Raw genomic sequence first — 69,578 nt, 5'->3', positions numbered from 1 at the left:
CATGACAGGGGTGTAATAACTAAGTTCCCTATTCCCAGATCACTCATCCACTGGCCAGAGACAAAAATAAGGTCCAGCGTGTGTCCTCCCTCGTGTGTGGGGCCCTGAATTATTTGGGTCAGGTCCATGGCTGTCATGGAAGCCATGAACTCCCGAGCCGCCTCGGATGACTCGCCCGTTGACGGCAGGTTGAAATCCTCCATAACTAACAGCTTGGGGGTTTCAACCGCCATTTCTGCGATCATCTCGAGGAGCTCTGGCAGGGCCGCTGATGCATAGCGAGGAGCCAAGTATACAATCAGCAAGCCCAACTGACTCCCTGGGCCCCATCTCACACCAAGAGACTCACACCCGGATATCTGTGGTACAGTGAACTCTCTCGGTTCTAGACTCTCCCGTAAAATTACCGCTACCCCACCACCCCTACCCCGGGCCCGAGGCTGATGGAATGCACGGTATCCTGGTGGGCACATTTCCACGAGGGGTAAGCCCCCCTCGTGGCCCAACCAGGTCTCCGTAATCCCTGCAAGGTCCAGCTCCCCCTCCAAAATCAGATCGTAGATGAGGGGGGCCTTATTGACAACGGACCTTGCGTTGCACAGCATCAGCCCCAGGCCCTGGCTCTGTGAGTCCTGGCCACCTAGAATGCGGGGGTTGGTACAAATGACCAGGCGTGTCCAACAGCCACGGTCTCCCAACCGACTACAGAATCTTCGTCTGTCCTCGCACCCACCCCTCCCTACGACCGTTGGAATTTTAAAAGGACCCTCTAAAGGAACGTCGTTCTCCTTCCCCTCCCCCATTCCGCTCACTTCCCTCTCGATCCCACCTGTTTGCCTGGCCCTACCCCTATTCCTGGCCTGGTTAACCCTCCCCCCCCACCCTAGAACCCCCTAAAAGCGTTAAAAAACATTTAAATAAAAAACCCCTGAGCCTCCGTTTCCTCCACTTCTCAGGATTAATAAATCCGTCATCAAGGTGGGCCCTCAAAAGGGCGGAGGGCCATGCCTGCGAGAGGAGGGACTCCCGCAGCAGGATCAGGTCTGACCTCGGATACGTGGTAGTTATAGTCTCAACAGGGCCTGAGGTCGTTCTGGGTGCTGCTGATGTTAGGTTTATATGTCTTTGGAACCAAATAGGTTAACAGCCAGGGCTGCAAAACGAGTAGAGATGGATAAGTGCCCATAGTTCACAGTCCTAGATGAGGGGATATTCAGCTGATGAAATAGTCGTTAAATGGGGCTGGCAGGTGGTCCATGGAGGGGCGGGGGGGATCGGCAACTCCCAGCCGTCGTTCCAACCCCAGCACCGCTCCAGCCTCTCCAGCCGGTTTAAGATCTTTCCTTTGGCGGTTCAAGCCTAGCCCGGCTTTCGCATAGCCTTCGCTAGGCCTCCAGTAAGTTCGGGGCTCACGGTGAGGCGGGGAACCAATGTTTGGCGTCCCCTGCCGCCATTGCCACCCGGGACACCGACGCCGCCTCCCTCCACCGTCCCTCGCTCGGGTCACCATCGCTTCCTTCGTTCGGGCCATCGCTACCCACAAACCTCGGGTCGTCGCTGCTCAGAGATCATCAACTCCAGCTCCGCTGACGCCTGCGACTTCCCGGAACACGCCAATGCGCCAACGCACCCGCTGCCATTTCCCGGCCACTTCCCGGCTCTCCGCAGATTTTTGTATGGAGGCCTCCTCCATCGGCTGAGCCCTGGGGGACCTCTTGGGTCCTAGAATGTGCTAGGGTGGTCATCTGGTAGGTTCCTGGTCCTCAAGATCAAGAAGAGGACCGGCAGCATCCCAGCCCCTTCAAAAGGAGCCCCGTAAAATACGGAGCTCAGAGGCCGACCGCCATTCCTCCAGGAGGCTCCTCCTACTCCTATCTAACAATTATTTTAAAGTGTCATTAAGCGAATGATCGTAAGTCAATGACCATCTTTTGTCTCTTTCTGTGCTTTTGAAAATATGTAAACAAACATGAATTGAGACTTCTGAAAATTCACTAATAAAACCTGATACTTTTGCAAATTCCTCCAACTCTATCCTAATATATTTTATAGAATGCCCAAAATTTTAAAGAGTTAGGAACGTGTCATCAAATAAGTGTAACAGATAACTTTTTTCTCCTACTTTTCTCTCTTTAATTTCCTTATGGTCATGCAATGCTATTTTTAACATTTATGTAACAAAATCAGATGGCAAAGGTGATAGCACTTAGCAATAGCACTTATACTTATATGCTGCTTCATGGGGCTTTATAGCTCTCTCTAAGTGGTTTAGAGTCAGCATATGGCCCTCAACAATCTGGATCCTCATTTTTACAGACCTCAGAAGGATGAGTCAACCTTGAGCCGGATTGAACTCCTGGCTGTGGGCAAAGTTTGTCTGCAATGCTGCATTCTAACCATTGTGCCCTCAGGGCTCATGATAAAGGACAACCTTGTTTTGTCCCTCTTGGAAGTGAAAATTGTTCCTGAATGTTCTTCGTACACCCTCCCTACACCTCTCCCCCCACGCAGCAGTAGCAATTTACCTGCCTGCAAACCTGGGACTTCTGACTTTGCTTGTGAGAAGGCAGCAGGAAGTTTCTTTGCCTAACAACTGTGGGATTCAATTAATGATGGCAAGTAGGACTACAGGGATTGCTAAGCGATGCGGTCGCACTTTATTTTTTAAAAAATAGTTTTTATTTATTTTTTTGTTCTCTATGTACAATTATAGGTATACATTCACAGTTATTATTCTTTTTTTACATTCATGGTTCTTATACATTTGTCATTCCATTTATAGAATTATAATATTCCATTTGGGTTGCTTTGTTTACCATCCCTCGCCTGTTTTCACATCACCTTCTTCTCCCTTTCTTTTCTCCCCCTCCCTCTTCTCTACTTATTTCCTTCCTCCTTTCCCTTCCTCTCTTCCCTTACCTCTCCCCTCCTCCTCTCTTCCTCTTCCCCTTCCTACCCTCTCTCCTTCACCCTTCCATCTTCCTCTCCTCATCTCTATCTCATACCTTATAAAATTGTTCATCTTCTTGTTCTTTAATTTCAAATGTCAATTTATTCATTTCTGCACATTCCATTATTTTCTGAATAACTTCCTCCTGTGTTGGTATTTTCTTATTTTTCGCAAATACAATTCTAGCTGCCATTAACATGTTTACAATCAAATATTGCAAGCCTCTATTGTATATTTCTGGTAATATTCCCAATAAAAAATCTCTGATTTAAAGTCTATATGTTTCTGAGTCATTTTTTCCAACCAAGTGTGGATTTTAGTCTAATATCTTTTAGCTTCTATGCATGTCCACCACATATGGTAATATGAACCATATGAATAATATGAATCTGGCGACATTTCCAACATTTTTCTGATTTGCCCTTGAACATTCTTGCTATTCTCACTGGGGGTAAGTGCCACCTGTAAAACATCTTATACAAGTTCTTTTAATATGCTGTTTGTTAAGTAATTAAGTTCCCCATTAGAAGAGCGAGTATGCAGAGAAGCGTAATGAGAGTGATATGGAATAACACGCACAAACCAGCATACAGAGACACTGAATAGTATAAAAATATAGTAGTTTACTATGTAGAAATATAGAGGTTTTCAGAGTCCGGTTAACAGTCCAAGTCATACACGGTTCAGTAATTCAGTTATCAATATTCTCAGTTTAACACACAAAGTAGCTAACAGTAGCAAGACTCAGTAACTCATGAGCAGTATCAACAGTATCCACGATCAGCATCTAACAAAACAGAGCGCTAACAGCCATTCTGGCTCCCTCTTATGGCTGCTTGAGGTAATAAACCAATTACATCTCTTAAATATTTAAAGCAACAGTAAAGTAATCATAGCTTATATACATTGCCAAGCCAAGCCTAGGGTTTCATCCCTAACACTGTTGACATTGTCATTTTATAATTTTGTGACCATAATTTTCGTCATTTCTCTAACTCAATTCCATGACCAAATTTTCCCCCCAAGCAATAATAGATTCTTTAACTTATTCTTCTTCTAGTTTAACCTCTAATAAGTATCCATATAATTTTTTAATCACCTTTTCATCAGTACCTGTCAGAATCTTATCCAAGTCAGTAATTTTATCATAAAACCCTTTTATTTTAAAATCTTTATCATATCTAGAATGTATTTGCTTGTATTAAAACCAGTTCATTCTTATACCTTTTGTTCTTCTAATTCTTGCATAGATTTAAGTTCATCCTTAGCATTCAATATTTTACCATATCTAACTATTTGTTCCTTTTTGTATATTATTGAATATGAAAATGCTTCAATAGTTGATAACCAGACTGGAATTTTAAAATAATGCTGCCTTTTAATATTCTCCCAGTTTAATAACAAGGCCTCCCATATGTAATACCTTCTGAAATACCCGTGTTTTAGTTCCCTTATGCCATAAGAAAGCGTGCCAACCCAACAACAAATCATGACCTTCTAAGGTCAATAATCTAGAGTTTCTTAACATTATCCATTCCTTAACCCACATCAAGCTTGTTGCTAACTGATTTTAACATCCTACCTCCTCTTGTGCTTTAATTCCCCTTTTGTTAAGCTAACTGTAGGTAAATTGTAACATTCTTTGTGCCTTCACTCATAAGCTAATTGAAGTTTCCTAGCCTGATATTTATTTTGAATATAGTCAATCCATCTTCTCCATTCCAACTTATATTTCTCATGCGAATGGTCCTTCAAATATGCTGTAATTTTGGCCATCTCTGCTAAATTTACTACTTTTAGCGTCCATTCTTGAATAGTAGGCAATTCTTCCCTCTTCCAGTACTGCGCCACCAACAATCTTGCTGCCGTCGTTAAGTTCAAAATCAAATTAGTCTCTATAACTGTACAGTCTGTAATTATACCTAACAAAAACAACTGGGGAGTGAACTTTATCCTCTTTTTAAGTATATTTTGAATAACCCACCATATTTTTATCCAAAATGCTTTGACTTTTTTGCAAGTCCACCATATATGATAATACGTAGCATCAACACAATCACATCTCCAACATTTAGGTTGTAAATTTGGATACATACAAGATAACCTTTTGGGATCTAAATGCCATCTATACATCTTATAAAAATTATCTCTCAAATTCTGAGCTTGCGTAAATTTATACATTTCTTACCCAAATCTCTTCCCATGTTTCCATCATTATTGGCTCTTCAAAATTTTGTGCCCATTTTATCATACAGTCTTTAACTTTGTTTCAGAATCTATTTCTATCAGTATATTATACAACATTTTATATGCATTTGACTCTGGTCCCTAATTTGCTTTACCAAACTATCCTCATTTTGCATGATACCAATTGTCTGATCTTTTTTCCATCTAGCTTGTAACTGTCCATACTGGAACCAGGTTTGAATTACCCTTTCCTCTCTTAATACATTCAAAGGCTTTAACTGTAGTACACCTCTCTATATATTAAGAAGTTCTTTATATGTAATTACATCCTGCTTTTGTTCTATACTTATATTCTCTATCGTGTGTCTTGGTACTACCCACATAGGTATCTTATCATTTAACCTATATTGGTATTTTTCCAGACACGCAATAGGGCATTCCTTAATATATGGCTTTTAAAAATCTTATCCACCTTCTTATCATATATTAAATAAGCGTGCCAACCATATACCAGATCATATCCCTCAATATTCAGTATTCCATCCTCTGTTAGATTAATCCAGTCGCTAATTGTTGATAAAACTACTGCTTCATAGTATAATTTTAAATTGGGCATTTTCAAACCTCCTCTTTCCCGTATATCTTGCATTATTTTAAGTTTTATTCTTGGTTTCTTCCCCGCCCAGACAAAGTTATTAATACCTTTCTGCCATTCTTCCAAATTTGCATCTTTTTAAAGTATTGGTATCATTTGAAAGAGAAATAGAAACGTAGGCAAAACATTCATTTTTACTGCTGCTATCCTTCCCAACAATGACAATTGTAGTTTTTTCCATTTATTCATCTCTAACTGTATTTTATGCCATAATGGTTCATAATTATACTTACATAATTTCCCATTGGAGGTTGTAATGTAAACTCCTAAATATTTAACCTTTTCTACTATCTCGCATCCTGTTACTCTTTCTAGATCTTCTTTTTGATTTGTGGTCATATTTTTAACTATCATCTTTGTTTTTCCTAGATTTATTTTGAACCCAGATACTTGACCATATTGATTAATTATGTTCATTAAACCTATAGCTGATTTCCCTGGTTGGGTTAAAGGTACAACCAAGTCATCCGCAAATGCTCGTACTCTATATTCATAATGCCTAATCTTAATTCCCTGTAGGTCATCTGACCCACGTATTCTATTCAACAATAACTCCAAGGTTAAGATAAACAATAATGGAGACAGGGGACACCCCTGTCTTGTTCCTTTTTCAATTTTGAAGGATTCTGTTAAACTGTCGTTAACTATAATTTGTGCTGTTTGTTTCTGGTATATTGCCTTGATAGATTGTGTAGAATACGCTCCAAAATGCATCTTTTGTATTATTTTTATTAGAAATTGCCAATTCACTCGATCAAATGCTTTCTCCACATCTAAGAATAAAAGCGCTGCGGGGTCTTGGTTGTTCTTCCCCAAATATTCCAATATATTAACAATTTGTCTTCCATTACTTTTCATTTGTCTCCCCTGTATAAAACCGGATTGATCATTATGAATCATTTGTTGTATAATTGACATCAACCTATTTGCTAATATTTTAGCAAAGATTTTATAATCTGTATTAAGTAATGAAATAGGTCTATAGTTTTTTTGGCTGAGTGTGGTCCTGATTTTCTGTTGGAATCAGGGAAATAAAGGCTGTTCTCCAAGATGGCTGTACCCTTCCTTCCATTTGAATTTTATTAAATAATTCCTTAAGAGGATCTACCATTTCTAATTGTAACTTTTTATAATAAACCGCTGTCAATCCATCTGTACCTGGGGCCTTCCCAATTTTTAATTGCTTAATTGCCAGGAGAATTTCCTCCATGGTTACAAGTTGATTCAGTCTTTCTTTTTATTCATCTGTAACTATAGGTATTTTCTCTTTCTCCAGATATCTATCTATATCTAAACCTTGTATTTTATCACCAGCGTACAATAAAGTATAATATTCTGAGAAAGCCTTTTTAATCATATCCTGTTAATCAACTTCTTTGCCTTTGTATTCTTTCTCTATAGTATGAGACTTTTGTTTTTTCCTTATTTCTCTCATATCTAAATAAATTTTCATTTAACCTCCAAGATCTCCTAGATCCCTCTCTATATTCCAATTCCATCCAAACCAGATTATGATCTGTTAGGATTCTCGAGCATATCTTCGTCTTCTTCACCCTAGAAAATAAATCATTTGTAATTAGTATAAAGTCAATTCTGGAAAAGGATTGATGCCTATCGGAGAAAAATGTGAAGTCCCGTTCTTTAACATTCCGTTCTCTCCAAATATCTCTCAGTTCCATATCATCCATCAACTCAAAAAAGGATTTAGGCAGTCTTGTTCACGTTTAACTATTTTGCAGTAGTCTCTTCTTGTCTTTGATGGTGTCCAGTACTCCGTTCCAGTCACCCAATAGTATACATCATCTATAATCCCATTGTGTTAATTTAGTATGAAGCAACTTGTAAATTTTTTCTTGTTGTTGATTGGGAGCATATACTCCTGTTAAGAGTGTTTTCTTTCCTTCTATTAGTAGTTTGATTGCAATATATCTTCCTTGAGGATCTGCTTCGATTAATTCAGCCTTTAAATCTTTTCTTAAGTATATAACTATACCATTTTTCTTCTCTGGAGCAGATGCCACAAAGTATGATCCCAATCTTGCGTTCATCAAGTATTTCTGATCCTGTGTTCTAATATGTATTTCTTGCAAACAAATTACATTATTTTAAAATTGTTTCAGATAGTGAAATATTTTCTTTCTTTTTTGTGGTGAATTTAAACCATTAACGTTCCAGGTTAGAAATTTAATTGTCACCTTCAGCTCCCTGAAGCTTTCTAAGAGCTGCCTGGAAATCTTGCTGGGATTTCACCTTCGGTTTTGCTCCCCACACAGCTTCTGTGTTCGTGTTTGTAATTTCTTGGATTATTGTCTGGGCTTGCTGCATCTTTAATTCTTGCTCTTTGAGTTTAGTGGCTGCTCGAGTTTGTCTTTGTTTCATAATTTCTTCCGTCTCCTCAGATAAGTCCAGAGCTTGAGCAGCTCCAGCTTGTACCTGAATATCTTGCTGTCTGGTCTCGCCTTTTTCTTTTCTTCCTCTAGTCCTGGGGATGGGGGGGGGGTACCCAGCCTTTAATACATTGCTGTAGAAATCTCTTGCTTTCCAAACTGAGTTAAGACAATATCTTTCACCACCAATCTGGCTGGGGCCTCCCATCTATATTGTATCTGGCGATTTCTAAGTTCGTCCACTAAAAATGCGTAATCCTTTCTGTATCTCAATATTTTTGGAGGGATTTCCTCCAATACTACCACTCTATTTAGGAATTTATATTACAACCTCAAATGGTAAATTATATAAGTACAATTATGAACCATTATTGCATAAAATACAGATAGAAATGAATAAATGGAAAAAACTACAATTGTCTTTGTTGGGAAGGATAGCAGCAGTTAAAATGAATGTTTTGCCTAAGTTTCTATTCTTCTTTCAAATGATACCAATACTTAAAAAAGACGCAAATTTGGAAGAATGGCAGAAAGGTATTAACAACTTTGTTTGGACAGGGAAGAAACCGAGAATAAAACTTAAAATAATGCAAGGCATACGTGAAAGAGGTGGCTTAAAAATGCCCAACTTAAAATTATACTATGAAGCAGCAGTTTTAACAACAATTAGCGATTGGATTAACCTAACAGAGGATAGAATATTGAATATTGAGGGTTATGATCTGGTATATGGTTGGCATGCTTATCTAATATATGACAAGAAGGTGGACAAGATTTTTAAAAGTCATATTTTAAGGAATGCCTTACTGTGTGTCTGGAAAAAATATCAATATAGGTTAAATGATAAGATACCTATGTGGGGGGTGCCCAGACATGCTATAGAGAACATAAGTATAGAACAAAAACAAGATGTAATTACATATGCAGAACTTCTTAGTATGGATAGAGGTGTACCACAGTTAAAATCTTTGAATGTACTGAGAGAGGAAAGGATAATTCAAACCTGGTTTCAGTATGGTCAGTTACAGGCTAGATGGAAAAAAGACCAGAAATCTGGTATCATCCAAAATGAGGATAATTTGATAAAACAAATTAGGGACCAGGGTCAAATGCATATAAAAAGGTTGTATAATGTATTGATAGAAATAGACTCAGAAACAGAATTAGTTAAAGATTGTATGATAAAATGGGCACAAAATTTTGAAGAACCAATAATGATGGAAACATGGGAAGAGATTTGGGTAAGAAATGTAAAATTTACAGAAGCTCAGAACTTGAGAATTTTTACAAGATGTTGTACAGATGGCATTTATATCCAAAAAGGCTAGCCTGTATGTATCCGAATCTACAATCTAAATGTTGGAGATGTCACTGTGTTAGTGCCACGTACTACCATATTTGGTGGACTTGTAAAAAAGTTAAAGCATTTTGGATAAAAATATGGTGGGTTATTCAAAATATTTTGAAAAAGAGGATAAAGTTCACACCCCAGTTGTTCCTTTTAGGTATAGTTTCAGATTGTACTGTTATAGAGACTAATTTGATTTTGAACCTAACGACGGCAGCAAGATTGTTGGTGGCGCAGTATTGGAAGAAGGAAGAGTTGCCCACTATCCAAGAATGGACGTTAAATTAATAAACTTAGCAGAGATGGCCAAAATCTCAGCATATCTAAAGGACCATTCAGACGAGAAGTACAAGCTGGACAGGAGAAGATGGATTGACTATATTCAAAACAAATACCGGACTAAAAAATTCCAGTTAGCTTACGAATGAAGGCATAAGGAATGCTACAATTTATTTAAAACTAGTTTAATAAAGGGGGAGTTAAAGCACAAGAATAGTAACATGTTAAAATTACTTAGCTTATGTTAGCGTATGGTTGTTAAATGTTTATACCCCGTATTTTGCTCTGGGAGGTTGGGGGGAGGGAGGGAGGGAGGGAAGAGGGGTAGGGATGGGGGAAGAGGGAAGGGTAAGGGGGATAATAATTGTAAAACTTATTAAAAATTTTAATTAAAAAAAATACTACCACGTCTTGTCCTGCCACTTGTAACTTATTTTTGTAAGTTGCTTGCAGTATTCATTCCTAGTTTTCCTAGTGACAAAATAAATTACAATAGCTCTTGGTAGTTGTCTCTGTCTGGCAATCCATGAATTGACACGGTAAATTTTATCGATCTGCCAGGCACACTCTACCTTTGGTTCACCAGTTAATTGAGCGAAAGCTTCAGCAAAAATACCTCTCAGATCTTCTTGGTTATGTTCTTTCCAACCTTATTCTTAAGGGAAATTCCATTGTTCTGCATTGTATCATTGTAAGTTCTGCCTCTGATTTATCGATTTTGCTTTGTGTCTCCTCAACTTTATTCTCCAACTTGATATTAGACTGATTAATTTCTTCCACCTTCTCATCCAGAGATGTTACATAACCAAGTAAACCTTTAAATGCATCTACAATGTCCTCCCTAATCTGTTGATTACGGGTTTGGATTAAATCCTTAATTCCAGACATTTCCTTAGACATGTCTTTAAAAGCATTTGAAATATTTTCCTCCAAAACAATGGCTTGGTCTTTTAATGCATTTTGGAGAGCCTCAAGTGTAATAAAGGGGGTAATAAAGATTGTAATTTCTGTGTCTGGGCTGGGGAACTTCCAGCACTCTTGGAAACGCTTAGTTTTGTTTGTTTTGAAGCCATTTCCAGATATTCAAACAAACTTTTCAACAGCCAGTTTATTGAGTCCAAAAAATCCACCTATTCCCCCACATTTGTTAACTAATACTGTTTTCTTTGATCTTAAACTCTTGAGTCTTTTAACATCGTTAGCAGGCAGTTAACAAGTGCCGTCCCTTTTAGGTTTCACTTTCGACACACCCTTTGTAATTCAATTGCCATCTTAAGTCCCTTTGTCTTCACAGAGGGAAGTATATTACATCGGAATTAAGAGTTGTACTTACAATTATATTCCCTCCTGTTTTGCTCTGCCTGCATATCAATCAAATATAGATTTAAACATTGAGAGCAGGGGTTGTCGTGACGTTTCGTTTCTGCAAAAGCTGAGGAGCTATGTCAGGCTTCTGGGGAGCTCTCACCCTTCGCACCCCAGTTTCTCCTGGGGGTCCCGGGGAGCTCTACCCTCTCCTGTCTGCTTGCCCCCCTTTTTCCCGAGGGGGGAGTTTTCAAGCCGCTAGACAGCTGATTTACGCTGTTCTAGCAGTTTACTCAGTCACGGGGCTGGCGTTCCCTAGGGAGCGTCTTCCAACGCTGACGGTGCCACCGGAAGCCATAACAGTTTAAGTTTTATTCTCACTTTCTTTCCCTGCCAAATGTACTTCAATACTATTTTGTTGAGGACTTCCGGTTCCGGCGGCTGACAGCGACGGGCAACTCGTTGCTCGCTCCAGCTCCCCGGTGGGCTTCCCCACTTCTTGGGGGGCACAGGACGCCCCGTAGAGGCGTCCTGCCGGAGGAGCGGCATCGCGGGGGATCCCTGCATCAGCGGCGGCCGGCAGGAGGTCCCCTGCGCACTCAAGGCACCGAGGAGCAGATCGGAGGGCGCGTGGGCGCGTCTTCGCTGACAGGCTGTTCGGAGTGAAAAAAGAAAGCTGAAGGATGCGGCGGTGGAGCGGTGAGGTGTAGACTCCCTTCATTCCTATTACCAACTATAAAATCTGTCAGCTGTGCAAACTTGAACTTTTGGCTTGATTTGGAGAGGTGCGGCTGGAGGGGAGGGGGATTTCCCCCCCCTTGGACAAGCGGCTGGAAACAAGTGAGCTCTCAGCCCCAAGGGAAGGAGGAGGGGGAGAGCCAAACTAAAGATGTCACACCCCTATTAAATGGATTTTCAGATTTAAACTTTTAAGGTTTAAGACAATGAGATCTGGAAGCCCTGGGAACTTTGAAAACTTTATTTGTTGCCTCAATACCCGAAGCTGGCAGGGCAAGATGGCACACTTCCGTTGTCTTCATGAGATGTGAGACTTGACTCCACCTTTTAACTTCAGGCTTCCGGTCTTTGTCTCCGTGCTACCTGGATAATTCTCTTGTGGATTGTTTGCTTCTGAACCCCCTGGAGTGAAAAACGACTGCTCTTTTGCCAGGGTGATTAGAAAACTCCCCTGTGCCTGGACTCTCTGTCTCCTGGACTCTCTTGGCTGTTCTATCTCTCTGACTGATCCTTCTTTATACTGACTGGACTCTTTACTTTATAAACAATGGCATCTAAAAGACCACCTCCTGGAAAGTCAGGCTTTGCTGCCTCAGCCCCAACATCTGCAACCTCCAGTCCTAGCACACAATCAACGTTAACAGCCTTCAAGCAACCTAAATCTACAGACCTGGAGTTTCATCAAATGTTACAACAACTTCTACAGGGACAAGAGGAAATAAAGAGACAATTGAAGGAGATGAAAGAAGAAATTAAAGAGAACCAGGATAAAATTAATAAGAACTCACAGAGACTGGATCTTTTGGAAGATGGGGCGGCTGAGATGAAGGGAGGGATAGAGGGTGTGCAGAGGGGAAACAAAGAACTTGACACCCAACAAATGAAAATAGAGTTTGAGAGAATGTCTTTTTATCTTACATTCCAGAACGTGATGGAGACAGATGATGAAAACATAAGGGACATCATGACAACCATTTTGGCTGAGTATATTCAGAAGGAAAAACAACAGATGGGGTGGGAAATAGACCTGGCCTATAGAGTGAACTCAGCGTATGCTAGAACACACAATGTCCCCAGGGAGGTACACATTAAATTTCTTAGGAAAAGCACAAGAGATGAAATCCTGAATGCACAAAGGGGGCAAGCCTTGACATACAAAGATAAGGAGATAACCATTCTGAAACAGATCCCCAAGAAAGTGAGGGAGAAAAGAAAATCTTATTCGCAATTGGCGAATAAACTATACCAGAAGGGGGTGTGGTTTCGATGGTTACTGCCTGAAGGTATGCTAATATTCTGGGAGGAGACAAGAGTTAGAATTAATACACCCATAGAGGCGCAGGCCTTTATGGAAAAAAATAAACTACTCCTAGAAAAACCAGAAGACACTTCAGTAGATGTACAAGACACGGGAGGGGCCGGAGCACTGCCAACTGGGTGAGATGGGGCGACATCAAGAAAGCTCAGATCACACAAATAAGCAAGAAAATCCACGTGATATAAACTGACCGAAATTACCAATTGAATTTACCACACTGACTATATGCTATTATGTAATATTTGAATTTTATGCAAATGTATGAGTTTGGAGGGGGGGGTGCACCTACCGCATTTCGCAGCTGCCAAAATTTGTAACCTTTCCCTTACCTTTTCCCTATGTAAAACATCAAAAAATCAATAAAAAACTGTTTAAAAAAAATACTATTTTGTTAAGGTCTTCAATGAAATCTTTCCCTAATCTAATTGGAATTGTCTGGAACAAATATCAAATCCTGGGTAGTATATTCATCTTGATTGTTGATATTCTCCCTATTAGCGATAGTTGTAAGTTTTCCCATTTGGCCAGGTCTGTCATAATTTGTTGTTTAAGTTTATAATAATTGTTCTCTTTAAGTGTACTACATCTTGCTGTCAAATATATCCCCAAATATTTAAACTTGTTTGTGACCTGAATCTTCAAAGCTTCCGCCAATACTTCCTTTTGTCTTTATTTTGTCAAAATCTTTGTTTTGTCTTTATTTTCAAACCTGCTACTCTTCCATATTCCTCTATTTTTTCTATCAATTTAGGTGCGGTTTCCAATGGATCCTCTAAAATAAATACCAGGTCATCCGCGAATGCTTGCAATTTATATTTTTTAAATTTCCATTCCTTTTATGTCTTTATCGTCTCTTAATTGTTCCTGAATGTTCTTGTACACCCTCCCTGACTCTTTGACACCCCTCCCTCCCCACGCAGCAGTAGCAATTTACCTGTCTGCAGACCCGGGGACTTCTGACTTTCCTCGTGAGAAGGCAGCAGGAAGTTTTTTTGCCTAACAACTGTGGGATCCAATTAATGACGGCAACTAGGACTACAGGGATTGCTAAGCGATGCCGTCGCACTTTACAGTCAAAATTACCACAGTTAACTGAGGAGACTACCTGTGATGGTAGCCCGGCAACCTGTGTACCTACATATATGTTGTTTTAAGAATGTGCAGAGAATGAAGGAAGAACTGAATTGGCAGAAGCTGGTGGGTTTATCCTGCTGTCTTTCAGTTTTCCAGGCCAAGCAATGCAAGGATGTTTTCCACCTCACCATTTCCAACTTGGGCATTCCAGCCTCTAAGCAGGAGACCCTCATCTTGCTTGCATATTGTTTATTTCAGATTGAACTTCGCCTAAGACCCTTCAGCCTCTGTTTCTTTCTGAATTCGTGGTTGGAATATAAGCTTGGCTAACCATTACTTAAAGTGTTGTCCATTAAGTCTATGGATATTGATATTATTTGTTCCTTGACTGCATTGTATCCAAGTCGTGCCTTCCTCTGCCCTTCCTATGAAGGCAACTCTTGCCTTTTTGTGTCCTGAACAGAAGAGAGTGGGATGCTCTAAGGGACCCCTTCTGATGCTGGAGCTGTCAAGGGGCAACTTAAACTTTCATTGTCTTGAGCTTTCCCAGATTCATGGATGATGATGATGATGATGACACTTGCATGCCTCCCATCTTGCTGAGGCAACTCTAGGAGGCTTATAATCATACAATTACATTATATAAAGCATTAATTATAGATTTCAATAGCATACATTTAAAATTCAGTTAAAATCCAACTAACCAAGATGAAGGGAGAAAAAGGAAGGTGGGGAGGATCTGGTGGACCTGACTAATACATTAACTAAGATGCCATTCTCGCATTGGGACTGGTTCATTGGGTTCTATTTCTTTACTTCTTTGCTTAATTTCCATAGCTGCCCAACTCAATCAGGTAACCCTGAACCCAGGGCCGTGAAGGGTTTCCAACACCTTGAATTGGACCCGGAAACAAACTGGCAACCGGTGCAGCTTGCGAGCAGTGCCGCAAGGGCCACCCAATAACTGCTTTACCAGGTTCTTAATGTGATTTTGTCTTTGCAGCTTTGGATTTTCTTTCCCTGCAGGGCAGCCTGAACAACTAAGGGGTTCCCGGTGTGTTTTTCCAGAGCGCTTCCTCCGGGTGTGGCATGGGTCGCCACGGGGCCTCCAAAGCAGCCTCCCTCTGTAGCTACTGCCCAAGGGAGGTGGGTGCCTGCTCTGCTAGGGCAGCCCGGGAGACCCTGCCCAGGTTCTCTGCCCTTCCCCCAAGGACAGGCACCGGCACGGACTCCAGCAGCACAGAAGGGGTGGGGATGAGGCGCATTCCGATGTTCTCCACTCAACTAAAAGCAACAAAAGCGCGAAACCTCCAGAGCGGCGCTTGGCAGCTTTGGCCAGTTTAACACGGGGGACTTCAACTCCCAGAACTCCCCGGCTCGAAAGCGACCCTCCACATCGACCAAGTTGGGTGGCCTAGGAATTCTGGGAATAAAGTCCCGGAACCTTTCGAAAACCAGGTCCGAAAGGCCCCCGCCTGCAGAACGCTCCGGCCCACCGGGGAGAAAGAGGATGGAGGCCGTTGGGGCTCCGGTGTCCCGGACTGCTCTCGGCGGAAGAGGCCGCTGCTCCCCTTCTCCCCTCGGCCCGACGGCCAAGAGGCGTTTCGGAGGTCTCGACTCAGCGGCGGCCGGGAGGGAGCCCCCCTCCCTCCGAGGGCCCCGGGCATGCGCCCTGGCGGGGAGGCGCCTGGCGGGAGGGGCGGGGCCAGGCGGGGGCTGGGGCGTCCCTCCCCGCCCTCGCTCACAGCCCAGCGCCTGCCGCCGCCGCCGCCGCCTCGCCCCGCAGGTAGGAACGCGCCGCCGCCGCCGCCGCCCCACCAGGAGGCCCAACCAGCCACGCGCCGCTCCGGGCGGGAAAGAGCGCCGCTCCGCGCCTCGCGCTCGCCCGCCCGGAGCACCAATGCCCGGCTGAGGAGGCCCCGGGCGCCGTCCGGCTCTTCCCGGGTTTGCAGGACGGGCGCAAAGTGGCGGACGCGGGGAGTCTTGCCCGGGCCGGCCTCCAACTTTCCCCCGGGTGGGCGGGTGGTCTGGCGGCGGAGAAAGCCCCGGGTGGACCCACAACTCCGCCCCCGCTCCCCCAATCGAGAGGGGAGGGGGCAGGGGGGCCCTCGCTGCTCTCGGCCTTGAGGTCCCGGGCATAGGCGGGCGCCCCTCTCCCCCCCCGCCGCTTCCGTCCTCCCCCCCTCCTCCCCGGCCCTGGGACCCCCGCGCTCGCTGCCTCGGGAGTGCAGCCCTGGGAGTTCGGGGGCTCTCCTGACGGAGCCGGCAGCGCTTTGCCCCGCCCAGCCCCCCTGCTCCCCTCTTGGCTGGACACGGGCGGGGGGGGGCGGGGAAGGTGCTGCCCCTCGGAGCGGGGCCTCCGGGAAAGTTGGCCTTCGGTCCGAAGGAAAACGGAAAGGGGGAACTCCACTACCGGCTGCCCCCTCTGCAGCTCTCGCCCCCCCCCCCCCGGGCCAGCCAGTCTACTTTGCAGGGGGCGGGTTGCTTGGCGCAGGCGAAGCGGGAGAAGCTCGCCTGCTCCTTAAATTCCAGGCGGGGGAAAAGGCGGAGTTTCAATATTGAACCGAATGTGAACAAATAGTCCCTTTTATGGCGCTGTGCTCCTTGGGGGGGGAGGGGGGCTGAGGGAGGGGCCTTTGCATGAAGAGCTCTCTGTTAGAGGGCTGAAATCGTTTTTCTAATAGGAGGGAATCGCTAGCTGCTCCGGCTGAATTGGGGAGGCCTCGGGGTTATCTGGAGTTTGGTTGCTGGCTGGCAGACGGTTCATGAAGGCCTGCAAGCAACCAGGGTGTATCGAAGACGCACTTTAAAAAAATAGAGCACTCTAGTAGGTTTGTAGCACCAACTGTGTCTTGTGCAAGGCGTTCTCCAGAATTAGCAGACGAGTGTTTACAGGAAAAAATAAAACCACACACGACAGTCAAGGCTGCAAGCTTTGTCAAAGGTTTTGGGCCATTTTGATCAAGTTGACTGGGATTATTTTTAACCTAATGAAAATGGAGCTGTTGAATTTGGAGTAATTGACTTTGCCGTAACCGACTTTGGTTTACTGCTTTGCTCTTTGGTGGCTGCCAAGTTGATTTCCACTTTCTGTTCCTTTCTAAAGCGGCTCTTCCTTGGTTGGGGCTGCTGGTGCCCTCCTGACTTGCTTTGTGAGGGTCTCTAGGACGCCTGTGAGAAGCCCCCCCCCCCCCCTGGAGCTCCATGGCCTTGGGCTTCCTCAGGGCTTCCGCTTTTTGCTGGAGCCGAGAGCGAGGCAGCAGATGTGCCCAAGAGGAGGCCTCTGGAGGGAGAGCATGCAGCCAGCTTTCCTCCCACGTGGAAGCTGTCTTGCAGTGCTCAGTTGAAAGGGAACTGCCAGGGATCACCGGGCACAGTTCGGCATCTCCCTTGTTTCTTTTTGTTGCAGAAGTGGGGCCTCCCCCCACTGAATGCAGAGCCTTTGACTGCAGCTGTAACATCTGCTTCGTTCAGCAATGCCTTGTGTGGGGTGACCGCTCCTCCATCTTACCCTGACACCCAGGGCTGCCCCTACCACCTGGGTTAGAGCGCCTGGAAGCTGCAAAGGGCAGGAATCCCACAAGAGGGCCACAAATCATTCCTGGGGCTCCAGAAGGAAAGTGGCATGCTTGCCCAGGGTGGGGAGGCGGCCCCGGGAGGCATATCCAGGATTGGGGGGGGGCTGCCCTTCACTTTCCTCCTCTGACACAAGAGTAGCCTAGGCCCCCACCATGTTGGGCGTTGCTCCATCTGCCAGTTCTTGGTGCTGTGGTTCTCTCTCTCCAAATAGAGGCCCTGCAGCTGAGCCAGGGGCCAGAGGTGGCCAGGCAGTCCATATTTGGTAGCAATCATTGTAGACTCTTTTGCAGTGGGAGGGGGACACTTCCCACTCGGTTCCTCCTCCTCCTCCTGGCTGGAAGCTGCTGCCTCCACATTTGGGAGGGACGAGGCAAAGCCAAGAGTGCCCTGCAGGGTTCAGGCTGAAGGGCCCTCTTGAGTGCATGTCTTCCAAACGTGGTGGGCACAGAGAAGAAACCGGGTACGCGTGGGCCCCCTCCCTCCTTTCCCTCTCCTGGTTTCTGTTCAGGGAGAGCCAGGCGGGGATGGCCATCCCAGGATGGCTTTTGGAGGGAGGGAGTCAGCCCCCTGTTCCTGGCTCTGTGGGGGGCGGGTGTTCTTCCTCTTCCCCCCTCTTTGGGGCACCTTGGAAGGCAGAGGGGGCACCAGAGGTCCCCAGCAAGAGGCGCCCCCTCTGACCCCTTTGCCCTCCTTCCCTTGTGCCCTAAGCGGGAGGGAGGAAGCTCTGGCGTCAGTGGAGCCTGTTGAGGCAGCCATGAGCTGGGCGGGCAGGAAGTGGACCTGCAGGCAGCTGATGTGGGACCGTCCTGCAGGGGTGAGTCGGCCCTTCCGTCCTGTGGAGTCAGGGAGCAGGCGAGGCAGCTCAGCCCCTCCGGAGGTTTGGGTCGGGGGCTCCCTTCTACAACTGCCAGTGTGCCAAAAGCTGCAGATGTTGTGCTTCCGTTGGGAGGCCGGGACTGGCTGGGTCCCAGGCGGCCCTTGGCTGCTGCAGGGCAGAGTCAGGGAGAGGAGGCCCAGCTCAGAAAGGGTGGGGCTGGGATGCACCTCACGCCCAGGGAGGGAGGGAGGGAGGGAGGGGGCTTTCTGACTTGGAATGGCATAACCCCGGGGTGGACTCTCCTCTCCACCCTCAGCAAGGAGGGCAGGCGGTGCCGTGTGGGGAAGGGAAGGAGGGGAGCCCTGCCTGGGTGTTTGGAGGCCTCTCAACTCTAGACCCGGCCGCAGAACAGCAGTGGGAGCTGGGCGGCTGAGCCGTTTCCTGTTGCATTTCTCTTTTGCATAGAGATGGCCCTGGGCCAGTGGGTGCGGGTGGGTGGCTGGCTGCTCCTTCCTTCCTTCCTTCCTTCCTTCCTTCCTTCCTTCCTTCCTGAAACTCTCCTAAAGAGCAGTCACCCTGCTCCCTTTGAGTAGCACAGAAAAGGGCCGAGGAACCTGGGTGGCTTGGCTGGCCTTGGGCTGCTCCTGGCACAGCTGGCTCTCTTACACTGGGGCTCTCGGAAGGCCTTTGGCCCTGGCACAGCCAGCTTCAGGTTTCCTTTGGCCTTCTGGAGAGCGAGGAGGAGGAGGAGACCTTCCCCTTGCCTGCTGCATGGCCCTTTCGGCTGGAATGGGCTTCACCTATTGAAACTTTCTGGCTCTCCCTTTGCAGGGTGGGGAAGCGTAAGGTTAAAGGTGCCTGGTGGTCTTTGAGCAGGGGGCGTCAGCTCCACCACCTTCCCGCAGCCCCCTCAGATTGGGTGCCTTCCTGCATCAAGACGTCTTCCACCTATCCCTGTTCTGCAGTTGGCTCCCCCCTTGCCTTCTGGGCCCCCATTTCCATCTGCCCTGCTGTAGCCGAGAGCCTCGCCTCGCAGATTCCTTGTTCGATGCCACCAACTGAAAGGCAGAGAAGGAACGCAAGAGGGCCCAGTGCCTCTCTTCCTCCTCCTCCTCCTCCTCCTCCTCCTCCTCCTCCTCCTCCTCCTCCTCCTCCCCTATTTGTTCTTAGGCTGATTCGTGTTTCTGTGGAGACATTCAGCACCCCAAATTACTTTCAGTCCATTCAATGTTAAGGCTCTGCTCCCCCACCTGGCATGAGGGGGGGGGGGTATTCAGGCTGCATTTTTCAATGGAGAACTTCAGAGTAGTTGATGGGTTTATAAAAATCTTGAGGGCCAGCTTTCCCAGGCTCTGCTCTAGTGTAGGCTTGCGTCCATCCGTCCTCTACCCACCCGGTCATCCCCCTCCCCACACCATTCTTTGCTGCTGGTGATTCTGCTCTGCATGAGACAACACCCCCTCCTGAGACACACACACACACACACACACACACACACACACACACACACGAGTTTTTGTCTGCAGAAGCTCCAGCCTGGGACTGCCAGTGCTTGGCTTTGGTTGGTCCTGGGGTCCTGCTGGGGAGAGGGTCGTTCCATTCAGCAACAGAAAGGCCAATGCCTGGAATGCACTACCTGACTCTGTCGTTACATCCCCAACTCCCCATAATTTGAACCTAAGACTGTCTACTGTTGACCTCACCCCATTCCTAGGAGGCCTGTAAGGGGGCGTGCATAAGCGCACCAGCATGCCTACCGCCCCTGTCCTAATGTCCGCATTTATTTGTACTCATTTCCTATGTTGTTATTCATGTTTATTCTTATTCCTTTTATCTTGTACATGAGTGACAAACTAAATAAATGAATAAAAATAAAACATCTGTGCCCCAATTCATGCAGAGTCATCTTCTTTTGGGGCTCAGTGCTTATCCAAGCTAGAAAGTTGGCAGCTCTTTGATTCCAATCCCCCATTTCCGTGTTTTTGTCCTTCGGTCTGCAAGAGGAGGGGGACCGGGGGACCCACCCAGAACAAAGGCGTGAGGAAAGGAGGGCAGGGGCTCAGGGGCTGCTTGGCATCTGCTGCATGCTGGTCCTTTAGTGCTCTTTTGAATGACCGCCCCAGAGGCCGGGCAAAGGCTTGCCGGATGCTGCTGTTTGACTGTTTCTGAGAATGCCTGGGCCTGTGTGTCCCCCCCAGCCCCCCAACCTGTCTCCTGCGAAGGAAGGTCTGGCCCTCTGGCAACCATGGGGGGATGGGACTTCAGGCCCAACATTTCTCTGGGGAAATCCGGGTGGGGAAGGGGGCCGGGGCTGGCTCTTACCCAGCCCATTCTGCAGATAGTTTGCCAACGGTTTGGCCAGACCACCCCTCTTCCTCCGGTCCCCAAGTGGTGGTTGAGGCCCATCTGGCAGCTTGTGCTGCTTGCTAAAGGGGTTGATCTGCTGCACTTCCGTTTGAAGAAATTGGCTCACCCGCCACACGCACGCACGCACGCACTCACGCAATGTCCAAAGCAGTTGACAATTCCCAGGCTGCATTTGGAGGCGCTTTAGAGCACAGCGGGTGGCGGCAGCCTTTTTGCCCAGGGACGTGGGCAGCCCCTGTCTGTGCAGGAGGACGGGAGCTCCTTGTGGCACTGCCAAGGCCAGGGGAGCTTTGGGGGGGGCACTCGGGTGGAGGAATGGGAGGGGGCTCCCCTCCCGTCTTTCAGAGAAGGGTCTGCTTCTCCTGTTGGCAGTTGGGAGGAGGGTTGGGGGTTGTGAGAAAGGGGAAGCCTAACCAAAGCACGGCTGGAGCAGGTCTTCTGGGAACCGGGAAGGAAAGTCCCCCCCCACACACACATTGGTTGCTAGCCCTGCTTCCTCTTTCAGAGGGTGGGGGGGGGAGGGTGCTTAGGCAGAGGCCTGCTCCTCCTTCCTCCCCCCACAGACCACGGAGCCTCTGGCCTGCCTGGGGACGAGCCAGCAGGGGGGGATGGAAGGGGGGGTGCTCCTGGGAGCAGACGTCTTTGGGGCATGCTGAGAATGCAGCTCTGGAATGTCTCCCTGGCATGGGGGGGGATGATGCTGGGGGGGGGGACTGCCTCCTAGGGGGAGGCCAGGGAGGACTCTGGGGCAGAGGCCGGGAGTACCTGCTGCTTTACCAGCTGCTTCTTGACGGGGGTCTCTGAACAGCCCAGGGGGCCTATATGAAGAGGGGGGGCTCAGAGCCCCTCCCTGCCCTTGAGAGATTGGCTTTGCCGCCTGCTTTTGCTTTTCCCTCCCATGGTTGGCCTACAACGTTAACAAGGTTACCACCTCCAGCCCCATTCCAGGGTGGGGCAGGTAGAGAATCTGCTGAGTTCTGGGTCGGTCGGGGTTGAGGGGCAGCATCCTGGAGCCCAGCGTGAAAGGCAGTGAAGCCCACTGAGACCAACCAGGAGCAGCAGCAGCAGCAGTGGGGAGAGCGTCCTTCAGGTGGTCCTTCTGGAGCCCCTTTGGGAGGGGGCCCCAATTCCACCTGTGGCCACAAAAGGACTTGTGGCTGAGGAGGAGGAGGAGGAGGAGGAGCAGAAGCAGGGTTGGACCCACCTCCAGCTTATGAGCATCCTGGGGCTCCTGGCTCTGCTTCCCCCTCCTCAAATGCGACCCCCCACCTCATGGGCAGTGAGGAAAAACCTGTCCTGCTGGCTGGGCTGGGCTTCAGCTGCTGGGGGTCCTCACTTTGGGTGAAGAAAAGATGCCCTCCTGGCTAGGCTCTGACTTGGGCTGGGAGCTGCTCCTGGAGGCTTTGGGGCGAGAGGTGGCAGGGCATCCAAATTGACCTGATTGGCGGGTGCTGTCGAGGGGAGGGGCCTTGGGGAGTGGGCGTGACCTGCCCAGGAAGAAGAGGGGGCTGGCCTTGGGGTCAGATGAGAGGAAAGGGGCTGCAGCTGCTGAGTCTCGCCCTGTCCAGAAGCCGAAGCAGGCAGGCTCCACACCCAAAGTCCGTCTGTCCGTCCGTTCCCCCACCCACCCACCCACAACAAAGACCGCAAAGGACTGGGCAGCTGGACAGGCAGAATCAGGTAATATAATAGAAGGACAAAATAAAGGGATAACATATTTAATACTACATGCTATAACAGCAGCGAGAATGGTTTATGCCCAACATTGGAAATGTGAAAATATTCCTCTAGAAAAGGAAATAATAAAGAAAATATTAGATTGTGCAGAATCTAGATTGTGATAGACTGACGATGGAACTAAAAAATGAAGGAGAGACGGAATACGATGAGATTTGGAATAGATTTTATCAATGGTTGGATTTGAGGAAGGGAAGCCGGAGTGGAGAAGAACTAGGATGCGTAGACCGAAAGATGATATAATATATGTAAGTGTAAGTGTTTATAAGGGGTTAAAGACATGTAATAATTACTAACGTATATTGAGCGCGTAAGAGGTCTGTGTTATGCTTCAGTTTTGTGTGGGGGAAGATAATGCCAGGAGAAGGTAACTCTTCCCTGGAAACTGCTGCCAGTCCCACTCTCTCTCTGAGCTCCAGGGAAGCAGCGAGGCGTGATGAAAGGGTGGAGGTGGCAGGGTGGGGTGCAGCACGGTGTTGGCACCTTGGTTTTCTGGCATGGACTTCCTTCCTAGTAGGAGGGGCTCCTTCTTTCCTCCAGGAAGTGCATCCAGGGCTTTATACCCGGGGTGGAGAACTCTCTCCCCTGCCCCCCCCCCCCCCCCCGTGAGGTAGCTGTGCCCGGGAGGGCCCTCTGCAGCCTCCTCATTTCAGGCCCCATCTCCATTTCATGCCAGAGGCATTGGAGAAGCCTTCAGTTTTCGGGTGGGCGGGGAGGCAACCGTCTGGTGCCAGGCTGCGTCTTCTGGCTTCCTTTAGTGGTTTCCTCTTGCCGGCCATCTGGGCATAATCTGCCTCCTCCGGCCACTGGCCTTATCAGCTCAGCTCCACCGTGAGGGGCTTCCTCCTGTGGGCATGATACGGGCACATCTTCGCCTGCAGGTTCCTCCTGGGCGACCTCCCCGCCCCCCCCCCTTTCCTCCTACCCTGGCGCAAGCAGCGCCTGCGTGGTCATGGGAGCTCCACACTTCTCCAGGCGATGGCAGGAAAAGGGAAGTTTCTTGTCATGGGGCGGCAGCCTGTTCTCATCTTGACCTCTGCCCCCCCCCCTCCAGCAGCTCTGCCAGGGATGTGGGGGAGGGGAGTTGACACACACAGAGAATGCCTTCCCGTGGCACCTGGGGGGGACTCCCTGCTCACCCCGCCCTTCTTCAACAGGTGAAGCAGGAGAGGGAACATCTCAGGCGCCATCATGGTGGCCTTATCGCTCAAGATAAGCATTGGCAACGCGGTGAAGACTATGCAGTTTGAGCCCTCCACTATGGTGTACGACGCCTGCCGCATCATCCGGGAACGGGTGCCGGAGGCGCAGATGGGGCAGCGTAAGTGGCCAGGCAGGCTTCCCTTGGAGAAGGAGATGCCGAGGGAGAGCCGGGTGGGCTACCAATCAGGAACTGCTGTGGGGGTGGGCCAGGGAGACTGGTTCCCGCTTCCACCTTGTCCCTTATTCTTGTCCCTGTGGCCTGGGGGCACCGCTGGCTGACCTCAAGCCGCCTCCACCCGCCCCGCCCTGGGCCAACCCCCTTCCTGCTGTTCTTTCTTCAGCCCACGACTTTGGCCTTTTCCTCTCGGATGAAGACCCCAAGAAGGGGATATGGTTGGAGGCCGGGAAGGCTCTGGACTACTACATGCTCCGCAATGGGGTGAGTGCTTCCCTGGGGGCCTTTCTGATCAACCAAGTGGATTGGTGGAGGGTGAGGCTGAAGGCCAGTGTTGGCCACAGCAGTTAATGAAGGGCTCCAGCATAACTCCCCGCCTCCCAGGATAGGCTGCTCTTGACCATGTGGCCTGGAGCTAAGCCCCTCCTCCAGAAATGGCCACTAAAATTCCCCTGGAACAGCATTGCTCCCAGTCCGGAGCCAGGTCAGCCGCTCCCTCTGGCTGGGCCAGCATCGGCCTCCGCATCTCCCCTGGGATATGGGTCCTTCCTGCCTACGGAGGGTCCTCTTGGCGGCGGCTGGCGGAGGAGAAGCCTTGAAGCTTCTCCCTTGAAGCATCTCTCAGGGGCGAGCCAAGGACCTCACCTCTACACACACACACACACACACACACACACACACCCCCCTCGCAGCTGGCTACTGGGGGAGGAGAGGAGCATCTCCAGCATGGGCCCAAGTGGGTCAGCCCTGGAAGAAGCCCTGGCTGATGGCTCAGCAGGAGGAGCCCCAGAGGGACGACCTTCTTGGCTCCCTCGTGCTCTTTCCCACTTCCTTGGTTTTCCATACCCCCCTCTCCCCCAATTCCGACCCTGGCATTTCTTGACTCGCCCCCACCCCTAAATCTGCCTTCCCAGGACACCATGGAGTACAAGAAGAAGCAGCGGCCCCTGAAGATCCGCATGCTGGATGGGACGGTCAAGACGGTCATGGTGGATGACTCCAAGACGGTCACCGACATACTGATGACCATTTGTGCCCGGATCGGTGAGCAGCCTGGGGACCATTGGGTTGACGGACGGACGGACGGACGGGAGGGGGGAGGAGTGAGGAGACAGCCTCTGTTCTGTGGGTCCTTCCTCTCCCCCCCCCCCTCCGATCCAGGAGGGACAAGCTGAGGCTTGGGCTACCAGGCAGCTGTGTCCATGGCTGTGGGCAGGGCGACCTTTGTCCCTGGCAAGGCTGCTTTGTGCCCCCAGGCATCACCAATTATGATGAGTACTCGCTGGTGCGGGAGATCCTGGAGGAGAAGAAGGAGGAGCAGACGGGCACGCTCCGGAAGGACAAGACCCTCCTACGCGACGAGAAGAAGATGGAGAGGCTGAAGCAGAAGCTCCACACGGATGATGAACGTACGTGATCCGAGCCCAGCGCTCAGGGGAGGCGGGTGGGGTGGAGCGGAGGGGACCTCGGCGGCTCTCATCCTGCCCTGCCTCCTCGTGCAGTGAACTGGCTGGATCACGGACGCACTTTGCGCGAACAGGGCATTGATGACAACGAGACGCTGCTCCTCCGGCGGAAGTTCTTCTACTCTGACCAGAACGTGGATTCCCGTGACCCTGTGCAGCTCAACCTCCTCTACGTCCAGGTGCCTCTCGCTGCCCCTCTGCCTTGGGGGCTGGCATGGGACGCTTTAGCCCGTCTGCATTGCAATGGTGGCTTCCAGAGGAGGCCTTGCACTCCCAGGGAGGAGAGGCGAGGAGGGTCCCTGCTGACCTTGCTCCTCTGTCTCCAGGCCCGTGATGATATCCTGAACGGCTCCCACCCCGTCTCCTTCGACAAAGCCTGCGAGTTTGCTGGCTACCAGTGTCAGATCCAGTTTGGGCCTCACAATGAGCAGAAGCACAAGGCCGGGTTTCTGGAGTAAGTCCCACTGGGTCCTTTCCTGGGGCAGGGGGCAGAGTTTGCCCTGCAGTCCCCTGGGCTGGGTGCTGGCTGGAGGGCTGGAGAGAGCAGCGGAGCCGGGCCTGAGGGAGACCCTCTTTCCCCCTCTGCAGCCTGAAAGACTTCCTGCCAAAGGAGTATATCAAGCAGAAGGGGGAGCGGAAGATTTTCCTGGTGAGCGGGGGGGGGGGCGGCTCTTGTGGGCCCCATCCCGTCTACTACCGAAGGGCCTGGGAGGCCTGGGCACCATGGCAGAAGGGGGGAAGAGAATCTGCAGACGGATGGTGGGGCAGAAGGGTTGGGGGAGCCGTGGGACAGGGGTGGAGGTCATTAGGGAGCAGGAGAATGCAGCCCCCTGTTCTCCCTCCCCTCCCACAAGGCCCACAAGAACTGTGGCGGAATGAGTGAGATTGAAGCCAAGGTCCGCTACGTGAAACTTGCCCGCTCGCTCAAGACCTACGGCGTCTCCTTCTTCCTGGTCAAAGTAAGCAATGCTCCTTCGGGCCCCTTTTTGTCCCCCCCCCTCCCCCCCCCCGGAGAGAGCCTGCTCACTGGCTCTGGAAGGGAAGGAGGGAGGGCTGGCTGGAGCTTTCCTGCTATGGGCTGGAGAGGATTAGGCACACCCCATGGCCTGGGCACCTGCCTTGCAGGAGAAGATGAAGGGGAAGAACAAGCTGGTCCCCCGTCTCCTGGGCATCACCAAGGAGTGCGTGATGCGTGTGGACGAGAAGACCAAGGAGGTCATTCAGGAGTGGAATCTGACCAACATCAAGCGCTGGGCGGCCTCTCCCAAGAGCTTCACCCTGGTAAGAGCGCCAAGAAGGCGGCCACGGAGAGGGAAAGGGCCCATTGAGGACCCACTGGGGGAAGCCCCTCCCTCCCTCCCTCCCTCCCCTGCAGGCAGACTGGAGGGGAGGGGCCCCCCTGTGAGGCCCCTGCCTTCCTGGAGTAGGCAGAGTCTGCTTGGGCCCCCAACCACTCAGGGCTGTAGAGGCCACTTCCCAGAGAACTGCCCTCCGAATAGCTGTGCCCAGTTGCGGCTGTGGCATTCTGTGGGCTGCCTGCCCATCCTCTTCAACCCTGCCACTTTCGACTGGCAGGCCTGCCCTTGCCTCCCAGCACAGGATGAGGGTGCTGCCTGGCGACCTTCTCCTCTTCTCCTCTTCTATCTCCTCTTCTGCCCGTGGCGTTGCCCCCTTAGCTACGCCTGAAGCCTTTTGTGCCAGGTTGAAGGGGTACCCGCGACCCACAGATGGGGGGCCCTCGGGGTGGGACCCATCTCCTCTCCCCCCAAGGCCCCCTCTTCTGGGGCTGATCTCTCCTGGGCCGCAGTGGGCAAACCCCCACCTTCCAAACCCATTGCCGCCCCAAGCGGTGGCCCTGGCTCAGCGGAATGGTCGAGTCTTGTGCCCGCTGACCAGGGGCATCTGCGGCCAGCCTTTCTGTCTGGCTGCTCCTGAGCACGGCAGCAAGAGGAATGGGGAGGGAGGGTGTCGTGGGGAGAGTCGTTGCTCTCCGGCTGCCCCTTCCAGGAGCAGGAAGACCCTCCGCAGTCGCGTCTTGGGTGGGGCAGCAATCCCAGCCGGAACACCCCCCCCCTCCAGTGACTGCCTTGGCTTTGGGGTTGCAGGATTTTGGGGACTACCAGGACGGCTATTACTCTGTGCAGACCACCGAAGGGGAGCAGATCGCCCAGCTCATCGCTGGCTACATTGACATCATCTTGAAGAAGGTGGGTCTGGGCAGGAGGCTGGCTCCTGACCTGGGTCAAGGGGCACCCTGAGCCATAGTCGCCCTCCCTTCACTTTGGCTGGCTGGGGGGGGGGGAAGGGATGACCGCTGCCCAGGGGTGGGTTTCTGCCGGTTCGCACGGCTCGGGAGAACCGAATGGTGAAAGTTACCGATCCGGTGAGAGGAGGTTCGACTGGTGGACCCGGAAGTAACTTCCGGAACGCCTGCCCCGGCCCTGTCGCTCGCTCACTCCCCCCACCCCACCCCCCGCCCGTCCACACTATCCTAGTCCAATTCGGTGTCAAGTCCAATACCTGGGAGTGGAGGTGGTGAACGGAGAAGCATGGAGAGGTCCAGCGGCACAATCCACCAGACAGCAGCGGCAAGCTCAGGAATTTTCTCCTGGATTCCCCTCTGTCTTGCCTCCTCTGATCTCCCGAGGTTTTTCCCCCAGCGTGTGATAGCTTTCCCCTGGATTCCCCTCTGTCTTGCCTCCTCTGATCTCCCTAATTTCGGCCCTTAATCCTCCAGTTGTCTATTTTGGGGAGGTTTTCCCCTCTCTTCCCCCCCCCCCTCTTCGTAGGAGTCCCAATTTTTTTTGCCACATGGCTTGGGGGGAGGGGTGTGGTCATGTGACTGAGTGTGCATGAGTGATGTCAAGTTGGCCATACCTGTCCGGTCACATGACTGCCAAGCCATGCCCATAAAATAGTCCACACCCACAGAATAGGTTCTAAAAAAATTTGAAACCCACCACTGCCGCTACCTCTGCCTTGCAGAAAAAGAGCAAAGACCACTTTGGCTTGGAGGGAGACGAGGAATCCACCATGCTGGAGGACTCCGTGTCCCCCAAGAAGTAAGACCGGCGTTCCTGGGGCGGGAGGGGAAATCTGTTGCGGGGGGGGTGGGGGGGAGTGGAGGCTGCGCTTCACCCCCTGCTTGCCTGCTAGGTCGACCCTCTTGCAGCAGCAGTTCAACCAGCTGAACAAAGCCGAGCACAGCTCCGTGGCCCTCCCGGTCATCATACGGCCGGGGGCCAGTGGACCAGAGAACTTCCAGATGGGCACCATGCCCCAGGCCCAGCAGCAGGTCACCAGTGGGCAGATGCATCGGGGCCATATGCCCCCTCTGGTAAGGGTCCCAGGCTTCCGGCTGGGCTCTGGACCTCCTAGATCATCTCAACTCCAGCCGCTGCGTCCCCCGGGGCCCCTGTTGCTCTGGTGCGAATCTTGGGGCTTCCGCTTCCCTCCAGGGCTTGGTGCCCCTTCCTGAAGCCACCTCCGATTCTTGGGAAATAGGGAGGCAGCCCCACATTCGCCCCGCTCACCAGCCCCCCTGCTGCTGCTGTTGGGGGGGCGGTTACGTGAGGGGGGAATTGGCTCACCCGTCTTTCTTCTGCTCTGCCCTGCAGACATCGGCTCAGCAGGCCCTGACGGGCACCCTCAACTCCAGCCTGCAGGCTGTGAAAGCTGCCCAGTCCAGCCTGGACGACTTCGAGACCCTCCCACCCCTGGGCCAAGACGCGGTGAGAGGCCCAGGAAGCAGGGGGGCTGGGTGTTCCCTGGAGAGGTCCCTCCTGGGGCTGGAGTTGAGGGTGCTTCTCCATCCGTAGGCCTCCAAGGCCTGGCGAAAGAACAAGATGGATGAGTCAAAGCACGAAATCCACTCCCAAGTCGATGCCATCACCGCAGGCACAGCTTCAGTGGTCAACCTGACCGCCGGTGACCCGGCAGAGACAGACTACACGGCCGTGGGCTGCGCCGTCACCACCATCTCCTCCAACCTGACTGAAATGTCCAAGGGGGTGAAGCTGCTGGCGGCACTAATGGAGGACGAGGGCGGCAACGGGCAGCAGCTCCTGCAGGCTGCTAAGAATCTGGCCGGGGCCGTCTCAGAACTGTTGAAGACAGCCCAGCCGTCCAACGCAGAGGTCAGCGGCAGAGGGAGGGGCCCAGAACCTGCTCCAAAGGGGGGGGGGAGTTGGCTTGGGATGCTGGACCTAGGAGAGCCAAGGTGGGGTTGGAGCTAGGGGGAGGGGGCTGCAAGTTCCCATCCCCCCTGGCAGTGGAATCTATCTGGGGGTCTTTGGGCTCATCCTTCCTTTGCACCCCAACCCACCTCACAGGGTTGTTGTGCAGTGAATGGGGGTGGAGGGAACACTGTGACTGCTGCTTTGACCTGCCGTGCAAAAGGAAAGGAGCAGGTGGACTCAGACCTTGCTTGATTCCAGAGGTGCCCTTGCAGCAGGGCCCGGGGGAGTGGGGGAGGGGGTAGGAGGGGGACGGACATTGCCCACCCTGAGATCTAGAGTCAGGTTCCTGACAGCAGCACTGGCCCAGGGGCTCAGGGTACCCCGACTCCTGCAGCAGCTGCTTTCCTAATCCTGGGGGAGAGGGTGACTCTTGCCATCGATAGTCCGGAGGGTGCACAGTGGCAGCCCACCCTTTTCGGGGCACTTGACCAGACCAAGGACCAGGCACTGACATGCGCCCTGCTTTCTCCCATCCAGCCGCGGCAGAATCTGTTGCAGGCAGCTGGTGCTGTGGGACAGACCAGCGGAGAATTGCTGCAGGAGATTGGGGAGAGTGACACGGATCCCCATTTCCAGGTGAGGGGTCTGCCGAGAGCCCCCACATGAATTGGACCGGCTCAGGAGGGGATGAATGCTGCCTGGGGGGCTGCAGAGAAGCCTCTGGGAGGAGAGACGGGGGGAAAAGGCCGTGGGGCCGAGGGGCAACAGCGGGCCCTTCTGATCCCCAAAGGGGGCCCCAGGAAGGAGGCCGAGACTACCAGGGCCTGGGCTCCCAAACTAGGGAGTTTGCTGCACCCCAGCAAGGATTCCCTGAGAGTCAGCAGTCAGTTGGCGGTGCAGAGCCCGAGGGAGCTTGCCCAGCCGCGAGGGTCCAAAGCGGAGGTTCCTGCCTTGAGTCGGGAGTTGGGTGGGGTGGGGATTCAGTGAGGCCTGATGGTCTGGAAGGTGGCTCCACAACGGGCAGCCGAGGTTCGTGGGCTTGGCCGTGATCTCTCTCTCAGCATGTGGATGTTCACATACAGATTGTGGAGAGCCGGCGCCTCCGGACCCTGTGTGCCCCTGATGCCAAGACGGTAAAAGGGCCCGAGCTGGCCTGTGGCTGTGCTCCTGGCAGAGCCCCTGCTCTGGCCACCCTGTCCCCAATCGGTGTGCTTGCCTGAGGGGTCCCTGCAAAGCTTCCTCTCTGCCGGGCTCTTCAAAGCCGCTCTCTGGCTGGGCTCAGTCTGCTGCCAATCCCCACCTTCTTAATTTAAAAGCCCCTCGGAAAGCGACCCGTGGTCCCACTCCGCGCTCACTGCTTGGATCTAACCTGCTTCCTCAGGGGTGACCGGGCACCCTCCGACCCCCCCAGAGATACAGGGCTTCTCCTGAATGGGGGAAGTTTCAGCTGGGCAGCAAAGGAGAGGCAGGGGGCAGGCTTACAAACTGGCAGAAGGAGGTGCTGGGCCCTGGCAGCCCCGTCTGCTCTCTCAGCCCCCAAGCTATGACTGCTGGGCTTGGTGATGGGTTTGGTGTGCGGCACTCTGCGCCTGAGATTGGGCTGCTCTGGTGGTGAAGGTCCCCGGTTGGGCAGGCTGGCGGCAGAAGCGTGGCCCCCTCCAGCCGGGGCCCCCGGTGGAGGAGGTGAGATCCTGTGCTGAAGGTGGCCTGATGTGGCCCTTCCTTCCCCAGGACGTGCTGATGCAGCTTGCCAAGGCGGTGGCCAGCGCAGCGGCCGCTTTGGTGCTGAAGGCCAAGAATGTGGCCCAGAAGACGGAGGACTCTGTGCTGCAGACCCAGGTGATCGCTGCGGCCACCCAGTGTGCCCTCTCCACTTCCCAGCTGGTGGCTTGCACCAAGGTGAGTCCTCCTTGCCAGGGATTTGGGTGGTCAGCAGCACAGCCTTTGTCGGGACAGCAGGGAGGGGGGGCTCTCTTCCTTTCTCTGCTGGACGGTGGGCAGAGAGCCGGCTCTCAACCTGTGCACCTTGCTCCTTCTTTGGCAGGTGGTCGCTCCCACCATCAGCTCCCCCGTCTGCCAGGAACAACTGATTGAGGCTGGGAAGCTGGTGGCCAAGTCCGTGGAAGGCTGTGTGGATGCTTCCCAGGCGGCCACCTCTGACGAGCAGTTGCTGAAACAGGTGGGGGTGGCCGCCACTGCGGTGACCCAGGCGCTCAATGACCTGCTGGAGCACATCAAGCAGCACGCCACGGGGGGGCAGCCCGTCGGGCGCTACGACCAGGCCACCGACACCATCCTCAACGTCACCGAGAACATCTTCAGCTCCATGGGTGACGCTGGTGAGGAAGGCCTGGGAGGCTGTCCTGCCTGCAAAGCCCCAGAGTTGCAAGGGGATGCCAGCTGCGGTTGCCGGACAACCCCTCACGGCCTCTCCTGCTCTCTGCCCGCCAGGTGAAATGGTGCGTCAGGCTCGCATCCTGGCCCAGGCGACGTCTGACCTGGTGAACGCCATCAAGGCAGACGCGGAGGGGGAAACCGACCTGGAAAACTCACGGAAATTGCTGAGTGCTGCCAAGCTCCTGGCAGATGCCACAGCCAAGATGGTGGAAGCAGCAAAGGTCTGGTCCGGAGCTCCACGGAGCAGAAGGCTGGGGCGTTTGGTCTGGCGGTGCCTCTTTGGCTCTGTGGCCACAGCTGGACAATGCAGAAAACAGCCCTCTCTCCTGGGGAAGCCCCCTGGCAGGCGGCTTGCAGGCGAATGGGCCCTGCCGGAGCCCACCCTTGAGGATTTATTGGAGTTGCCCCTTCTGGATGGAGCAGAGGAATTTGGGGAGAAGTGTCTTCCTGACGGGCCTCTGTCCTTTCTGCCAGGGGGCTGCCGCCCACCCGGACAGCGAGGAGCAGCAGCAGCGGCTGCGGGAGGCGGCTGAGGGGCTCCGCATGGCTACCAATGCCGCAGCCCAGAACGCCATCAAGAAGAAGCTGGTGCATCGGCTGGAGGTGGGTTTTCCTCTTTGGTTCTTCCTGGGCAGCTCTTTCTGACTGGGAAAGTGAGGGCCTCACCCGCATCTCTCTGCCCAGCATGCAGCCAAGCAAGCCGCTGCCGCTGCCACTCAGATGATTGCGGCTGCCCAGCACAGTGCCGGAGGGAGCAAGAACCCTTCCGCCCAGCAGCAGCTCGTGCAGAGCTGCAAGGTAAGCTGGAAGGGGGGCAGAACCCTCTCCTCAAAGCCCCCTCTGATTCCTTGTCTCCGACACGGGTGGGGTGGGCCTGTCTCCACCATCCTCCCCCGGGAAGAGTGGGAAAGACTTCCCTTCCAGGGGGGGCCTGCAGCCGAGACCTCCTCCTTCTTCTCTCCCGGCAGGTGGTGGCCGATCAGATCCCGATGCTGGTGCAGGGGGTTCGGGGCAGCCAGTCGCAGCCGGACAGCCCCAGTGCCCAGCTGGCCCTTATTGCCGCCAGCCAGAACTTCCTGCAGGTGAGCAGAGGCTCTGGCCCGGCCAGGGGCTTCCAGAAGGCTTACGGCACATGCCTGGCAAGCCTGGCCACTGTATGTGACGCCTACCCGTCCCCTTTCCGTTGTAGCCTGGTGGAAAGATGGTGGCTGCCGCCAAGGCCACGGTGCCCACTGTCTCGGATCAGGCCTCTGCCATGCAGCTCAGCCAGTGCGCTAAGAACCTGGCGGCAGCTCTTGCCGAACTCCGCACAGCAGCACAGAAGGTCAGCCACTTTGACTGCGGGGCTCTGGGTATCGGTCCCATGGGGGAGGGGGGGAGGGGGCAGGAGCAGAGAGGAGACGCCTGGCTCTCTCAGGGAGGCTGCTGGTTCTGAGACACAGCTCAGCCTGGCCTCTTTCCCGGGGGGCGGGGGGGCGGGGCTTCCCTTTGGTCAGGAAAATGTGGAACCCCTGGCCTTGGCAGGAAGTCCCCGGGGGGGGCGGAGTGTGCGGGTGAGCAGGACGGGTTCCCCTCTTCCCTTCAGGCGCAGGAGGCCTGTGGTCCGCTGGAGATCGACTCGGCCCTCAGCCTGGTGCAGAGCCTAGAGAGAGACTTGCAGGAGGCCAAGGCGGCTGCACGGGAGGGCAAACTGAAGCCCCTTCCAGGGGAGACGGTGCGTTGGGGAGGGAGGATTCAGGAGTGCTGGGGGGGGAGGTGGCCTCCGGGGGGGCCCTTCCTGACGGCTGGTCTGTGCTGCAGATGGAGAAGTGTGCCCAGGATCTGGGCAATAGCACCAAGGCAGTCAGCTCCGCCATGGCTCACCTGCTGGGAGAGGTTGCCCAGGGCAACGAGAACTACACAGGTACCTGGTCCTGCAGGGCTTGTGGGCTCTGGGTGTTTCTGGGTGGCCCATCCTGTCCTTTGGCTGGGACGCTGTCCTCCCCCGGCCTGCCTGAGAGGTCAGGGGCTCCTGGTGCCCTACAGCTGCCCCCACTTTCCCTTGGGATGCCCCAGACCAGCTGGGTTGCCTTTTCTTGGGATGGGGGCAAGGCCCTTGTTCATCTCCAGGCTCTGGAGGCAGGAAGACACCTGGGCAGGGCGGGGATGGCTGCCCATCCCCGAGGACTCCCATGCCTCTCTCCCCTCCCCACAGGGATTGCAGCCCGGGATGCGGCACAGGCGCTGCGCTCCCTCAGCCAGGCTGCGCGGGGGGTGGCCGCCAGCACGGAGGACCCTCAGGCCCAGGCAGCCACCCTGGACTGCGCCGGGGACGTCATGGACAAAGCCAGCAGCCTCATCCGGGAGGCCCGCAAGGCGGTTTCCAAGCCAGGGGATGCCGAGAGCCAGCAGCGCCTGGCCCAGGTGAGCCCGGGGCTCTGGCTGGGCCTGGCCGTGCCAGAGGCAGCAGCTGTTAGGGGTGGGCCAGCAGGCCAAACGCTCCTTGTCTCCTGTGCAGGTGGCCAAGGCCGTCTCCCAAGCCCTGAACCGTTGTGTCAACTGCCTGCCTGGTCAGCGGGACGTCGATGCTGCCATCCGCACCGTTGGCGAGGCTAGCAAGAGGCTGCTGGCCGATTCTGTGAGTGGGGGGGCCGCTTGAGGTCCGGCGGGTGGGGGAGCCTGGGCCAGGGCAGAGCACAGGCTGGCCCCATGTGTGCAGGCCAGTTGTCGAACTGTGCAGAGAGCCTGCCCCGCCCAAGCTCACCCCTGGGAGGAGGGACCCAGATTGGAACGTGCCCTCCCCCACCCACAGGCCCCACAGCGCCTCAGTCCTCGAGATCTGGGAATGGCTGCTGGGTGTTTGGGGAGTTGAAGATGTGGGGAGATTAACCAGCAGCCCCCGGATGTGGATTTGCGAAACTGGGCCATGGGCCGTCTTGCTCCGGGCAGCGGAAGGGGGCCACCCTGCCAGTCCTCGGGCGTGGTGTCCCCTGGAGGGAGGGAGGGGCTGCAGGTGTCTGGGTGGAGGGGAGCAGATCCTGTGACCTGGTCCTTAAGGGAAACCGCCTGGGCTGCGGCCAATTCCTGGTTTGTCAGGGGTTGAGAGCGGCCCCCAGGCCTCTGAGCTTGACCCCTGTCTCTGCTCCCAGTTTCCTCCCAGCACCAAGAACTTCCAGGAGGCCCAGAGCCAACTCAACCAGGCTGCGGCTGGCTTGAACCAGTCGGCCAATGAGTTGGTGCAGGCGTTGCGTGGGACCACCCAGAACCTGGCCAAGGCTTCCGGCAAGTTTGGCCAGGACTTCAATGAGTTCCTGCAGGCCGGGGTGGAAATGGCCGGACAGTCCCAGGTAAGAGCTGCCTGGCGGGGTGAGGAAGCTCTCCGGGGCCCCTGCAGAAGGAGCACCTCACCTCAAGGCACGTGGGAGGGTCTGCACGCACAGAGCCTCCTGTGTGGGGGGGGGAGGCACAAGCGGGGGCGTTTGGAAGGGCAGGGGTGCAAAGTGAAGGCAGGAGCTGCTCCAGAGAGTGTCCAGGACAGGTTCCCCGGGGGCTGCCAGGCAGATGCCACGGTGCCCATGGCCAAGGGAGCTGCCCCGTGGCTGGCAGGCTGGGTGAGGCCTGGGGGCTTTCAGAGCAGAGAACGCTTGGGGGAGGGGTGTGACCAGATATGAAAAACTGCCCTCTTTCCTGCAAGGCCGTTCCAGGCGGGAGGGGAAGTCTCCTTGGGTCCTGCTCCCTGGAGTCGGGGGAATCTGCTTGGGGGAGTCTGGAGGTCCAGCACAGCCCAGGGGGGCAGAGCAGGCCCCAGACCAGGGGAGCCTGGGGTTAGGGTTAGGATTAGGGGTGCTCTTGGCATCCCGTGAAGGGCAGAGGGGCTACCCGGGGGAGGCTGGGTGTCAAGGCTCAGCTACACTTGGGCTCTGGGGACTAAGAGCTCAGACTGAGGAGAAACCTTTTGCTTGGCCTTCCAGAAGGCTGTAAGGCCCAAGGCAAAAGGGGAAGCGGGTGAGGGGGCCGCAAGCAGGGCAGGGAGAGGATTTAGGCGGGGGAGGGGGCCGCCCGTCATGGAATGCCGATTGGAGTGAGGGACTGGCTGGGTGTGGCTCGAGGGTCCGATGACTCCCTCTGTCTCCCTCCCTCCCTCCCTCCCTCCCTCCCTCCCCTGCAGTCCAAGGAGGCCCAGGGCCAGCTGGTGTCCAACCTGAAGGGCATCTCGCTCTCCTCCAGCAAGTTGCTCCTGGCAGCCAAAGCGCTCTCTGCAGACCCTGCAGCACCCAACCTCAAGAACCAGCTGGCAGCAGCCGCCCGGTAGGCGGCCCACTTGCGTTGGGGGTGGGAAGTGGCGCCTCCTCGCCCCCTTTCCCAAGAACTGCCGGGATGCCTCAACGGGGCCTCTCTTGGGCAAGGAGGGAGGGCTTGGGAGAAGAGCCGTGCGGCCCGTGGGTGCCCAGGGCGGAGGGCAGGGCGGGCTTGATGGCAGCCTTTCTTCTCTCCTCCCTCCAACCCTGGCAGGGCTGTGACGGACAGCATCAACCAGCTGATCACCATGTGCACCCAGCAGGCCCCGGGCCAGAAGGAGTGTGACAATGCTCTGCGGGAGCTGGAGGTGAGCCAGCCCCACCTGGAGGAGGGCAGGTGTTGTGGGGCTGGCTGGGGGGAAGGCTCAGCTGACGGCTTCTCCTCTCCAGACGGTGCGGGAGCTTCTGGAGAACCCCACCCAGGCCGTCAGCGACATGTCCTACTTCAACTGCCTGGACAGCGTCATGGAGAACTCCAAGGTGAGCGGGGGTGGGGGGTCCGGTGGGCAGTAGGCTGAGAGCCAGGCGCTTAGAACCCTTGTTGGGAGAGGCTCTTGAGGCCTTCAAGCCCCCCAAAGCTCAGGGTAGGTGGCCAGACAGAAGGACGTCCAGCTTCTGCTCCAAGACCCTCTGCTGGTTCCCTGTAGGGGCAGAGGGGGTCTCCATCCCCTTTCTGGGTCGTCTCCCTCCCCCTTTGGAACCGCTCCCTCGGAAGGGCCTGGAAAGCTGCTTCTTGCCCTCGGGAGCCAGAGTTCCGTGCAGGCGCACAGCCACCCACACATCCACCCGCCGCGGGCTCTTTCCTGCCTTCTCTCCCCTGCAGGTGCTGGGCGAGGCCATGGCCGGCATCTCACAGAATGCCAAGAACAGCAAGATGCCAGAGTTTGGGGAGTCCGTCAGCACAGCCTCCAAGGCCCTCTGTGGCTTCACGGAAGCAGCGGCCCAGGTGGGAGGCGGGGGCTCCTCGTGAGGCTGGGGTGGGGGCGCACAATGCTCCCAACTGTGGAGCAGAGGCGTTGCGCGGGGTGTGTGTGTGTGTGTGTGTGTGTGTGTGTGTGTGTTTGTCTTCCCTGCTCTCAGGATTCCCCCATCCGTGCTCTTGTTACAGGCAGCGTATTTGGTGGGCGTTTCTGACCCCAACAGCCAGGCCGGTCAGCAAGGCCTGGTGGACCCCACCCAGTTTGCCAGAGCCAACCAAGCCATCCAGATGGCCTGCCAGAACCTGATCGACCCAGCGTGCACACAGTCCCAGGTAATGGCCACCTGTGGCCGGGAGGGAAGATGGGTGTTTCCAAGGAGGAATTTCTTGGCAGTTACAACAATTCATCAGGGGAACGCGGCTTCCCTCCAGATGTTGTGGGGGCTCCAACACTGGAGGTTTTCAAGAAGAGGCTGGATAACTACTTGTCCAGAATGGTAGAGGGTCTCCTGCCTGAGCAGGGGGTTGGACTACAAAGACCTCCAAGGTCCCTTCCAACTCTGTTATTCTGTTGCGTATTGGGGGAGGGGAGGGGGGGGGGCTTGAGCCAGGCAGTGGTGAATGCAGCCCCACACCCAGTGGAGGCAGGGAAGGGGCGGGGTGGCCTTCTTTGTCGTCGGGGGTGTTTCCTTGAGCCTCCTGAGGGCTAGAGCTAAGGCGGAGGGGCCTCCTTGCCTTCCGCAGGTCTTGTCGGCCGCTACCATCGTGGCCAAGCACACCTCTGCCCTCTGCAATACCTGCCGACTGGCCTCCTCCCGCACCGCCAATCCAGTGGCCAAGCGCCAGTTTGTCCAGTCTGCCAAGGAGGTAGCCAACAGCACAGCCAACCTGGTCAAGACCATCAAGGTACTCCCAGATTCCCGGCAGAGAGAAAGGAGAGCCCTGCGCTTGGGGGCCATGGAACGCAGAACCCCCCCCTCCCCCCAGGGAGAAGGCTCAGGGTCAATAGGGGGCCATGTCTGGCTGGCTCGAACTGAGCAGCTGTGTTTGCACTGCATGCTTAGACCGTTCTCTGGGCCAGAGGACAGAGGTTTAGGGGCTTTGCAAAGTCACCCTGCAGAGGATGGGGGAGAGTTTCTGGCCAGGGGAGGGTGGGGGTGACCGCCCTTGTCACTGCAGGCTGACCCTCCTCCAGCTTGGTTGTGTGGGTGCCTCTCAGCTTTGTGTGGGCTGGGAGCCTTTGGGAGAGCAAGAAGTGGCTGGTTCTGGGCTCCGGGAGCTTTTTTATCCCGGCAGGGAAGGTAAAGGCCCAAGAGGGTGTGTGTGTCTCCCCGCAGGCTTTGGATGGTGCTTTCACACCAGAGAATCGCGAGCGCTGCCGTGAAGCCACGGCCCCACTGATTGAAGCGGTGGAGAACCTGACGGCCTTCGCCTCTAATCCCGAGTTTGCCACCATTCCCGCCCAGATCAGCCCAGAGGTAGGGAGCGGTTATAGGGGGCAGGGAAGGAGGAAGGGTCCACACTGGGCGGCCTTTGGCCTGTTGCCCTCGAATGACCCTCTGCTGACTCCCTGTAGGGGTGCAGGGCCATGGAGCCCATCCTCTCCTCTGCCAAGACCATGTTGGAAAGCTCGGCTGGCCTCATCCAGACCGCTCGCTCTTTGGCGGTCAACCCAAAGGACCCTCCCAAGTGGTCGGTGCTGGCGGGCCATTCGCGCACCGTCTCCGATTCGATCAAGAAGCTGATCACCAACATGAGGTGGGTGTTCCCTGTTTGCCCAGCTCTCTCTCCCCCTTGGGGGAGGGAGAGAGAGAGAGAGACCATTCACACAACTGGGGAGATTACCTAAACATTCAGGGTTGCCATCTTTCATTCCTTGCCAGATGTCTGGGAAAGTGACTCCCTCTGCCCTCCAAATCCTCGGCAGCACGTTGGCATCTCTGTGGCTAGCAGAACTGGGGAGGGGAGAACAGATGAGGCAGCCATGGTGGGGGGGGGAGTAGGGAGGTGCCCAAGTGTGCACATCTGGTTGCCCTTGCTTTCTGCAGGGACAAGGCTCCAGGACAGCGGGAGTGCGACGAGGCCATTGAAACGCTGAACAGGTGTGTCCGTGACGTGGACCAGGCCTCCTTGGCAGCCATCAGCCAGCAGCTGGCGCCTCGCGAAGGCATCTCCCAGGAGGTGAGGAGGGGCCCCGGCAGCGGGCTTCTAGGGAGAGTCTCTGACTGCCACGTCACCCAGAGGGGCCGTCGTCTCCGGCAGTGCGGAAAAGGAGGACGGGGGAGGGAGGGAGGCCGGCCAGGAGGCCCCTTCTGGAAGAGACTGCAGGCCCTGTCTGAATTGGATCCTGCTCCAGTCTCTGGGGAGGAGGGGAGTTGCCCCCCATCCCCCGTCCCCCCGTCCCCCACTGGTGCTCAGGACTGACTCCTTCCGCAGGCCCTGCACAACCAGATGCTTACAGCTGTTCAGGAGATCAGCAACCTCATCGACCCCGTGGCAGGTGCTGCTCGTGCGGAGGCCTCCCAGCTGGGCCACAAGGTGAGGCCGACGGCTGCAGCAGCAGGAAACCTCCGCTGCCAGTGCCAAGCAAAAGGCCGGCCAGCCCCGGACTCTCCATGGCCTGGTGTCCCTCAGGCTGCACTCCGGCACCTTCTTCATGGTGCAAGGGGGGGGGGGGAAGGGCGGCTCCAGTCTCTCTACAGGGCTATGAACCCCTGCAGCCCACCCCCCCCCACTCCTCCCCCTCCCCGGCCGCCCTGTGGGGGTTCGAGATCTTCCTCTTGCTGTAGGCCAGAAGAGTCTTCCTGGCTGCCAGGGTTGTGCCATCCTGGCTCCGTTTGCGGTAGATTCCTCGCCAGGTTCAAAAGAGGTTTGGTGGCGCCTGGTCCAAAAGCCCATCACACCCAGCCGTTGTAGTCTTTTGGCCACGCTCTGTGGTACAAACAGCCATTGTGGTTTGTTGGCATGGTTTAGGACCATGGTGGGAAACCTATGGCATGCGTGGCATAAGTGGCACACAGAGCCATATTTGGTGGCACGCCAGCCGTCAGCTCCGGCGCACATGGGCACGCCGGCCAGCTAATTTTTCCCCATTCTGGAGGGCCAGGGAGGCCATTTTTGCCCTCCCCAGGCTTCAGGAAAGGGTGAAAAACGCCCCCAATGGGCCAACCGGAGGTTTGGGAGCGAAGTGGGGGCTCCCTGGCCGAGCCTCAGCCGGGGCTGCTTGGGCTGCCTGTGGCAGCGGTGTTGCCCTCCACACCCACCCAGCTAATAATAATAATAATAAGTTTGAATTTATTAGCCGCTCCCTTTCCAAGTAGGACTCGGGGCGGCGTACAATGGAGCATATAAAACATAGAGGATGTATAAAAAGCACATAGACATACATACAAAACACACATACACATACACAGACACGGACACAGACTCCACCCAGCTGCAGTGTGAGACAGGTGGGGTGGAGGGTTGAGCTTCCGCTTGGTGAGAGAGATGGAAAGCCCTCGGGGCCCTGGAGAAGAAGGGGGAGGCTCCGTGTGGGGTCCCCTTGGCCCCTGCCCTCTCGTCCTCTACTGGCCCCCCTCGTTCCGCTTTGAGAGCGGCATCTTCATTGCTCAAACCCTTACGCCTGCCCCCACCGCTCCATCTCCATCCCCTTCCCATCCCCACCCCACCTTTTCTCCTCCTCCAGGTCTCCCAGCTGGCCCAGTATTTTGAACCCCTGGTCATGGCTGCGGTGGGCGCAGCCTCCAAGATGCTGAACCACCAGCAGCAAATGAACCTTCTGGACCAGACCAAGACCCTGGCGGAGTCCGGCCTGCAGATGCTCTACACGGCCAAGGAGGCCGGGGGAAACCCCAAGGTACCCGGGGGGGCTGGCACCGGGGGCGTTTGTGAGGGTGGAGGCTGCGGGGGTGCCAGGGCCTGACGGGGGCCTCTCTCTGTAGCAGGCGGCCCACACGCAGGAGGCCCTGGAGGAGGCAGCGCAGATGATGAGGGAGGCGGTGGAAGACCTCACGGCCACCCTGAACGAAGCCGCCAGCGCCGCAGGGGTGGTAGGCGGCATGGTGGACTCCATTAGGCAGGCCATCAACCAGGTGAGCAAGGAAGCTACGGCCCGGCCTCCCTCGGGCCAATGGGCCTCTCCTCTGGGCAGCCCCTGTGCCCCGCTTCCCTTGGCACCACAAGCCTTGCCAAAGCAGCTTTGTAGGGGGGTCCAGGCAGAGCCAGAGGGGCTCAGCTGAGATCTTGGAAGCATTTGCTGTCGAGTCTTTTGGGGCGCTGAAGTCGCCCCCGTCGGCCACCTTGCCTGCCCCTCCCCCATCAGGGCAGTCTTTGCGTCAGCCAAAAGAAAAGCCGTGGGGAGGATGGGGAGGGGGGGGTGGACGCAGGCGTATGCTGAGAAGCAGGGCAGCAGCCCCGCCTCCTGGGCTCTCTCCTTCCCTTGGGCAGCTGGACGAGGGCCCGATGGGGGAGCCGGAAGGCACCTTTGTGGACTACCAGACCACCATGGTGAAAACGGCCAAGGCCATCGCTGTGACGGTGCAGGAGATGGTGAGCTGATTGGATGACCTCTTTAGGGAAGGTTGGGCGTTGGGCACGAGAGCTGAGGGATGGGCTCCCATGCAGACCCCCTGCCAGAACCCAGGCCTGGTCCTCCCCCCCCTCCCCCCAGTCCTAACTCCTATCTTACGCTGCTGCCACAGGTGACCAAATCCACCACCAACCCAGATGAACTTGGCATCCTGGCCAACCAGCTGACCACGGACTACGGGCAGCTTGCCCTGCAGGCCAAGCCCGCTGCCCTCACAGCCGAGAATGAAGAGGTGAGTCGGGGGATGGGAGGGCCATGGAGGTGGTCTTGGCAGGAGAATTCAGACTCTGCTGCAGAGACCCTCGCTCCAGGCAGCTCGATTTCCTGGGGTGGGGGAAGGGGGCAGGCTGGCACAGTTCTGCCTCTGTCTGGAGGAAGCCTCCCTGGGGAGTTGCTTCCGCCTGTTCCTAGCCTGGCTTCACAGGCAGAGAAGCCCAGGGCAAGGGAGACGGTGCTGAGTCGGGGAGCTCCAAAGGGGGTTTATGGAAAAGGAGTGTACCACGTTTCCCCCCCCCCCCCCGCCCCCTGAGGCAGAGCTGGCAGCCAGTGAGGCGCTTTCTTGACTTCCATGCTCCCCTCCAGATTGGCGCCCACATTAAGAACCGTGTGCAGGAGCTGGGCCATGGCTGTGCCGCTCTGGTGACCAATGCCGGAGCCCTCCAGTGCAGCCCCAGCGATGCCTACACCAAGAAGGAGCTGATTGAATGCGCCCGCAAGGTTTCTGAGAAGGTGACTGCAGCCCCCCTCGTGCCTCCCCCCACCTGGGTGCATATTGGGGATCGGACCCTCCGACCATAGCGGGTGTCCTGCCTTTGCTCCCCTGCAGGTTTCCCACGTGCTGGCGGCCCTCCAGGCCGGCAACCGGGGCACCCAGGCGTGTATCACCGCAGCCAGTGCCGTGTCGGGCATCATCGCAGATCTGGACACCACCATCATGTTTGCCACCGCTGGGACCCTCAACCGGGAGAATGCGGAGACCTTCGCTGACCACAGGTGGTGGCTGCCATGGGCTTGTGGGCAGGAGCTCCTTGATGCCATCCCCTCGGCCTCCGGCGGGCTCTGACGGGCTCTTTCCTTGGCAGGGAAGGCATCCTGAAGACAGCAAAAGCGCTGGTGGAAGATACCAAAGTGCTGGTGCAGAACGCCACTGCGAGTCAGGAGAAGTTGGCCCAAGCGGCACAGTCTTCGGTGACGACCATTACACGCCTGGCAGAGGTGGTGAAGCTGGGCGCTGCCAGTTTGGGCTCTGAGGACCCCGAGACTCAGGTCAGGGCCGTGGCCACAGGTGGCGGGCAGGTGTGCCTGGGCGGGTACTGGCTGCTCTGCCTCATCCTGCCCTCCTCTCTGTGTCCAGGTGGTCCTGATCAACGCAGTCAAGGACGTCGCTAAAGCCCTGGGGGACCTGATCAGCGCCACCAAAGCCGCTGCTGGCAAGTCTGGGGACGATCCTGCCGTATACCAGCTAAAGAACTCCGCGAAGGTCAGGAGTGGGGAGGGTGCTGGCTGAAGGTGGGCTCCTGCTTGTGGGGAGGAGAGGTGGGCACCACACGAGGCACACAGGAGATGGCCGGCTGGTTCCTGAGCGGCTCTCCGGATGCTTGTCGGCAGGTGATGGTCACCAACGTCACGTCGCTCTTGAAGACGGTCAAAGCCGTGGAGGACGAGGCCACCAAGGGGACGCGGGCACTGGAGGCCACCATCGAGCACATTCGGCAGGAGCTGGCGGTGAGGACCGGTCCCCTTCCTGCTCCCCGTAACTGCCAGCTGACCCCCCCAACCCGGCCTCCCAGGCTGACTCCTCCCCCTCCTCCCCCTCCAGGTGTTCTGCTCCCAGGTGCCCCCTGCCAAGACCTCCACGCCGGAAGACTTCATTCGCATGACCAAAGGCATCACCATGGCAACAGCCAAGGCGGTGGCAGCCGGCAACTCCTGCCGCCAGGAAGACGTCATAGCCACAGCCAACCTGAGCCGCCGTGCCATTGCGGACATGTTGCGCTCTTGCAAGGTGGGCCCTGGGGTCTTGCTCGGGGGCGGGAGGGGCCACGGTCAGGAGCAGTGGGCTGATGGGAGAGAAGGAAGGCGTCTGATCATGCAACCTGATGAGGGTGCGGGGCTGGAGAAGACTGGCAGGGGCACCCCTCGAATGGGCCTCTTGCAACCCTCCTCCAGGGGGCAGGGGCTGCGGTTGGGCAGGTGAGGGGGGGGGGAGGGCAGTCCCTCTCCTTTCTGCCTCTGGCTGGCGATCACCTGCCCGTCTCCTTCCAGGAAGCTGCCTGCCATCCAGAGGTGGGCAGTGAGGTGCGGCACCGTGCCCTGCGCTTTGGCAAGGAGTGTGCTAGTGGCTACCTGGAGCTTCTGGAGCACGTCCTGGTGGTAGGTACCTGCCCCTCCCCACTCCCGCCCCCAAATAGTGTGCCTCTTCTTCCCCCTGCACCCCCAGCCCCCCCCCCGCTTTCTTCGACACAGCTGGTGAGTGCGGCATGCACTTTGTGTGAGGGTGGGATAAAAGACCACCGGGGGGGGGGGGAGGGTGCTAGGCTTGGCCCCTGAGTGACTATGGCCCAGGGGTGCCCAAGGATGACGGCCTTCCCCCTGCGGGGTGAGACGTTAAGCTGCCGGCCGTGCGGGGTGCTGGCCTTTGTGCTGTGGGGACAATTCTAACTGGCAGAAGCAGCCCCCACATGCAGAGAGGTCAACCTTCATCTTGTCCCATCTCACTGCCCGGCCAGGCTGCCCAGGGGCAGAGGAAGCCTCGGCCTTGTGAGTTGGGGAAGCCCCAGGGGACAGGGGGAAGGGTGCTTGGAGGCCCCCGGCATGGCTTCTTCAGCCCTTCCGGGCAAACCCAAATCTCCCTCCCTTTCCAGCCCCTCCCGGCTCCCTTTCGCCTCCGTTGCTGCCTTTGCCCCCCACCCCTCCCAAGCAGCAGCTGCCAGCAGTGGGCTCCGGTTGGCCCCGAGGGTGTCCGGCCGGGTGCCCAGCATGACTCCTCCTCCTCCTCCTCCCTTCCTCAGATCCTGCAGAAGCCCAGCCACGACCTAAAGCAGCAGCTGGCCGGCTACTCCAAGCGGGTGGCTGGCTCCGTCACAGAGCTCATCCAGGCGGCCGAAGCCATGAAAGGTAGGCGGGGATGCCGGGACTGCCTGGCCTCCGCCCAGACCGGCCCTCTCTGCTCTTTTGGATTTGCTCAGTCTGTTGAGTGGGGGCTCTTGCCCAACGTAATGAGGGTAGGGGGGGGGGAGAGACCCTGTCGGGTGTGGGGTGTGAATGCCCTTTTCAGCAAGGGAAGCCTTCCTGAAAGGAGAGCCGGGGCATCGCCTGGGGCAGCTCTGGACCCCTGTGGCCTCTTGTCTCCCGCAGGGACCGAGTGGGTCGACCCCGAGGACCCCACAGTCATTGCCGAAAATGAGCTGTTGGGGGCAGCCGCTGCGATCGAGGCTGCAGCAAAGAAGCTAGAGCAGCTGAAGCCACGAGCCAAGCCCAAGGTGGGCCCCCACCCCCCAGCAACACATGGGAGTCGCTGCCAGCTGAGCTCTGCCCATTCCGTGCCACCCGATGGGAGGAAGGAAGGGGCACTTGTGCCAAAACTGCTGGCTCCAGGGACAGCCTGGGCAGCTCCTTGCAGACCCCCAGGGCAAGGGGCCTTAGGGGGACTCCGGCCACAGCTCCCCCCCCCCCCCGAGAGGACATGGTCCTGTGCCAGAGGGGCTTCCTCCGTCCTGGGGCAGAGCCAGTCTGAGGCTTTTTCATGCTCATTTCGAGCACAAGGGGGGGGGGTGCAGAAATGCTCCCTCTGTTTCAGAGCCCCGGTTGTTACACCCCGGGGAAGCCTTTTCTGGCGGGGAGGGCTGCCCCCCTCGCTAATGTCCCCTCCCTGTCCAGCAAGCAGACGAGAGCCTCAACTTTGAAGAGCAGATCTTGGAGGCAGCCAAGTCCATCGCTGCAGCCACCAGCGCTCTGGTGAAGGCAGCCTCTGCGGCCCAGAGGGAACTGGTGGCCCAAGGCAAGGTGAGTGAGTGGGTGAGCGGGGGGGGGGGTGGCACCTGGGCAGGAAGCCCTCCAGTCTGGCCAGGAGCTGACCACTCTGTCTTTCTCTGCCAGGTGGGCGCCATCCCAGCCAACGCCCTGGATGACGGACAGTGGTCTCAAGGCCTCATTTCAGCCGTGAGTGTGGAGAAGGCTGGGGGGAGGCTGCCCACTCATTGGAAAGGGTCTCTGCTTCCTTAGAATGACAGAAAGAGGCCCCTCCCACATTCCAGCATGGGCAGGGGAGCCCTTTGCTCTAACCTGAGGCCCCCAAGCTCCTCGCCACCCAGCCTGTCAATCAGAACGGCCAGCTTGGGCAGAAAGGGGGCTCCCGAGGCCACGGGAGAGTCTTCTAGGACATTCGGTCTGTGTGAGCCCTTTGTGGCCAGTGGAGGTGACTGCAGTGGCTGCCTCACCCTTTGCTCGCCTCCCTCCTTATTCTGCCAAGGCCCGGATGGTGGCTGCTGCCACTAACAACCTCTGTGAAGCCGCCAACGCGGCGGTCCAAGGACACGCCAGCGAAGAGAAGCTCATCTCCTCTGCCAAGCAAGTGGCGGCCTCCACGGCGCAGCTCCTGGTGGCGTGCAAGGTGAAGGCAGACCAGGACTCCGAGGCCATGAAGCGCCTGCAGGTGAGGAGGGTAGAGCTGTCAGAGGGATTGAGGAGGGGGGGACGCCTTCCCCGTCTGTCCCAGTGGCCACTGTCGACCTCTCTCGGGTCCAGTTTGGGCCCTGGTGGACTCAGTCTGGAGTCCTTGGGTCAGCTGGGGCTGGGCCTCCATCCAGCACACTGGCTCCAGGGGCCAGGCAGCCCCGTTGCTGGAGGTGAGGAGAGCGGGCCAACTGCCCTTGTCAGCCAGACCGGCTCCTCCAACAGCAGAGGCAGCCATGGGCTAGAAGGTTCCTCGGAGGGATGGGGGCCCTAGGCACTGCCTCCCTCTCACTCAGGGGGATGCAGGCAGAGGGTGACCGAGGCCGCCCCAGTGGTTAACCCCCTTCCCTCCGGAATCCGCCAGGCGGCCGGCAACGCGGTGAAGAGGGCCTCAGACAACCTGGTGAAGGCGGCGCAGAAGGCGGCAGCCTTCGAGGACGAGGAGAACGCGACGGTGGTGGTGAAGGAGCGGATGGTGGGGGGGATTGCGCAGGTAAGGCTCTCCCCTCAGGAGGGGCTGGAGCGGGGCCAGAGGGGCTTCGCCTGAGGTGACTGCTGCCATTTCCTTCTCCTCAGATCATCGCCGCCCAGGAAGAGATGCTGCGCAAAGAGCGGGAGCTGGAAGAGGCCCGGAAGAAGCTGGCCATGATCCGGCAGCAGCAGTACAAGTTCCTCCCCTCCGAGCTGCGGGACGAAGGGCAGAACTGAGCTTCCCCACGGCCGATCCCGAGCGAGGGCAGCCCTCCTCATAGCCGGGCTCCGGGGCCCTCTGCCTCCAGGCCCACTGCTTCTGCACGAGCCCTGAAACCCCTTCATGCCATGCTCTGGACTGCCCTCCTGGGCTGCCCCTCCAGGGAGCCTTCCCTGTGCCTTGGCTGCCTGCTCAGCCTGATTGTCTTGGGGGGCCGTGGAGCCCCCCTGGGGCTGTGCAATCTGGGGGGGCCAGGGGCTCTGCCCACCCCACCCACCCCGCCTCTGCCTCTCAGCATTTTGCCTTAAGGGCGGGCGCTGACCTGTGGCCGAAGAGCCGGCCCCGCCCTTTGATTCCCAAGTGCCTGCCAGACCCCCCACAGCCCTCCAACTTGCTTGCCTCCCCCCCCCTGAGCCTCCACCCCGCAACAGGAGCCCCTCTCCTGCACAAGCCCCCAAGCGCCATCTGCTTGACTGCATCTGGGGACCATTCACGAGCTGAGGCTTCTCACCTCTTTTTACTTTTGATACATGCCTAAGGCAGGGAACCCAGGGCTGGGAGGTGGGAGGGCGAGGGGTCTCCTTCCGATCCCCTCGGGCTGCCTGGAAAGGGCTGCTCTGCAATAAACTGGTTTCTCTGCCCTTCTGCCTCTCTCTGCACCCTCGTTTGTGGCAAGCAGCTGCCCCTGCCTCCCCTCGGGGCTGTGAGAAAGGGGGCTCCGGGGAAGCAGACCCAGCTCTGGTGGGGGCAGAATCCACATTGCCCGGTCCCAACGGCCTTCCCAATTCTGGAGAGAAGGGCAGCCTCAGGCCGCGCCTAGCCACGTGCCAGGCTCCTGCCACCCTTCCCACTAGGCGTCTGGGCACGGCTCTCTGCAGTGCTCCCAGCAGCTTCCTACGGTAGCAGTCTATCATCCCTTACAGTGGGTGCCCTGACCTGGCAGGGGAAGAGCGGCAGGCCTGGGCTGGGGGAGAGGGGCAGGAGGGAGCACTGCCATTCCCCCCCCCAAGCGGGATAGGAGGGGGGCTTGCTGCACAGACTCTTCCGGCCTTGTGATTCCTGCCCTGACTGGAACCTTGGTGGGTGCTGCCCTCCTGGCCGCGTTTCCCTTCGCTTGTAATGGCGCAATCCTACTCTAGCGCTGGGAGGGAGGGCAAAGGTAGAGATGGATCCTCACTGCCTGGGGTGTCCCCTTCAGCTGCTCCCCACAAGCAGCCAAAGGAAGAGCCGGGCCCGGACACGGCATCCTCCTCAAGCAGGCACCACTGGAGCTGGCCAGCCATTCCCAGAGCCAGGAAGCGGCACCTATGATGTTCGGCCTTCAGCGTCCCCTTTGCTTCTCGGCCCCTTCCTGAGCCTGGGGAGCAGCTTCTGGCCGGCTGGCTGGCTTAAGCAGCACCAGTGAGAACGGGTGGCGGGGCAGACTTCACAGTGTGGGGGGGGGGTTTGCATTTAGGGGCTCTTCCCTTAGAGGAGAAGATGCAGCCCCTCTGCTGAGGAAGCATCCCTGGCCACGGGGGAGCGGGCAGTGTCTGTCCCAGAGAACGGTGCGATATGTGGGGGCTCCCCAGGTGGGTTGTGGGCTTCCTTTCCTGCAGGGGCGGGAGTTGTGGCTCTGAGGGGCATTGCGCTGCCTCCTGCTGACCCACGAAGCCCCCAAGGTCAGGGTTGGCAGCAGGGAAGCGTTCCTGCTGCTTGTCCTGGCTCTGGAAGAGGGTCACTGACCTGAGCCTCGGTCCAATGTGCCCAGTGGCCCTAAACGCACCACCCCTGAAGGAACTCTGCTGCCAGTCCAGGGTGGGTGGGCATCCAGATTTCAGGCCTTGCCATCCCCTAGGTCCACCCGCCCACCCTTATTACCACACCAGTTCCAGGCTATGGAAGCTGCCCCCCCATCTGCCGAAGAGCCGAGCAGCCTGGGCGGAGATGGGCCTGTGCAAGTGGCCGCGTTCTTGGCAAGTGGCCCCTAATCCCCGGATGCCTGCCCAGAGCCAGAAATAGCCTGCTGGAGTGATTTGATGGACAGGGATCAAGGCAGGCCTTCCTGATCCCCACCTGCTCCGTGCCCATCATGCCTGTGGGAGGGAGCCAGCAGGCACCCTGCCCCACAGCCTGGGACTGCCCAGAGAGGGGGGGGGATGCTGTGGCTCCCTGCACCTGCTGAATGAGCCATTCCTGGCCGGAGGGGAGGGGAGGGGGGCATATTCCCACAGGAGGTTGGCTGCAAAAGAGCCAAACACCCTTTGCCTTCATTCAGCAGCCAATCTTCTACCAACGTGGCTGCCAAGTTGTTCCCCACCCTGGTTAAGCCATAAACTAAAACAGGGATCTGGCAGGAGTGCTGTGTGTTGCAAGGCAGCTTCGGCTTTATTATTAATTGCAGTTATCGCCCCTCCTACGCAGAAAGGGAGACTGAGAACGTAACCCTAGGGGGTGCTGCATGGACCTCAGTGGCAAGTGCCCGGAGACCCTGCCCTCCAACAAGGGGGAACCCCGAAAAAAAGGGGCCACTGGTGGTGGAAGGTCCCCAGAAGGCTTCCTTGCAGGTGTCCCACCTGGATGCCTTGGAGGCTGCAGCACAACCAGACATGGTACCCAGAAAGCCATTGGCTGCCAGCATGGATGTGTAAGGTGTAATTTCACCTGATGGGTTGATTTATACAGGTTGTATAAATTGGGAGGGGGGCATAGAGCAAGTTTTCAAAATGGTTTCTCCAAATAGGAACAGTTTTTCAGAAACAATCCAGCAGAAAAGGAGGATGAACGTGTGTGTGTCCCCTTCCCCCCACCCCCAATTCCTGTGTTACCAGTAGTAGTTCCAAGCCAGCATCCCCTCCTACATGAAATCAGGCAGAAACATGGAAACCTGAAGAGAGGTTTCTCCATTGAAAAATAGCTCATCTCTTGCAAGTCTCGGGGCCAAACAGAAGTTAGTGAAGTCAGAAAAAGGAAGCCTTGGTTCCCTCGTGTTGCCTCTGCTGCTCCCCCAGATCCCCTAGTGAGGGAAGCCACGGAGCCCATGGAAGCCAGGGAGGGAGGGAGGGAGGGAGGGGGGCAAGCAGGATAACCCAGGAGCTGCTGTTCTTTGGAGCCAGGGAGTTTGCCCTCCACCTCCAGGCCATACAGGGATACCCCGTGAGATGCAAATGGCTGCCCAGAGTTTCTTGGGTGCAAAGCGCCAATGGCCGCTTCAGGATTAAGGAAATGCCTCCTCGGTCGCCAAGTAGCCTGCTGGCTCCCACCAGGCCAGCTTCAAGGTGGCTGCAGCAAGAGGTGTCCACACACTTAAGGGCTGGCCCCTGAACTGCAATAGTCTCAGAATTGACTGGATGAGCAAGGTACTATCCAGGCCTCGATTGCAGCTCTTTGACCGTCACCACCTTCCAGGTGGGAGTCATCTTGAAAAGTATCACAAAATAGCAGTTGGTACAAAATGCCTGGCTGCTACGTCTGCATCAGTTGCCAGTGGCCTACTGGACAGAAGTGTTGGCCTTCACTTCCGAAGTTGTCAGTAGCTCAGAACATCATTATACAATACAATACAATAGCAGAGTTGGAAGGGACCTTGGGGGTCTTCTAGTCCAACCCCCTGCCTAGGCAGGAAACCCTATGCCGTTTCAGACAAATGGCTATCCAACATCTTAAAGACTTCCAGTGTTGGGGCATTCACAACTTCTGGAGGCAAGGTGTTCCACTGATTAATTCTTCTATCTGAGGGACCACCAGGAATCTGCCCATATTTTAACATCTGTCCAGTTATTGGCACTTTGGAAGATCAGTCTGGGTTTATTTCATCTGGTATTGAAATCGCTCTTCTTGGTTTTTAGAGCCAGCATATCATCCCTAACAATCTGGGGTCCTCATTTTACCGACCTTGGAGGTGTGGCCAGGGGGGGGGGCTTCTTATAGCCCAGGTATCTCAAGGAACATTGGACTTTGTTGTTAGCAATACTTTCTAGAAGCCATTAACTTCACTTTCCAGAATATCTGACTCTAGTCCTGTGATCAAATACTCAGATGTGTCATTGATTAGGGAATCTTTGTTACTCTCTCCTCTTTCATTTATCTAACTCTTGTTTTCTGCCTCTTGGCATGCTCATATTTACATAAAAGTTTCTCTTGCTTCCTGTAAGTTCCTTAAATTAATACTTCATCTCTCTCATTGAATTCTTATCCTCGGTTTCCTGGTGTCACTTGTCTACATATAACAATTTGTCTGTTCCTGTTGGTCCCTGAAATCCGAGGCTTGGTTGGGCAAATGTTTCTCTCATTCCTTGACTGATGTGATCTCATCCAGCATTCACATGCCTGGCAGCTTTTCCCCGCCATCCTTTTGTTTCAGGTAGGCGTGGAAGGGAGTACGAGATTGAGGATGGAAGGAAATGGAGGGAGGGGGGAGGGAGGCAGGCAGCTCTCCCCTGTATGGTTCCCCCACCCACTTTTTTCTCTTTCTTTACTGGTTGTGTGTGTGTGTGTGTGTGTGTGTGCGCACAGGGTGGTGGGATCCTTGGCTGCCCCAGGGCTAAGGCGACAACCCTGCCCCTTCCTGAGCAGCTGCTGCAAGGCAGACCAGAGGGCCAGGATTGTAGGCCGAAGGGCTCTGCCAGGAAAAGGTCAGAGATAGCAATAGCAGTTAAGAGTCATATACCGCTTCATGACGCTTTCCAGCCCTCTCTTAAGTGGTTTACAGAGTCAGCCTATGACCCCCAACCATCTGGGTCCTCATTTTACCCACCTCTGACGGATGGAAGGCTGAATCAATCTTGAGCCTGGTGAGATTTGATCTGCCACATTGTAGGCAGCCAGCAGGCAGCAGAAGTAGCCTGCAGTCCTGCACTCTAACCACTGTGCCACCGCAGTTGAGATGACACCTCTACAGCTCTGTCATTGCGGCTCCCATCCCTCCTTTGGATGTTTTGCCTTGTTTCCCCTCCTGACTGTCAGGATGTGCTTGTCTCGTCTAGGCTGAAAGCCTGTAGAAATTCTCTCTGTCATCCAGCTCCTGGTTCTCCTGCTTTTTCAGGAGGCAACTGGACTTCCTTGTTTTTCCTTTTGAAGACATTTCGCTTCTCATTCAAGAAGCTTCCATTCCCCACCATCCAGTCAGAGCTGAAGATGCTTCTTAGCTGAGAAGCAAAACGTCTTCGAAGAAAAAGACAAAGTCCAGTTCCCTCCTGAAAAAGCACCTTTGGGACAACCAGGACCTGGATGACGGAGAATCTCTACAGCTATATACAATTAGCTATACAATTTGGGAAGAGCACCCTTTGAATGGTGTGGGAGTAGGAATGGATTTCCAGAGGAAAAAGAATTTGCAGACTACAGGAACTATTTGCACCACTCAGGTGACCCTGAGGACACAGGTAAACCTCCAGGTGGCCTCAATGACCCTCTCAAAGGATGCAGAGGACCAGCTGTCTGCAAGGAATGTAAAATCCTTCCATTCCCCCACTATCCTGTCAGAGCTGAAGAAGCTTCTTGAGAAGCGAAACACCTTCAAAAGAAAAAGACAAGAAAGTCCAGTTGCCTCCTGGGAAAGCCCCTTTGGGCCTCCTCTACACAGATGCCACACATTTCAGCCCAGAGTTTTGCAGGCACTCTGCTTATCACAAATCTACTCTGTGCCTTCGTTGCATAATTACATTACATATTAATGTTGTTGGTCTAATAACCTTGCTTGCTTTTGTTACTTTACGAGAAGGGATTTCATGAACTGAGTTGCAATAAGCTTCCACCTGGTCTTCTAAGGTAGGGGGATTCTGGGCCCCTCTGATGGGCATAGCCCAGCTTTGAATTTCCTGGAATTGCTGGGCCCACCAACCGAGGCTCCTCCATCTTGGATGGATGCTGACGGAGTAATTTTCCCCATTAGCCTCATGGAGCTCATGGTTAAAAGGAATGGGGAGATGACAAGGCCCCTGAGGCACTGAAGGAAGAGAGGGGAAGATAAAATCCTTGGAAGATAAAAACCCTGCATATGCAATTGTATTATTACTGTGTGAAAAATAGCTTAACCCAGTCATTACACTGTCCACAAAAAAACATACAAAAAAAAAAAAACCGCGGAAGAGGGGATCCTTGCAGAACAGCTGCCCCCCCCAATTCCAACTGTGCAGGCGGCCTGGAAGGATATTATGGGATTGAAAGCCACCAAGAAGCACCAGGGGGGCTCCCCCCACTCTTCCAATTCCAGGGTATCCAAGGAAGGTTGGAGGCAGTTCCAGATTCCTCCAAAACAGGTCAGGTGAAGACTTCTGCGGGATCGTATTCTGCCCCATACATCCCTACGACCCATCCGCTCACACAGAGAGGGACTTCTCCAGGTGCCGTCCACCAGACAGTGCCATGGGGCGGCGCCTAGGAGCAGAGCCTTCTCTGTGGCGGGCCCAGCCCTGTGGAATGACCTCCCCCCGGATATTAGGACCACTACTGACCTCCGCTCCTTCCGTGTCAAGCTCAAGACCCACCTTTTCCAAATAGCTGGCCTGGCTTAACCATAACTTCGTATCGCTCCTGATGGGTTTTTTAATTTAGTAATTTTATTTAAGGGGATTTTAAATTGTGTTTTTAATTGTCTTTCACTTATAAGTCAACTCTCCTCCATGCACATATGTATATGTCTCTGTTCTTTTTGTATATATGTTTGTCTTATGTGTATTTTTATTTGTTTTGATTGTACGCCGCCCCGAGTCCTTCGGGAGAGGGTTGTGGCTAATCAAATAAAAATTATTATTATTATTATTATTATTATTATTATTATTATTATTATTCTGCAGGAGTGGGAGCAGAGATGGTGGAAACCTCTTTTCACCAAGAAGCAGCATTGATACAACTTCCTGCTGCGTCATGGGAGGCCTTCACTATGAGGATCCCTCTGAGAAGCTGAAGACGTATATCTGCATTCTCAGGATTCATAGATTTAAATTTTATTTATTTATTTATTTATTTATTAAACTTCTAGACCGCCCTCTCTCCCCGAAGGGACTCGGGGCGGTGTACAGGTACAAATTTAAAAACCATAAACTCGACAATATACATAACTAAAATTGAATTAAATATCCCCTGTACAAATTTATAAAAATTGAAAACTTAAACCTTAAAACCAAACCATAAAATTTAAAAATGCAAACTGAGGTGGGAAAGCTGGAATTAGGCCAGGCCGGCTAGGTGAACCAGGTGAGTTTTGAGTTTCCGGTGGAAGGAGCGGAGGTCCGTAGTCGTTCTAATGTCAGGGGGAAGGTCATTCCAGAGGGTCGGGCCCATCACAGAGAAGGCCCTTCCCCTGGGCGTCGCCCACTGGCACAGCCTAGTGGATGGCACCCGGAGGAGTCCCTCTCTATGTGAGCGAATCGGCCGAAGGGATGTATGGGGCAGGATACGATCCCGCAAATAGCTAGGTCCCGTGCCATGGAGCGCTTTGAAGATGATAATCAACACCTTGAAACGCACCCGAAAAGCCACAGGCAGCCAGTGTAACTCGCGCAGGAGAGGTGTTACGTGGGAGTATCTAAAGACTCCCGAAACTACCCGCACGGCCGCATTCTGAACCAACTGCAGCCTTTGGGTGCATCTCAAGGGGAGCCCCATGTAGAGACCTTTGCAGTAGTCTAGCCGGGACGTCACAAGCGCATGAGTGACTGTGCGAAGGGCGCTCCGGTTCAATAGGGGACGCAATTGGCGCACCAGGCAAACCTGGTGAAATGCCCCCCTGGCCACGGCTGTCACATGGTCGTCCATTGACAGCCGGGTATCCAGAAGGACGCCCAAATTGCGTACCCGATCCACGGGGGCCAGATGTTTGCCCCCAATGGCCAGTGATGGAGTAAGCTGGTTGAACCGGGGTACCGGTAGCCACAGCCACTCAGTCTTGGACAGGTTGAGCTTGAGTCTGTTACTTCCCATCCAGATCCGTACAGCTTCCAGACACCGGGACATCACTTTGATGGCATCGTTGGGGTGGTTTGGGGTAGAGATGTACAGCTGGGTGTCATCCGCGTACAGATGGTAATCTACCCCAAACCCACGAATGATCTCGCCCAGCGGCTTCATATATGCATTGAACAGGAGAGGCGAGAGGACCGACCCTTGTGGCACCCCACAAGTGAGCAGCCTCGAGGTCGACCTCTGCCCCCCTGCCAATACAAATTGCGCTCGGCCAGAGAGGTAGGAGGAGAACCACTGCAAAACGGTGCCCCTCACCCCCAACCCCTCCAGTCGATGCAATAGGATACCATGGTCGATGGTATCAAAAGCCGCCGAGAGGTCTAATAGGACCAGGATGGAGGAGCAGCCCCCATCTCTGGCCCTCCAGAGATCATCCACAAACGCGACCAATGCCATCTCCGTGCTGTGGCCGGGCCGGAAACCGGACTGGTGTGGGTCCAGATAATCAGTTTCCTCCAAGTGGCGTGGAAACTGTTGTGCCACCACAGCCTCTACAACCTTCGCCAGAAAGCAAAGGTTGGAGACGGGACGGTAGTTGGCTAACAAAGCTGGGTCCAGGGAAGGCTTCTTGAGGAGGGGCCTCACCACCGCCTCTTTCAGGATGGCCGGCAGAAACCCCTCACTCAAAGAAGCATTGACTAACTCATGGAGCCAGCCTCGTGTGACCTCCCAGGATGCCAGTACAAGCCAGGAGGGACACGGGTCCAATAAACATGTGGTGGCTCACAGTCACCTACACAACCTGTCCATATCGTCGGAAGTAACAGAGTCAAACTCCTCCCAGAATGGAACCTCAAGACCCGCCTCCGACGTCCCCTCCAGACCACTAGTAGGGACCAACTCGCTTCGAATCTGAGCGATTCTGTCCTGCAGATACTCCCCAAATTCCTCTGCTCTACCCTGCAAAGGGGCTTCCCGCGGCCTCTGTTGAAGGAGGGAGCGGGTTACCCCAAACAGGGCGGCAGGGCGGTTATCTGCGGACGCAATAAGAGTGGCATAATACTGACGCTTGGCCACTCTTAACGCCACTAGGTAAGTCCATAAATGGGCTCTCACCTGTGTTCGGTCAGATTCAGAGCGAATGAGCCCAGATCACTTCACACCATAAAACAAGAGGCTTCTCTATTGCCACTCTCTAGCTATAGCCCAGCTTCTCTAGAATACAAGTGATATCGGGCGTAATTTTGAATTAAAAATGCAAATGTTTTTTTTTACCCTGAATGGTTTGACTCCAGATCCACAGTTGACCCCCAGAAGATAACGATTTATGGCACTAGTACAAATTTTGTTGTTAGTTGCGAAGTCATGTCCGATCCATTGTGACCCCATGGACAATGTTCCTCCAGGCCTTTACTCTACCATCCTCTGGAGTCCCTTTAAGCTCACACCGACTGCTTCAGTGACTCCGTCCAGTCACCTCATTCTCTGTCGTCCCCTTCTTCTTTTGCCCTCAATCTTTCCCAGCATTAGGCTCTTCTCCAGGGAGTCTTTCCTTAGGTGGCCAAAGTCTTTGAGTTTCCTCTTCAAGATCTGGCCTTCTAAAGAGCAGTCTGGGTTGATCTCCTCTTGGCCTGACCATTTGGATCTCCTTGCAGTCCAAGGGACTCAATACAGGAGCCTTCTCCAGTACTGGAGTTCAAAGGCCTCCATTCTTTGGCGCTCAGCCTTTCTTATGGTCCAGCTTTCACAGCCATACACTGCAACTGGGAAAACCATAGCCTTGAGTATATGCATTTTTGTTGGCAGGGAGATGTCTCTGCTTTTTAGTATGTTGTCTAGATTTGCCATAGCTTGCCTCCCCAGGAGCAAGTGTCTTTTAATTTCTTGGCGGCAGTCCCCATCCGCGGTGATCTTGGAGCCCAGGAAAATAAAATCTGTCACTACCTCCATTTCTTCCTCATATATTTGCCAGGAATTGAGAGGGCAGGATGCCATGATCTTAGTTTTCTTACAACTTTTGCCCTCTCCTTTTTCACCCGCATCAAGAGGCTCTTTAGTTCCTCTTCACTTTCTGCCATTAGAGTGGCATCAATTGCATATCTGAGGTTGTTGATATTTCTCCTGGCAATCTTAATTCCAACTTTTGATTCATCTAGCCCCGCCTTTCTCATGATGTGCTCTGCATATAAGTTAAATAGACAGGGTGACAGTATACAGCCTTGCCGGACTCCTTTCCCAATTTTGAACCACTCAATGGTTCCATGTCCAGTTCTCACTGTTGCTTCTTGACCCACATATAGGTTTCTCAAGAGACAAATAAGATGGTCTGGGACTCCCATCTTTAAGAATTTGCCACAATTTGTTGTGACCCACACAATCAAAGGCTTTAGCCTAGTCAATGAAGCAGAAGTAGATGTGTTTCTGGAACTCATTAGCTTTCTCCATGATCCAGCGTATGTTGGCAATTTGATCTCTAGTTTCTCTGCCTCTTCTAAATCCTGCCTGTACTTCTGGTAGTTCTCAATCCACATACTGCTGGAGCCTAGCTTGTAGGATTTTGAGTATAACTTTACTAGCATGTGAAATGAGTGCAATGGTGCGATAGTTTAAACATTCTTTGGCATTGCCTTTCTTTGGAATTGGAATGTAAACTGACCTTTTCCAATCCTGTGGCCAGTGCTGCATTTTCCAAATTTGCTGGCAAATTGAGTATAGCAGTTTTACTTTACTGCATCGTCTTTTAAGATTTGCAATAATAATAATAATAATAATAATAATAATAATAATAATAATAATAATAATAATAATAATAATAATAATAATAATAATAATAATAATTTAAATTTATTAGCCGCTCCCTTTCCGAAAAGGACTCGGGGCGGCGTACAATGGAGTAAAAAACATATAACATTTACATAAATCCATGACATACATAAGTACAAAGACACACATGTTCGGAGGAGGTTAACAGATACAATACATAGACAATTAAAAACCATTAAAATACCCTAATTACAAAACCCCATGTACAATCCAAATTCAAAATGTTAAAAAACAGACAGTCAGGAGGAGTACGAGAAAATTACGGTTGAGCCAGGCCAGATAGTTGGAAGAGGTGGGTTTTCAGTTGTACACGGAAGGAGCGGAGATCGGAAGTAATCCTGATGTCCCGGGGGAGGTCATTCCACAGGGCTGGGCCCATCACAGAGAAGGCTCTGCTCCTGGGTGTCGCCCCCCGACACTGTTTGGCGGTCGGCACCCGGAGAAGTCCCTCTCTGTGAGAGCGGATTGGTCGTAGGGATGTGTGGGGCAGGATGCGATCCTGCATGTAACTAGGCCCTGTGCCATGGAGCGCTTTAAAGATCATAATCAAGACCTTGAAACGCACTCGGAAGACCACAGGAAGCCAGTGCAGCTCGCGCAGGAGAGGTGTTACAGGGGAGAATCTAGTCCTCCCCATGATCACCCGCGCGGCCGCGTTCTGGACCAACTGTAGTCTCCGAGTGCATCTCAAAGGAAGCCCCATGTAGAGAGCATTGCAGTAGTCCAGGCGAGACGTCACCAGCGCATGGGTGACTGTGCGTAGGGCATCCCGGTCCAATAAGGGGCGCAATTGGCGCATCAGGCGAACCTGATGGAACGCCCCCCTTGCCACGGCTGTTACATGGTCATCCATGGACAGCCGGGCATCCAGGAGGACGCCCAAATTGCGCACCTGTTCCATAGGGGCTAGTTGCACGCCCCCAATGGCCAGAGATGGAAACACCTGGTTGAACCGGGGCGCCGGAAGCCACAGCCACTCCGTCTTGGAAGGGTTGAGTTTCAGTCGGTTGCCATCCATCCAGATCCATACGGCCTCCAAACACCGGGACATCACTTCGATGGCCTCATTGGGGTGGTTTGGGGTGGAGATGTATAGCTGAGTGTCATCAATAGCTCATCTGGAATACTGTCCCCTCCACTAGCTTTGTTGTTGCTCAGATTTCCTAAGGCCCATTTTACTTCACATTCTAGGACAGTGATGGCGAACCTTTTTTGGCTCGTGTGCCAAAAGTGGGGGGAGTGCAGGGGGGATCATGCACAGACATGCCACACCCATAGTGATATGTGCACGACCCAAGCACGCATGTGCGCAGGATCAGCACTCCCCCCCCCCATTTTTGGCATGCTTTTTTCGCCCTCCCCAGGCTCTAAAGGCTTCTTAGGAGTATGGGGAGGGCAAAAACAGCCTCCCTCGCCCCCCCCCCCCCGGAGGCCCTCCGGAGCACAAAAAAATGGACCTACAGGAAAACTGGAAGTTCAGGAACGAACTTTTGGTTTGCTCATAGGGCTGGTTTTACCTTCCGGAGCCTTCAGGGAAGCTTCCCGAAGGCTCCTGAATGCTCTGGAGGGCTAAAACCGGCCCTACGAGCAAACCGGAGGTACGTTCCCAAACTTCTGGTTTGGCCGTAGGGCCGGTTTTACGTGCTCTGGGGACCAAAGCCTCTGGTGAAAAATGGCCTCAAAATGGCCCATCCCGAAAAACAAATGGCTTTGATGTTTCTTCATGCACAGAAGGCTTTTGATAACATGAATTGGCAATTTATGTTCTTACAATTAGAACAGATGAATTTTGGTAAGAAATTTATTCAAATTATACAAATGGTATATCATAAACAAACAGCAAAGATAATGGTAAATGGAGAACTGACAGACTCTATTGAAATAAAGAGAGGTATGAGACAAGGTTGCCCACTATCACCGTTACTATTTGTCTTAACATTAGAAGTGTTAAACAGAAAGGTTAGAAAAGAAGAAGAAATAAAAGGAATGAAAATTAAAAAAGAAGAATATAAGCTACAAGCGTTTGCAGATGATTTGGTTTTTATCCTTGAAGATCCACTAGAGACAGCACCCAAATTGTTAGAAAGAATAGAGGAGTACGGAAAAGTAGCAGGCTTGAAAATAAACAAAGACAAAACAAAGATTTTGACAAAGAACATACCATTAAGACAAAAGGAAGAATTGGTGGAAGTTTTGCAGATTCAAGTCACAAACAAGGTTAAATACTTGGGGATATATCTATCAGCTAGATACAGTACTCCTCTTAAGGAGGACAATGATACTAGACTAAAGCAACAAATTGCGACTGACTTAATGAAATGGGAAAATCTACAACTATCAATGATAGGAAGAATTTCTACAATTAAAATGAACATTTTACCCAGAATCTTATACCTCTTCCAGACAATTCCAATCAGATTGGGCAAGGACTTTTTTGAAGATCTAAATAAAATAGTTTTGAAGTTTATTTGGCAAGGGAAAAAAGCAAGAATAAAACTTAAATTGTTACAAGACACTAGAACAACAACACGACATCTGGAGGAAGATGATTATCTAGACCAGCGCCAGTCCGGCTTCCGCCCCGGGCACAGCACGGAGACGGCCTTGGTCGCGTTGGTGGATGATCTCTGGAGGGCCAGAGATAGGGGTTGTTCCTCTATCCTGGTCCTATTAGACCTCTCGGCGGCTTTTGATACCATCGACCATGGTATCCTGTTGCGCCGGCTGGAGGGGTTGGGGGTCCGGGGCACCGTTCTGCGGTGGTTCGGCTCCTACCTTTCCAGCCCGACGCAACGTGTGTTGGCAGGGGAAGAGAGGTCGACCCTAAGCCCCCTTACTTGTGGGGTACCACAGGGGTCGGTCCTCTCGCCACTCCTGTTCAACACATATATGAAGCCGCTGGGTGAGATCATCCGTGGTTTCGGGGTGGGATACCATCTGTACGCTGATGATACTCAGCTGTACATTTCCACCCCGAACCACCCCAACGAGGCCGTCGAAGTGATGTCCCGGTGTGTGGAAGCCGTACGGGTCTGGATGGATGACAACCGACTCAAGCTCAACCCCTCCAAGACTGAGTGGCTGTGGGTACCGGCTCCCCGGTTCAGCCAATTAATTCCATCTTTGGCCATCGGGGGTGTTCAACTTGCCCCCGTGGAGCGGGCGCGCAATTTGGGCGTCCTCCTGGATGCCCGGCTGTCCATGGATGACCATGTGACAGCCGTGGCAAGGGGAGTGTTCCACCAGGTTCACCTGGTGCGCCAATTGCGCCCCCTACTGGACCGGGACGCCTTACGCACAGTCACTCATGCACTGGTGACGTCTCGCCTGGACTACTGTAACGCTCTCTACATGGGGCTTCCCTTGAAATGCACCCGGAGACTACAGTTGGTCCAGAACGCAGCCGCGCGGGTAATTATGGGGAGTACTAGGTACTCCCATGTGACACCTTTCCTGCGCGAGCTGCACTGGCTTCCTGTGGTCTATCGGGTGCGTTTCAAGGTTTTGATAATGATCTTTAAAGTGCTCCATGGCTCAGGACCTAGTTACTTGCGGGATCGTATTCTGCCCCATACATCCCTGCGACCAATTCGCTCGCACAGAGAGGGACTCCTCCAGGTGCCGTCCACCAGACAGTGTCGAGGGGCGGCGCCTAGGAGTAGAGCCTTCTCTGTGGCAGGCCCAGCCCTGTGGAATGACCTCCCCCCGGATATTAGGACTACTACTGACCTCCGCTCCTTCCGAATAAAGCTCAAGACCCACCTATTCCAAGTAGCTGGCCTGGCTCAATCATGATCTAACTATATCTCTCCTGACGGGTTTTTATTAGTGTAATTTAATTGAATTTTTATTGGGGTTTTTAAATATTGTGATTTTAATTGTTTTTATCTATCAGCCTACCTCCTCCTTGTACACGTCTTATATATGTCTTTGTTATATGTATGTCTTGTCCAGATATGTATTTTATATGTTTTATTGTACGCCGTCCCGAGTCCTTCGGGAGAGGGTGCGGCTAAGAAATAAATATTCATTCATTCATTCATTCATTCACAAGAGGAGGATTGGGCTTACCTGACTGGGAGTTATATTATCAAGCAACAAACCTGATGTGGATTAAGGAGTGGATAACACTAAAAAACTCTAGATTATTGAATGTAGAGGGGTCATTATTTACCATTGGGATGGCATGCTTTTTTATGGTATAAGGGAACTAAAGCACATGGTTATTTTGGAAGACATTATATAAGGGAGGCTTTGCTATTAAATTGGGAAAAGGTTAAAAGATTACATTACCTAAAAACTCCAGTCTAGATATCAACCGAAGCATTTTCATATCCAATAATATATAAAAAGGAACAAACAGTAAGATATGTTGAAATATTGAATACAGAGGGTGAACTCAAATCTATCCAAGAGTTGAAACAAGAAGGAATTAAAAAAAAACAAAAAAAACAGGTGAGTCCAGGAGGGAAGTGAGTGTGGTGGAGGGGGGAGGGAAAAGGATACTTCAACAGAGGGTTGCCTTATTACAACGGTCGCGGGGAGGGGGGGAGTGAGGACAGGAGAGGATCACAAGGTTGGTTGGGAGACCGTGGCTGTTGGATACGCCCGGTCGTTTGTACCAACCCCCACAGTCTAGGTGGTCAGGAACTACAGAGCCAGGGCCTGAGGCTGATGCTTTGCAATGCAAGGTCCGTGACCAACAAGGCCCCCCTCATTAATGAGTTGATCTCAGAGGGGGAGCTGGACCTTGCAGGGATAACGGAGACCTGGCTGGGCCACGGGGGCAGTTTACCCCTCATGGAAATGTGCCCACCGGGTTTCCGTGCATTCCATCAGCCCCGGGCCCTGGGCAAGGGTGGTAGGGTGGCGGTAGTTATACGGGAATGCTTAGAGCCGAGGGAGTTCACTGTACCTCAGATACCCGGGTGTGAGTCCCTTGGTGTGAAATGGGGCCCAGGGAGGCAGTGGGGTCTGCTGATTGTATACTTGGCTCCTCGCTATGCATCAGCAGCCCTGCCCGAGCTCCTCAAGCTGATCTCAGAAACGGCAGTGGAGATCCCCAAACTTATGGTTATGGGGGATTTCAACTTGCCATCGACGGGGAAAGCATCCGAGGTAGCTCGGGAGTTCATGGCTTCCATGACAGCCATGGACCTGACCCAATTAATTCAGGGCCCCACACACGAAGATGGCCACACTCTGGACCTTGTTTTTGTATCTGAGCAGTGGACGAGTGATCTGGGAATAGGGGATTTAGTTATCACTCCCCTGTCATGGTCAGATCACTCATCTCTCCGGCTGGACTTCCCTGGCGCTACCCCCCACCGCGAGGAGGCGGAACCAGACTGTCCAAGCTGGTACCGCCCCAGGCGCCTGATGGAACCAGACAGGTTCCAGACGGAGCTTGGGCCATTCCCTGTAGCCCTGACCCGCTCTCGGTCAGAGGACCTAGTGGCCGCCTGGAATAGGGCGGCCGCTGGGGCCTTGGACCGGGTTGCGCCTTTGCGGCCTCTCCTGCGGTGACGACCCACCCGGGCTCCTTGGTTTACCGAGGACCTGAGGGTGATGAAGTGCCATAGGAGACGCCTAGAGAGCAGGTGGAGGTCCTCACGCTCCGAATCTGATCGAACACAGGTAAGAGCCTATTCACGGACCTACCTTGTGGCAATAAGAGCGGCCAAACGTAGACACTGTGCCGCTCTTATTGCGTCCGCCGATAACTGTCCTGCCGCCCTGTTTCGGGTAACCTGCTCCCTCTTATCACAGAGGACGCGGGAAGCCCCCTTGCAGGGCAGAGCAGAGGAGTTTGGGCAATATCTGCAGGACAAAGTCGCTCAGATCCGGAGCGGATGGGCCCCCTTCAGTGGACCAGAGGAGCCGTCAACAGTGAGTCTTGTGAGACCATTCTGGGAGGAGTTTGATTCTGTTGCCCCTGAGGGTTTGGATAGGTTGCGTGGACGGCTGTGACCCACCACATGTTTAACGGACCTGTGTCCTTCCTGGCTGGTACTGGCATCCTGGGAAGTGACACGAGGCTGGCTCCTGGGCCTGGTGAACGCCTCGTTGGGTGAGGGGTCCTTACCTACCGCCTTGAAAGAGGCGGTGGTGAGGCCCTTACTCAAGAGGCCTTCCCTCGACCCGATGGAGCTAGCTAATTATCGTCCAGTCTCCAACCTTCCCTTTTTAGCGAAGGTTGTAGAGAATGTGGTGGCACAGCAGTTTCCGTGTCACCTCGATGAATCCGAATATCTAGACCCACGCCAGTCCGGCTTCCGACCCGGGCACAGCACGGAGACGGCCTTGGTCGCGTTGGTTGATGATCTCTGGAGGGCCAGAGATAGGGGTTGTTCCTCTATCCTGGTCCTATTAGATCTGTCAGCGGCTTTTGATACCATCGACCATGGTATCCTATTGCGCCGGCTGGAGGGGATGGGAGTTGGAGGCACCGTTCTGCGGTGGTTCGGCTCCTACCTCTCCGACCGGACGCAATGTGTGTTGGCAGGGGGGCAGAGGTCGACCCTGAGGCCACTCACCTGTGGGGTGCCACAGGGGTCGGTCCTCTCGCCCCTTCTGTTCAACACATATGTGAAGCCACTGGGGGAGATCATCCGTGGTTTTGGGGTTGAGTATCATCTGTACGCTGATGATACTCAGCTGTACATTTCCACCCCAAACCACCCCAACGAGGCTGTCGAAATGATGTCCCGGTGTTTGGAAGCCGCCGGGGTCTGGATGGGGGACAACAGACTCAAGCTCAACCCCTCCAAGACTGAGTGGCTGTGGCTACCGGCACCTCGGTTCAGCCAGTTGACACCATCACTGGCCATAGGGGGCGAGCAATTGCCCCCTGTGGAACGGGCGCGCAATTTGGGCATCCTCCTAGATGCCCGGCTGTCGATGGATGACCATGTGGCAGCCGTGGCAAGGGGGGCGTTCCACCAGGTTCGCCTGGTGCGCCAATTGCGCCCCTTACTGGATCGGGATGCCTTACGCACGGTCACTCATGCGCTGGTGACGTCTCGTCTGGACTACTGCAATGCCCTCTACATGGGGCTTCCCTTGGGACGCGCCCGAAGACTTCAGCTAGTCCAGAATGCAGCCACGCGGGCCATCATGGGGAGTACTAGGTACTCCCACATAACACCTCTCCTACGCGAGCTGCACTGGCTGCCTGTGGTTTTTCGGGTGCGTTTCAAGGTGTTGATCACCATCTTTAAAGCGCTCCATGGCACAGGACCTAGCTACTTGCGGGATTGCATCCTACCGCACACATCCCTGCGACCAATTCGCTCTCACAGGGAGGGACTCCTCCTGGTGCCGTCCACCAAGCAATGCCAACGGGCGGCGCCTAGGAGTAGAGCCTTCTCTGTGATGGGCCCAACCCTCTGGAATGACCTCCCCCCCGACATCAGAACCACCACCGACTTCTGCTCCTTCCGTCAAAAACTAAATACTCACCTGTTTCGACTAGCCGGCTTGGCCCATTCATAGTTTTATCTTACCTCCTGGCAGATATTTTTAATTGGGAATTTTTAGGTCATTATTTTAACTTTAACTTCTTGGGGTATTTTTAGGGGTTATTTTATATACTGTTTTTTAATCGCTTTACTTTATGATACAGTTTTTATAGCCTCCTCATCTAAGTATTTAAGGTTCTATGTATTTATGTATTTATTCTTATGTATTCTTCGTGTTTTAATTTGACTGTACACCGCCCCGAGTCCCTTTTGGGAGAGGGGGCGGTCTAGAAATTTAAAATAAAGTAAAGTAAAAGTAAAGGAATAGAAATGAATTGGTATTCATATGTACAATAATACAATAATGCAATAATACAATAGCAGAGTTGGAAGGGACCTTGGAGGTCTTCTAGTCCAACCCCCTGCCTAGGCAGGAAGTCCTATACCGTTTCAGGCAAATGGCTATCCAACATCTTCTTAAAGACTTCCAGTGTTGGGACATTCACAACTTCTGGAGGCAAGCTGTTCCACTGATTAATTGTTCTAATTGTCAGGAAGTTTCTCCTAAGTTGCTTCTCTCCTTGATTAGTTTCCACCCATTGCTTCTTGTTCTACCCTCGGGTGTCTTGAAAAATAGTTTGACTCCCTCTTCTTTGTGGCAACCCCTGAGATATTGGAACACTGCTATCATGTCTCCCCTAGTCCTTCTTTCTATTAAACTAGACATACCCAGTTCCTGCAACGGTTCTTCATATGTTTTAATCTCCAGTCCCCTAATCATCTTTGTTGCTCTTCTTTGCACTCTTTCTAGAGTCTCCACATCTTTACTATATCGTGGTGACCAAAACTGAATGCAGTATTCCAAGTGTGGCCTTACCAAGGCATTATAAAGTGGTATTAACACTTCATGTGATCTTGATTCTATCCCTCTGTTGATGCAGCCTAGAACTATGTTGGCTTTTTTGGCAGCTGCTGCACACTGCTGGCTCCTATTTAAATGGTTGTCCACTAGGACTCCAAGATCCCTTTCACAGTTACTACTGTTGAGCAAGATACCACCTATACTGTACCTGTGCATTTCGTTTTTGTTGCCCAACTGTAGAACCTTACTCTTTTCACCATTGAATTTCATTTTATTAGATAGTGCCCAATGTTCAAGTTTGTCAAGATCCTTCTGTATCTTTAGCCTATCTTCTGGAGTGTTGGCTATATCTGCAAATTTGATGAGTTCCCCATTTATTTTTTCATCCAAATCATTGATGAAGATGTTGAAGAGTACTGGGCCCAAAACAAAGCCTTGGGGTACTCCACTGCATACTTCCCTCCATGTAGATGCAGTTCCATTGAGGACTACACCTTGAGTGCGGTTGGTCAACCAGTTATGAGTCCATCTGGTGGTGATGCTGTCCCACATTCTTCTACTTTATCTAGTAGTAGGTTATGGTCTACCTTATCAAATGCCTTACTGAAGTCCAAGAAAACTATATCAACGGCATTCCTCTGGTCCACTAATTTTGTCACTTTGTCAAAGAATGCAATAAGATTAGTCTGGCATGATCTGTTTTTGACAAACCCATGTTGGCTTTTAGCTATTACTTTGTTTGATTCTAGGTGTTTGCTAATTTGTTGCTTGATTATGTTTTCCAGAATCTTTCCTGGTATTTTTTTTCCATTTTTTTTTTATTTTTAAACATAGAAGACAACATTAAAAAAAGTTCATCCATTACATACAGCATGTTGTTTGGTTACAAGTGTTTTTGCATCCGTATTTTCAATTACATATACAATCACAGATTTTCCATCTAATATAACCAAAAACCTCGCTTTGATTGTACAGCATATATTCAATTACGATTAATATTTCTTTTTTTTCCAGTAAACTTAATTCTCTTACATTCTTGATTGTCCGCTTAATAACAACGTACCTTTTTGTAATCATTGTCTCATTTTAAATATTTTTACAGTATAAAAGAATTTACCAAGTGTTTATATTTATATATCTATCACTATTTTCAACAGGATATCTTTATAGTATGCACTTAGAGTTATACATTATATTATTTATTTATTTATTTATATTTATATTTGGTGCTTCTAGACCGCCCCCTCTCCCAGAAGGGACTCGGGGCGGTGTACAGTCCATAGAGAATATCACAAAATACAATAAAAAAGTTAAATAGTTAAATATGTACAGTTTGGAGGAGGTTAAAATGCAATTAAAAGAACTGTACAAAGCTAATATAAATATAAGTTTTAAATCACTAAAACAAACACAACAAATTAAAAAAAACCTAAGATAACCAGATAATAATACATTTGCCAGGAGGGACAGTTGTAATTATGCCAGGCCTGCTAATCGGAACAGGTGAGTCTTCAATTTTTGCCGGAAGGAGCGGAGGTCAGAAGTGGTTCTAATTACCAATCCTCTATCAAATGTACATAAATTCATTATTATCTTTGTCCTACATTTTATAACAAAAGATTCTAAATTATTCATATATATGTCAGTGTTTCATTGTATCATTATTAGTCTATTTAACAACATTATTGTGTTCTCTCCTTTCTCCTTCAATTAAAACATTGTATCATTATTAGTCTATTTAACAACATTATTGTATTCTTACTTTTCTCTTTCAATTAAAACATAAGTAAAAGGGGCTTCCGGTGGCACCATTGGCGTTGGAAGACGCTCCCTAGGGAATGCCAGCCCTGTGATTGAGTAATAAACTGCTAGAACAGCGTAAATCAGCTGTCTAGCGGTTTGAAAACTCCTCCCTCAGGAAAAGGGGGGGTGAGCAGATGGGTGAGGGCACAACTCCCCGGGACCCCCAGGAGTGATCCTGGGGTACGAAGGGTGAGAGCTCTCCAGAAGCCCAACATAACTCCTCATCCGGGATGCTTCTGCTTTTGCAGAAATGAAACATCACGACCACCCTTGTTGCCAATGTTTAAGTTTATATTTGAAAAATACGCAGGCAGAGCGAAGCAGGAGGGAATATAATTGTAAGTACAACTCTTAATTCCGATGTAATATACTTCCCTCTGTGAAGACTGTGAAGACAAAGGGACTTAAGATGGCAATTGAATTACAAAGGGTGTGTCGAAAGTGAAACCTAAAAGGGACGGCACTTGTTAACTGCCTGCTAACGATGTTAAAAGACTCAAGAGTTTAAGATCAAAGAAAACAGTATTGGTTAACAAACCTGGGGGAATAGGTGGACTTTTTGGACTTAACAAACTGGCCGCTGAAAAGTTTGTTTGAATATTTCAAAATGGCTTCAAAACAAGCAAAATTAAGTGTTTCCAAGAGTGCTGGCAGTTCCCCAACCCAGACACAAAAATTACAATCTTTATTACCCCCAGCAGAAACAAAAACTCTGACACTTGAGGATCTCCAAAATGCATTAAAGGACCAAGCCGTTGTTTTGGAGGAAAAGATTTCAAATGCTTTTAAAGATGTGTCTGATGAAATGTCTGGAATTAAGGATTTAATCCAAACCCATAATCAACAGATTAGGGAAGACATAGTAGATGCATTTAAAGGCTTACTTGGTTATGTAACATCTCTGGATGAGAAGGTGGAAGAAATTAATCAGTCTAACATTAAGTTGGAGAATAAAGTTGAGGAGGCACAAAGCAAAATCGATAAATCAGAGGCAGAAGTAACAATGATACAATATAGAACAATGGAATTTGCTTTAAGAATAAGACATAACTAAGGCAGAATATCAGCAAACAGCCCGAGCCTGTAAAGATGAAGTGAGGAAAGCTAAGGCTCACAATGAAGAAAGGCTTGCCACAAAAGTAAAAATTAACAAAAAAAGCTTCTTCCAACATGTTAAAAACAAGAAAAAAGTTAAGGAAACAATTGGTCCATTGCTAGGAGAAAGTGGCAAGAAGGTGACAAGCAACAGGGAGAAAGCAGAACTATTTAACTCATGTTTTGCATCTGTCTTTACACAAAGGGATAAAACAGTCCAATCTGTCAAAAGCAGCACCACAAAAATCAGATTAGGAACACAAATTGAAATAGGGAAGAAAATGGTAAGTGAGCACCTGTCTACCCTAGATGAGTTCAAATCACCAGGACCGGATGGAT

General features: G+C 53.2%; 1 protein-coding gene across 5 annotated transcripts; it reads left to right on the top strand.

Annotated features, from left to right (window-relative positions):
* Positions 1-15,917: 15,917 nt before the first annotated feature.
* TLN1 (talin 1) lies at positions 15,918-47,953 on the top strand. Of its 5 annotated transcripts, none has more exons than XM_081971804.1 (57): positions 15,918-16,027; positions 23,899-24,062; positions 24,286-24,383; positions 25,034-25,163; positions 25,376-25,528; positions 25,622-25,764; positions 25,912-26,039; positions 26,174-26,234; positions 26,440-26,544; positions 26,711-26,866; positions 27,691-27,792; positions 28,571-28,647; positions 28,742-28,922; positions 29,203-29,316; positions 29,404-29,721; positions 30,301-30,399; positions 30,846-30,896; positions 31,495-31,662; positions 31,808-32,102; positions 32,215-32,381; positions 32,635-32,763; positions 32,845-32,958; positions 33,129-33,242; positions 33,350-33,484; positions 33,746-33,874; positions 33,961-34,063; positions 34,355-34,563; positions 34,658-34,777; positions 35,289-35,486; positions 36,308-36,447; positions 36,652-36,745; positions 36,828-36,917; positions 37,261-37,383; positions 37,546-37,689; positions 38,101-38,262; positions 38,694-38,834; positions 38,933-39,114; positions 39,405-39,537; positions 39,793-39,894; positions 41,045-41,215; positions 41,304-41,450; positions 41,806-41,907; positions 42,060-42,179; positions 42,530-42,676; positions 42,774-42,940; positions 43,030-43,213; positions 43,302-43,427; positions 43,556-43,672; positions 43,767-43,952; positions 44,213-44,320; positions 44,959-45,064; positions 45,305-45,429; positions 45,827-45,952; positions 46,046-46,108; positions 46,419-46,601; positions 46,986-47,114; positions 47,198-47,953. In XM_081971804.1, the coding sequence occupies exons 2-57, from the start codon at positions 23,933-23,935 to the stop codon at positions 47,327-47,329; spliced, it is 7,677 nt and encodes a 2,558-aa protein (XP_081827930.1). In that variant the 5' UTR covers positions 15,918-16,027; positions 23,899-23,932; the 3' UTR covers positions 47,330-47,953. The 5 variants fall into 5 exon arrangements, with proteins under 5 accessions (XP_081827930.1, XP_081827928.1, XP_081827932.1 ...); XM_081971802.1 differs by having other exon boundaries at positions 41,301-41,450; XM_081971803.1 differs by lacking the exon at positions 15,918-16,027 and adding an exon at positions 22,567-22,684 and having other exon boundaries at positions 41,301-41,450.
* Positions 47,954-69,578: the final 21,625 nt, after the last annotated feature.

This window comes from Natrix helvetica (assembly GCF_964273705.1).
Source record: "Natrix helvetica genome assembly, contig: HAP1_SCAFFOLD_144, whole genome shotgun sequence".
NCBI lineage: Eukaryota > Metazoa > Chordata > Lepidosauria > Squamata > Natricidae > Natrix > Natrix helvetica.
This window is presented reverse-complemented; position numbering and strand designations above follow the sequence as displayed.

Coding starts and splice junctions, on each gene's coding strand:
- TLN1 (XM_081971802.1), top strand. CDS start 23,933: ATGGTGGCCTTATCGCTCAAGATAAGCATTGGCAACGCGGTGAAGACT. Junction 45,065..45,304: donor GGCGGCCGAAGCCATGAAAG/GTAGGCGGGGAT, acceptor TGTCTCCCGCAG/GGACCGAGTGGGTCGACCCC. Junction 47,115..47,197: donor TGGTGGGGGGGATTGCGCAG/GTAAGGCTCTCC, acceptor CCTTCTCCTCAG/ATCATCGCCGCCCAGGAAGA.